The 72,089-nt window shown below is 51.1% G+C and overlaps 2 pseudogenes across 2 annotated transcripts; both read left to right on the forward strand.

Annotated features, from left to right (window-relative positions):
* Positions 1-8,693: 8,693 nt before the first annotated feature.
* Positions 8,694-18,013, forward strand: LOC103647518 (sodium/hydrogen exchanger superfamily pseudogene; annotated as a pseudogene). The gene is made up of 5 exons (NR_160857.1): positions 8,694-8,783; positions 17,071-17,137; positions 17,235-17,536; positions 17,619-17,757; positions 17,843-18,013. The product of NR_160857.1 is annotated as a sodium/hydrogen exchanger superfamily pseudogene (transcript).
* Positions 18,014-18,578: 565 nt separating this feature from the next.
* LOC103647519 (metallo-dependent hydrolases superfamily protein pseudogene) lies at positions 18,579-19,573 on the forward strand (annotated as a pseudogene). The gene is made up of 3 exons (NR_160858.1): positions 18,579-18,788; positions 19,214-19,297; positions 19,465-19,573. The product of NR_160858.1 is annotated as a metallo-dependent hydrolases superfamily protein pseudogene (transcript).
* The last annotated feature ends 52,516 nt before the right edge of the window (positions 19,574-72,089 follow it).

Here is a 72,089-nt window from a genome sequence, read left to right on the forward strand (position 1 = left end):
ACGAACTCTGCTTCGCCCGACCCTAGGGCTCGGACTCCGCCCCGGCCTCTGCCGAACGACCTCTGCCTCGCCCGACCCAAGGGCTTGGAGTCGGCCTCGGCCACGGAAGACAGACTCGACCTCGGCTTCGGAGGAGCCTCCACGTCGCCCAACCTAGGGAGCAGGCCAGCCACGTCAACAGGAAGCGCCATCATCACCCTACCCCGAGCCGACTCGGGCCGCAGAGAACAAGACCGGTGTCCCATCTGGCTAGCTCCGCCAGATAGGCAATGATGGCGCCCCGCAAGCTCTGTGACGACGGCGGCTCTCAGCTCTCTTACGGAAGCAGGAGGACGTCAGCAAGGACTCAACCGCTCCGACAGCTGTCCCTCCGCCAGGCTCCGTTGCTCCTCCGACGGCCACGACATCACACCAGCTGGGTGCCAAGATCTCTCCGGCTGCCACATCGGCATGTACTTAGGGCACTAGCTCTCCCCCGCTAGACACGTAGCACTCTGCTACACCCCTGTTGTACACCTGGATCCATTCCTTACGACTATAAAAGGAAGGACCAGGGCCCTCTTAGAGAGGGTTGGCCGCGCGGGGACGAGGACGGGACAGGCGCTCTCTTGGGGCCGCTCGCTTCCCTCACCCGCGTGGACGCTTGTAACCCCCTACTGCAAGCGCACCCGACCTGGGCACGGGACGAACACGAAGGCCGCGGGATTTCCACCTCTCTCACGCCCATCTCCGGCCACCTCGCTTCCCCCCTTCGCGCTCGCCCACGCGCTCGACCCATCTGGGCTGGGGCACGCAGCGACATTCACTCGTCGGCTTAGGGACCCCCCGGTCTTGAAACGCCGACACTACTGGTAGACACCCCTCAATCAAGGATGGGCTTGGTTTCAAAAGGGAAGCCAAGAACTTAACAAGCCAAAGGACTCCCACTTTCACAAAGGATAAAGGGAAGGCCCCTATGGCTAATAGTGCTCAAAAGAATCATGCATTTATTTATGATAGGAAATTTTCTAGAAATGTTCATCATGATAGGAGTTGTAATGCTTATGATTCAAATGCCATGTTTGCTTCAAGTTCTTCCTATGTGCATGGTAGAGATATGCCTAGGAAAAATGTCATTCATCATATGCCTAGGAGAAATGTTACTCATGTTCCTAGGAAAATAATTAATGAACCTTCTACAATTTATCATGCTTGCAATGCTTCCTTTGCAATTTGTAGAAAGGATAAGAAGGTGATTGCTAGGAAATTAGGGGCAAAATGCAAGGGAGATAAAACTTGCATTTGGGTCCCTAAGGCTATTGTCACTAACCTTGCAGGACCCAACAAGAGTTGGGTACCTAAGACCCAAGCCTAAATTGCCTTGCAGGTTTATGCATCCGGGGGCTCAAGCTGGATTATCGACAGCGGATGCACAAACCACATGACGGGGGAAAGAAGATGTTCACCTCCTACGTCAAGAACAAAGATTCCCAAGATTCAATCATATTCGGTGATGGGAACCAAGGCAAGGTTAAGGGACTAGGAAAGATTGCTATTTCATCCGAGCACTCCATTTCTAATGTGTTTTTAGTTGAGTCGCTCGGGTATAACTTGTTGTCCGTTAGTCAACTTTGTAATATGGGTTATAATTGCTTATTCACAAATGTAGATGTGTCTGTCTTTAGAAGAAGTGATGATTCATTAGCTTTTAAGGGTGTACTAGACGACAAACTTTATTTAGTTGATTTTGCAAAAGAGGAGGCCGGTCTAGATGCACGCTTAATTGCTAAGACTAGCATGGGCTGGCTGTGACATCGCTGTTTAGCACATGTGGGGATGAAGAACCTTCACAAACTTCTAAAGGGAGAACATGTGTTAGGTCTAACAAATGTGACTTTCGAAAAAGATAGACCTTGTGTAGCTTGTCAAGCAGGTAAACAAGTGGGAAATGCTCATCACAGCAAGAATGTAATGACCACGTCAAGACCTCTGGAGTTACTTCATATGGACCTCTTCGGACCCGTCACCTACATAAGCTTAGAAGGAAGTAAGTATGGTCTTGTTATAGTTGATGATGTTTCCCGCTTCACTTGGGTATTCTTTTTGCAGGATAAAACATAAACCCAAGGGACCCTCAAGCGCTTCCTAAGGAGAGCTCAAAATGAGTTTGAGCTCAAGGTGAAGAAGATAAGGAGCGACAACGGGTCCGAATTCAAGAACCTTCAAGTGGAGGAGTACCTTGAGGAGGAAGGAATCAAGCACGAGTTCTCCGCTCCCTACACACCACAACAAAACGGTGTGGTAGAGAGGAAGAATAGGACGCTCATCGACATGGCGAGGACGATGCTTGGAGAGTTCAAGACGCCCGAGCGGTTTTGGTCGGAAGCCGTGAACACGGCTTGCCACACCATAAACCGGGTCTACCTTCATCGCCTCCTCAAAAAGACTTCGTATGAGCTTCTAACCGGTAACAAACCCAACGTTTCATACTTTCGTGTATTTGGGAGTAAATGCTACATTCTAGTGAAGAAAGGTAGGAATTCTAAATTTGCTCCCAAAGTTGTAGAAGGGTTTTTGTTAGGTTATGACTCAAATACAAAGGCGTATAGGGTCTTCAACAAATCATCGGGTTTGGTTGAAGTCTCTAGCGATGTTGTATTTGATGAGACTAATGGCTCTCCAAGAGAGCAAGTTGTTGATCTTGATGATGTAGATGAAGAAGACGTTCCAACGACCGCAATACACACCATGACAATTGGAGATGTGCGGCCACAGGAACAAAAGGAGCAAGATCAACCTTCTTCCTCAACAATGGTGCAACCCCCAACTCAAGACGATGAACAAGTTCATCAAGAAGAGGCGTGTGATCAAGGGGGAGCACAAGATGATCATGTTATGGAGGAAGAATCACAACATGCCCCTCCAACTCAAGTTCGAGCGACGATTCAAAGGAATCATCCTGTCGACCAGATATTGGGTGATATTAGCAAGGGAGTAACTACTCACTCTAGATTAGTTAATTTTTGTGAGCATTACTCTTTTGTCTCTTCTATTGAACCTTTCAGGGTAGAAGAGACATTGCTAGATCCGGACTGGGTGTTGGCCATGAAGGAGGAGCTCAACAATTTCAAGAGAAATGAAATTTGGACACTGGTGCCACGTCCTAAGCAAAACGTTGTGGGCACCAAGTGGGTGTTCCGCAACAAACAGGACGAGCACGGGGTGGTGACAAGGAACAAGGCACGACTTGTGGCAAAAGGTTATGCCCAAGTCGCAGGTTTGGACTTTGAGGAGACTTTTGCTCCTGTGGCTAGGCTAGAGTCAATTCGCATATTGTTAGCCTATGCCGCTCACCATTCTTTCAGGTTGTTCCAAATGGATGTGAAGAGCCCTTTCCTCAACGGGCCAATCAAGGAGGAGGTGTACGTAGAGCAACCCCCTGGCTTTGAGGATGAATGGTTCCCCGACCACGTGTGTAAGCTCTCTAAGGCGCTCTATGGACTTAAGCAAGCCCCAAGAGCATGGTATGAATGCCTTAGAGACTTTTTAATTTCTAATGCTTTCAAGTTTGGGAAAGCCGATCCAACTTTATTCACTAAGACTTGTGATGGTGACTTATTTGTGTGTCAAATTTATGTCGATGACATAATATTTGGTTCTACTAACCAAAAGTCTTGTGAAGAGTTTAGCAGGGTGATGACTCAAAAGTTTGAAATGTCGATGATGGGCGAGTTGAACTACTTCCTTGGGTTCCAAGTGAAGCAACTCAAGGACGGTACTTTCATCTCCCAAACGAAGTACACACAAGATTTGATAAAGCGGTTTGGGATGAAGGACACCAAGCCCGCAAAGACTCCAATGGGAACTGACGGACACGTCGACCTCAACAAAGGAGGTAAGTCCGTTGATCAAAAAGCATATCGGTCTATGATAGGTTCCTTGCTTTACTTATGTGCTAGTAGACCGGATATTATGCTTAGTGTATGCATATGTGCTAGATTTCAATCCGATCCAAGGGAGTGTCACTTAGTGGCCGTGAAGCGAATTCTTAGATATTTAGTCGCTACGCCTTGCTTCGGGATCTGGTATCCAAAAGGGTCTACCTTTGACTTAATTGGATATTCAGACTCCGATTATGCTGGATGTAAGGTTGATTGGAAGAGTACATCAGGGACATGCCAATTCTTAGGAAGGTCCCTGGTGTCTTGGAGTTCTAAGAAACAAACTTCCGTTGCCCTATCCACTGTTGAGGCCGAGTATGTTGCCGCAGGACATTGTTGCGCGCAACTACTTTGGATGAGGCAAACCCTCAGGGACTTTGGCTACAATCTGAGCAAAGTCCCACTCCTATGTGATAATGAGAGTGCTATCCGCATGGCGGATAATCCTGTTGAACACAGCCGCACAAAGCACATAGACATCCGACATCACTTTTTGAGAGACCACCAGCAAAAGGGAGATATCGAAGTGTTTTATGTTAGCACCGAGAACCAGCTAGCCGATATCTTTACCAAGCCTCTAGATGAGCAAACCTTTTGCAGGCTGCGTAGTGAGCTAAATGTCTTAGATTCACGAAACTTGGATTGATTTATAGCATACATGTGTTTTATGCCTTTGATCATGTTCTTTTATGCATATTGTTGTTTATTTATGGTGCTCAAGTTGTACAAGCACTCCCCGGACCTCACTAGTCCATTTGCAAGTGATGCACATATTTAGGGGGAGATGTGCTACAACTTGACCCTTTGAGACTAACTGTGTGCTTGAGTTTACTTGATTTAGTCTCAAAGGTGGATTGAAAGGGAAAGGTGGACTTGGACCACGAAAGACTTCCACTGCACTCCGATGAGAGGGTAACTTACTCCAAGTTCATCTCCATGTCTCTTATTGCCTTTTGCTCTTAATTGACAATTTTGGTGAGGCAATGAGGTTAAAAGGGCCAAGATTGATCCCGTTTTGGTGCTTGATGCCAAAGGGGGAGAAAATAAGGCCAAAGCAAGATATGGATCAGCTACCACTTGAGAATTTTGAAAATAGTAGAGTTAGAGTTTTTGTTTTGTCAAAATCCTCTTAATGTCTCTTCTTGTCAAAAGTTGGTCTCTTGTGTGAAGAATGTTTGATTATGGGAAAAAGGGGGAGTTTTTGAATCCTTTATCAATTTCTCTTGGAATACCTTTCTCTAAGCCTCAACAAGTGAATTTGACTTAGAGATAGGAAATTGAGTTTGATTTGCAAAAACAAACCAAGTGGTGGCAAAGAATGATCCAAATATGCCAAATTTGAATAAAAAAAATTCTTGTTCTAATTTGCATTGATGTTGCACTTCTATATGTTGCTTTTTGTTGTGTTGGCATAAATCACCAAAAAGGGGGAGATTGAAAGGGAAATGTGCCCTTGGGCCATTTCTAAGTATTTTGGTGATTAAAGTGCCAACACAAATGGTTGTGTTAAACTATGCCAAATGGTGGACAAAGTGCAAATCAATACAAAGGTATGATTCTAGACTTAGTACATTGGTTTTTGTGTACTAACATATTTGTCTAAGTGCTAGACTCAGAGAAAAGACAAATGGAAAAGACTTGGCTCGAGCAGCCAAGACTCTGTTCAGTCTGGGTGCACCGGACTGTCCGGTGGTGCACCGGACAGTGTCCGGTGCGCCAGGCTGGCGTCTGGTGAACTGCCTGCTCTCGGGTCTCGACGGCGGCGTATGGATATAAATCACTGGACTGTCCGGTGAGTCGGTTGCGGCGAAGACGCTGCTCTCGGGAATCAAGTCAACAGTGTACGGCTAAAAATCACCGGACTGTCCGGTGAGCCAACGGTCGGCCGCGCAATCCACGCGTGACGCGTGGCCGGGCCAACGGTCTGAAGGGGGCACCGGACTGTCCGGTGCGCCATCGGCTCCAAATCGCCAACGGTCGGCTGCGCCAGAACAGGAAAGAAATCTGCACCGGACAGTGTCCAGTGGTGCACCGGACTGTTCGGTGCACCAGTCGACAGAAGGCAAGATTTGCCTTCCTGGATTGCTCTCAACGGCTCCTAGCTGCCTTGGGGCTATAAAAGGGACCCCTAGGCGCATGAAGGAGAACACCAAGCATTCTTTGAGCATCCCTAAGCACCAAGACTCCATTTCCGCGCTTTTGATTCTTTGTGATAGCAACTAGAGCTCCATTTGAGTAGAGAACTCTTCGAGTTGTGTTGCGAGCTCAAGTTGTGACTTGTGTGCGTGTTTGTGCTCTGATTTTGTGTCTTGTGTGTGTTGCTCATCCCATCCTTATTTCTGTGCTTGTTTGTGATTACCAAATTGTAAGGGCGACAGACTCCAAGTTGTGGAGATTCCTCGCAAACGGGATATAGTGAAAGGAAGAGAAACACTGTGGTATTCAAGTGGGTCTTTGGACCACTTGAAAGGGGTTGAGTGCAACCCTCGTCCGTTGGGACGCCACAACGTGGAGTAGGCAAGTGTTAGACTTGGGCGAACCACATGATAAACCACTGTGCCTCTCTGTGTTGATCTTTTTGTGGTTATTGTGTTTCGCAAGAACTCCTCTCTGGCCACTTGGCTTTATTGCTCTAACACCTAATCAAGTTTGTGGATTTAAGTTTCAAGTTTTTACAAGATCACCTATTCACCCCCCTCTAGGTGCTCTCACTCAAAAGATCTCAAATATGTCTAAAAGATTGCTTAGCATGGTTTAGTTCATCATTAGGGTCATTATGCATGCTTTTGATTGGGGCACAAAACTGTTTAGTAATGGGACAGGACCTCATACAATGAGTGACAGAGGAAGTATTTATGCATAAAATTGCTATGCCTCTGTTTCTCGTTTCTGAATGGAATTGTTTCATGGTTTGCAGACCCTCATAATATATTTATTTATGATTTATGAAATGAGGTCTATCTTTTACTATTTGTAAATTCATATGCAATTAGTTACTATCCTAATACACTAAAAGTATTCTGTTCTAATTCTAATGGTTGTAGCAGAGTTGGTGGATTTTAATCATTATATATCTTGTCGGATCCCTTAGTTTCTATTTGGCATTCACTAAAAGCTTTACGAGTTGTCTTTTTTTGTTCAACATCCTTCTTCAAAACAGTTTAATGGCTTCATTGATGGAGCTTCTTTTTTTTATCCTCTCACAAAGGAAGATGAGAGAGGTGAAGTTGAAAAATGTAGCTTTGTACAACTCTCACATATTCCCCTCTGTCATGTATGAAGCTATCGGTAAAGTTGTTTTGTCAAAAAAAAATCCAAAACTGATAAGCTTCACTAAGAAAGCTGCTCATGACGAAGCTTAACTGTGTCAAATGAGGCTTTATTTGCCCAGTATCTTAGCTACTGTTTGGTAATTTAGATCATATGACATGATTGGTGGAAATATGTACGTGAAATCTAGATGCAGGTTTTTCTAGGGCAACCCACTGACCCAGCCCCCAATTTGGAAAAACTAGCCCTAAATGGAAGATACTTCTACCTTCTTCATTTCTCTCAAGCTGTCAAGCAAACAACAGTTGCCCCTTTTGTTTTATAATTTTATAGCCATTTTTTATTTTATAGTTTCATGTTTGTGTCAATAGCACAGTGCTCTATATTTGGACATGTCATTTACATTTCCAGGTGGTTTATACAATTAGATAGTTTCATTTTTGTGTAAAGATGATCTCGTGGATTTTAGGTATGTTGTTTCTGAATACCCATTGTTTCCATTCTGTTCATCCTCTGGTTCGGTAAAATTTCAACCATAAAGCAGGTTTAGTTCAATTATTATGATACACTGATAGTGTGACATATACCTCCATTAAATGGAATCTTAGTATGGTCTTGCTCTTGATGTTGATTGGCAATTAAAAATGAGTATATGAAAGAACAAATTGCTACATGGCTGTAGGTATTCACATTTTTATGCACATCTATTTTCTTTGCAGTGTCTTGGTGTGCGCTCATGAACTCATTCAGTCATATGAAAGAACAAATATAAATCTGCAATTATTCCACTAAGTCTTTGGCGTTAGGAGTGTAGCTGATATGTTGTCATGTATGATTATGCTGAATATCTGGCACTAAGAACCTTTGTGTATAACCCACTCACAGTTCTTTTTTTCTTCCCCAATAAGCCAGGTTCCAAGTGAAGAAGAAACAATTCTTTCGAAACTTCATTACTATTACACTGTTTGGTGCAGTTGGCACCTTGATCTCTTTTACTCTAATATCCCTTGGTAGGTTCGGTCCTAAATTTCACTTTTAACATGATTATATGCTTCTGGATTTCTGCCTGCCTAACTCACATTTGATCTCAATAGGCGCTCTAGGACTAATATCAAGGCTTAATATCGGCGCACTTGAACTGGAAGACTATCTTGGTAAGTTCATCACCCAAAGCATAAACACTTATGTTGCCCATATACAGTTCTTTCTTTCTGACTCTTGTACATCTTAAATTTCAGCACTTGGGGCAATATTCTCGGCCACAGACTCGGTTTGCACCTTGCAGGTGTTAAGCCAATATGAGACACCATTCTTGTACAACCTCGTGTTTGGTGAAGGTGTTGTCAATGACGCAACTTTGTTGTGTTGTTCAATGCAATCTAGAACTTTGATCCTGGAAATATCAGCGGTGCCAAATTACTGAACTTCATTGGCAGTTTCCTTTATCTGTTCAGCTCCAGCACCATTCTTGGAGTAGCTATAAGTTATATGCTCTTCCACTTCTAGCTTTGCTAAAGTTTACTGACATGTGTTTTTTTTTCTGCAGTCTGGACTTCTTAGTGCTTATACCATTAAGAAGTTGTACTTTGGCAGGTTTTTACTTGTAAAGCCCTAAAATTGGTATAATAAAAAAAATAAAATAAATGCATAAATTGATATAAAAGTGTTTTGGAATCTATGGAACCCTTGGAGTTTTATTGATTTTTTTCTTTCCTTATGCATATTCGAATAATGAAATTAAGGTAGACAAATATCAAATAAATAAATACAAAAATATGCATTACATGCTGAAATTATTATTGTTGCACTTTGTATTCCCATTTGTGAGACAAGCTTATGTTAGGGAACTAGAAATTAAAAATAGAAATAGAAAATAAAAGAGAAAAAGCATATGTACTATAATAATAATAATGATATATAAATAAATATATCCTATTATGCTGGTATTTTAATTGTGCACTTGACCCATGTGTAAGACTCACTAACAAATTCAAATTCAAATGGTAATTTTGAAATGTAGGAAGAAATGCAAATCATAAAAGAAAAAGGATAACAAAAAAAAGAAAACAACTTCCTGGGCTGAATTACTAGTTCTCGGCCCACTAAAACCCTGACTTCTTCTCTATGCGGCCCATCTTCCCCATCCACGCGCGGTCTGGCTGGTGGCTCTTCGCACTGACATGTGGGGCCCAATGGCCAGCCACTGCCCGCTCTCATGGCCGTCATCCCGGTGGCTCTGGCGTGTGGGACCGCTTGTACGGTCGCGCTCGGACCCTCTGGTTTTCCTCTCTGGTTGGTGGACCCGTGCTGCCAGGATTGTCTTCCCCATGGGCTGCACGTGAAACAGGAACCCGAAGTCACCGTAGGCTATTACCATCGGAACCCGCGAACTCCGCCGTTGATCTCGCTGCTGCTCCGCTCGGACTCGCCCTGCCCCTATAAAACCCGACCGCTCTAACTCCCTTAACCATCTCGACGAACACCCAGTCACCAAGTGAACCGTAGGCGGAAGGGAGAGAGAAGAAGATTGCCGCCGCTTTGTGCATCGGTCGGGGCTGCGTCTCTTGTCGTGGAAAGAAGACCTGGAGCATCGCCGTGATGCGGGGATGATGTGTGTGCCCCCACCTGGCGGAATCAGCGGCTATGGCGTGCGAATTTCCTCGCCGACGTTGATACTCCGCCATGGATGGCACTTCACCGTGGTCAGGTGCTCCCCACGTCGCTACAACCAGTAAGACTTCCTTCTTTATGCTCGCAAACATCAAAGCTTCGTGTAGCTCCATTCGATTTGGGGTTTGGGGCTCTGGCTCGTTTGGGGGGGGAACCACAATCATGGCGCCGTCGTGCCCGTGAGCGCGCCGTCGCTCCTCGGCCGTGGGTGGAAGATAGGCTCCCTGTCGTTCGATCGTGAACGGACGGTGGAGATTAGTCATGGGAATACCTATTGGGGGGGGATAAACCAGAGCTGTAGATCTAGATCCAACGGCTGTGGACCTATATCGGTTCCAAGCCGTCCCGATGTGATCTGGGCCCTCCATCTCTAATCGGGCGGTCCAGATCGCGTACCCCTTCGTCGTCTAATCTGGTCCCTGGATCCAGGATCGAACGGCTCAGGTTTGATCATACCCCTTCGCCTTGACATTTATTCTAAAGACCCCCTTAGCTTTTCTCAAATCAACCCGCCACCCGAGTCAGTGTTAAGATCATTACAGAGAAGACCTCGGATTTACAAAATGAACCCCGAACTCCTGTTAAATTGTGCCTGCAGTACACTTATTCGCTGGAATTAATAAAATAGACCTAGAAAATGATTTCTTGTGTAAAGGAAATACTAAATGCTTACAAAATTCATAACTTCTACGTTTTAACTCCGATTTGACCCGTTCAAGTTGCGTTAAATAATTAATTTGTTTACCATATGCCCATTGGATTAACTTACTTAATTAAAAAATTAAAGTAGTATTTTCACTTCCTAGTTGTAATTTGACTAAAATACGTTCTCTAATCAAGTTATAACTTGGATTAAAATTAAATTAATGATAATTAACCTAGAACCTAGTTTTCCTATTTAATCACATCAACCTTTGGAAAATCGTAACTCGAAACCGTAACTCCGAATTTAATGATTCTCATTCCTACGATCTCGTAGCAGCGCATAGATTATTATTACGCAGTTTATTCTTATGTTTGGTGTGATGTTAATTTTGCCTATACATGTATGTCTGTATTGCTACGTTTAGCGGTGAGAACACGTGTCATCTGAAGAGCAAGTTGGTACCTGGAATCTCAAGTCCCAGGCAAGTTGTGCCCTTGATCACTTCTTTTTACCCAGCCATGTTCTAATTAATCATAATGATCTGCATAGGTTAATTTTGATGGGACCCAATAGGTTACCCTAGTTTGATTATCTTTATACCTTGTTTACCACTGAACTTTTTGGGTAGTACTTGCTAGTGCTTTATGTGGTTTTGGGTATGAAGATACATTATTCATGATTATACTTTTGTTATCCGTTGTTATTTATTGTTCATGATAAGATCATTATGTTAATTGGAACATGGAGCGACCACCCAGAAAAACAGTGCTACCACAAGGGTTTATGGACGCCCTTGGCTGATTAATTAGGAAAGCTAGTGGAGGACTACCTTACCCGAAAGGGGCAAGGGCAGTAGGGGAGTGGTCAGTGTAGGGAGGTCCTTGGTTGATTTTTGCTGCGATGGCGGTCAGGCAAGAACCCTGCATTGGAGCTTCCTACAAACTGTAGCGGGTTTTCTGAAGCTAGTGGAACTTTGTAAAGGCCTCGTAATGTTACCCTGCCTCGCCTCCTCGGTAGAGGTGTATGGGAAGTCGCGATCCCTTGGCAGATGGGTAACATGACTTGTGGGTAAAGATGCGCAACCTCTGTAGAGTGTAAAACTGGTATACTAGCTGTGCTCACGGTCATGAGCAGCTCGGACCCTCACATGATTAATTTATGGAACCTAAATTCAATTTGTCATATGCATTGCATCGCAAGTGATGTTGTTACTTTTGTTCTACTACTTAATTGGGTTGGTATTTACTTATACTTAGTAACTGCTAATAAAATTTTGACCAACTTTAAAAGCAATGCTCAACTCTAACCATCCTCTTTGGTAAGCCTTGCACTTCACGTGAGCTCCCACCTTTGGCGAGCTCATGCACATTATTCCCCACAACTTGTTGAGCAATGAACGTATGTGAGCTCACTCTTGCTGTCTCACACCCCCACAGGTCAAGAACAGGTACTACAGGATGAGGCGCATGGAGGATGCTCTGGCGAGTTCGTGAGAGGTCTAGGTCGTCGTCTCCCAGTCAACTTTGGGTTGCTGGACCGTTGTCTCCTTATAATGTAATTATTTATTTATTTTGTATAGAACTCTTGTTCTTTAGTAAAGATGTGACATTCGATCATGTGCCATGATTCATCATATGTGTGAGACTTGGTCCCAGCACACCTGGTGATTGTTCGCGCCCGGGTCTTGGTGCCCCGAAATCCAGGTGTGACAGAAGTGGTATCAGAGGAATGTTGACTGTAGGACGAAACCTAGATAGAACTGGACAACCATTGTCTACTTACCTTTGCTACTCTGATCTTTTCTAAACTTTCCTTAATCTTTCTCATCTATTTCCGCTTTACTCTGATTATTCTTACCTTTTCATTCTAAAGACAAATGTGGATTTCACACTTTGAAGTCCTGTATCTAAAGTAACTTTTAGGAGTAGGAGACCTATTCTTAGGAACAAAAAAATAAAACTATTTTTGTAGATATCTATGAACTTGAATGTTTGTTCTTATGATACTTGTCTGATTTGGATCTTTGATTGAGTGTGATGAGTTGTGGAGTAATGTCCACAATTACATCTGCATATACATATAGAAAAAAATATTTATAAAATAACTAGATAAACTACCTCATTAAAGTATCTAGCCTAACAATATCTATCTCATCTTGAAAGATTCTATCATACACTCATAGATCCATCTTATCTTAAAAAGATACTCATCTTATCTTGAAAAGATATTATGTCACCCTAGTAGATCTAACTGACCTCAAAAGATTTTATCTTTATGGATCCATCATATCCTAATAAGCATACTTATCCACCCTAGTTTAACAACCATGATCTAATGCAAATTAATTAGATCATATCTAGTCAAACTAGTCATACCAATCTAATCTAGATCCCATCTAATCTATTATGATCTAATCTAGAGTAAGTTACTTAATGCTGGTACAAAAGATAAGACCATACTCCTAATTCACTTAGGCCTAAATTGGGGACTCAGATTAACTCGGCTATACCTAACAACTTGACCTGCATAATAGGGTACATAACTTATCCAACCAGTCTGGGGCAAACAACCCAGCCAATAGAGTCTTGATGGATTGCATAATCTATCTATCCCCACCTGATATAAAACAAGATTTTGGCCTACATCATGTAGTCTATTCCACCCATACCTATCTTAACCATATTCCTCCACCCCGATGATATACACTCACCTCGAATCAATGAGACCAAGACCGGAGAAGAAAAGATCAACATCGATAAGGAAGGATATAACAGTCAAAGCGAATCTCGAGATAAATCAAAACTTAAACATTTCGAACGAAGTCTTTTTCTTGCCATAATCTATTCTTGCCCTAACCTATTCATCTCTTATCCCACATAATAAGTAGCTGGACACCTATGCTCTCCTAATCACTCACTAGTAATTATAAAAAATGAGACTCTAGAATTTTGAACCAATTATGAACTAAAAGTCGAATTACAAACCAATCCCTTTGTATCTCTTTTCTTACAAATCTCGAGGACGAGATTTCTGTTAAGGGGGGTAGGATTTGTAAAGCCCTAAAATTGGTATAATAAAAAAAATAAAATAAATGCATAAATTGATATAAAAGTGTTTTGGAATCTATGGAACCCTTGGAGATTTATTGATTTTTTTTCTTTCCTTATGCATATTCGAATAATGAAATTAAGGTAGACAAATATCAAATAAATAAATACAAAAATATGTATTACATGCTGAAATTATTATTGTTGCACTTTGTATTCCCATTTGTGATACAAGCTTAAGTTAGGGAACTAGAAATTAAAAATAGAAATAGAAAAGAAAAGAGAAAAAGCATATGTACTATAATAATAATAATGATATATAAATAAATATATCCTATTATGCTGGTATTTTAATTGTGCACTTGACCCATGTGTAAGACTCACTAACAAATTCAAATTCAAATGGTAATTTTGAAATGTAGGAAGAAATGCAAATCATAAAAGAAAAAGGATAACAAAAAAAAGAAAACAACTTCCTGGGCTGAATTACTAGTTCTCGGCCCACTAAAACCCTGACTTCTTCTCTATGCGGCCCATCTTCCCCATCCACGCGCGGTCTGGCTAGTGGCTCTTCGCGCTGACATGTAGGGCCCAATGGCCAGCCACTGCCCGCTCTCATGGCCGTCATCCCGGTGGCTCTGGCGTGTGGGACCGCTTGTACGGTCGCGCTCGAACCCTCTGGTTTTCCTCTCTGGTTGGTGGACCCATGCTGCCAGGATTGTCTTCCCCGTGGGCCGTGCGTGAAACAGGAACCCGAAGTCACCATAGGCTATTACCACCGGAACCCGCGAACTCCGCCATTGATCTCGCTGCTGCTCCGCTCGGACTCGCCCTGCCCCTATAAAACCCGGCCGCTCTAGCTCCCTTAACCATCTCGACGAACACCCAGTCACCAAGTGAACCGTAGGCGGAAGGGAGAGAGAAGAAGATTGCCGCCGCTTTGTGCATCGGTCGGGGCTGCGTCTCTGGCCGTGGAAAGAAGACATGGAGCATCGCCGTGACGCGGGGATGATGTGTGTGCCCCCACCTGGCGGAATCAGCAGGCTATGGCGTGCGAATTTCCTCGCCGACGTTGATACTCCGCCATGGATGGCACTTCACCGTGGCCAGGTGCTCCCCACGCCGCTACAACCAGTAAGACTTCCTTCTTTATGCTCGCAAACATCAAAGCTTCGTGTAGCTCCATTCGATTTGGGGTTTGGGGCTCTGGCTCGTTTGGGGGGGGAACCACAATCATGGCGCCGCCGTGCCCGTGAGCGCGCCGCCGCTCCTCGGCCGTGGGTGGAAGATAGGCTCCCTGTCGTTCGATCGTGAACGGACGGTGGAGATTAGTCATGGGAATACCTATTGGGGGGGATAAACCAGAGCCGTAGATCTAGATCCAACGGCTGTGGGCCTATATCGGTTCCAAGCCATCCCGATGTGATCTGGGCCCTCCATCTCTAATCGGGCGGTCCAGATCGCGTACCCCTTCGTCGTCTAATCTGGTCCCTGGATCCAGGATCGGACGGCTCAGGTTTGATCATACCCCTTCGCCTTGACATTTATTCTAAAGACCCCCTTGGCTTTTCTCAAATCAACCCGCCACCCGAGTCAGTGTTAAGATCATTACAGAGAAGACCTCGGATTTACAAAATGAACCCCGAACTCCTGTTAAATTGTGCCTGCAGTACACTTATTCGCTGGAATTAATAAAATAGACCTAGAAAATGATTTCTTGTGTAAAGGAAATACTAAATGCTTACAAAATTCATAACTTCTACGTTTTAACTCCGATTTGACCCGTTCAAGTTGCGTTAAATAATTAATTTGTTTACCATATGCCCATTGGATTAACTTACTTAATTTAAAAATTAAAGTAGTATTTTCACTTCCTAGTTGTAATTTGACTAAAATACGTTCTCTAATCAAGTTATAACTTGGATTAAAATTAAATTAATGATAATTAACCTAGAACCTAGTTTTCCTATTTAATCACATCAACCTTTGGAAAATCGTAACTCTAAACCGTAACTCCGAATTTAATGATTCTCATTCCTACGATCTCGTAGCAGCGTATAGATTATTATTACGCAGTTTATTCTTATGTTTGGTGTGATGTTAATTTTGCCTATACATGTATGTCTGTATTGCTACGTTTAGCGGTGAGAACACGTGTCATCTGAAGAGCAAGTTGGTACCTGGAATCTCAAGTCCCAGGCAAGTTGTGCCCTTGATCACTTCTTTTTACCCAGCCATGTTCTAATTAATCATAATGATCTGCATAGGTTAATTTTGATGGGACCCAATAGGTTACCCTAGTTTGATTATCTTTATACCTTGTTTACCACTGAACTTTTTGGGTAGTACTTGCTAGTGCTTTATGTGGTTTTGGGTATGAAGATACATTATTCATGATTATACTTTTGTTATCCGTTGTTATTTACTGTTCATGATAAGATCATTATGTTAATTGGAACATGGAGCGACCACCCGGGAAAACAGTGCTACCACAAGGGTTTATAGATGCCCTTGGCTGATTAATTAGGAAAGCTAGTGGAGGACTACCTTACCCGAAAGGGGCAAGGGCAGTAGGGGAGTGGTCAGTGTAGGGAGGTCCTTGGTTGATTTTGCTGTGATGGCGGTCAGGCAAGAACCCTGCATTGGAGCTTCCTATAAACTGTAGCGGGTTTTCTGAAGCTAGTGGAACTTTGTAAAGGCCTCGTAGTGTTACCCTGCCTCGCCTCCTCGGTAGAGGTGTATGGGAAGTCACGATCCCTTGGCAGATGGGTAACATGACTTATGGGTAAAGATGCGCAACCTCTGCAGAGTGTAAAACTGGTATACTAGCCGTGTTCACGGTCATGAGCAGCTCGGACCCTCACATGATTAATTTATGGAACCTAAATTCAATTTGTCATATGCATTGCATCGCAGGTGATATTGTTACTTTTGTTCTACTACTTAATTGGGTTGGTATTTACTTATACTTAGTAACTGCTAATAAAATTTTGACCAACTTTAAAAGCAATGCTCAGCTCTAACCATCCTCTTTGGTAAGCCTTACACTTCACGTGAGCTCCCACCTTTGGCGAGCTCATGCACATTATTCCCCACAACTTGTTGAGCGATGAACGTATGTGAGCTCACTCTTGCTGTCTCACACCCCCCCCCACAGGTCAAGAACATGTACTACAGGATGAGGCGCATGGAGGATGCTCTAGCGAGTTCGTGAGAGGTCTAGGTCGTCGTCTCCCAGTCAACTTTGGGTTGCTGGACCGTTGTGTCCTTATAATGTAATTATTTATGTATTTTGTATAGAACTCTTGTTATTTAGTAAAGATGTGACATTCGATCCTGTGCCATGATTCATCATATGTGTGAGACTTGGTCCCAGCACACCTGGTGATTGTTCGCGCCCGGGTCTTGGTGCCCCGAAATCCGGGTGTGACAGTACTTGACACAACACAATTTTTTTAATTAAAAAATTGATGGTATTTCCACATCTTACATTCCTCTTATTTGACATGCACCCTAGGCATTCAACCTATCGTGAAGTTTCCATTATGATGCTAATGGCTTATTTATCTTACATGCTAGCTGAAGTGAGCACCCTGTACTTTTAACCTTTGCAGACATTTTGCATTTTTTAAAGCAAACATAGCTGAAAATTGTTATTAACGAGTTGCCTTTTATTGTAAGTTGCTCGATTTGAGTGGCATTCCCACTGTGTTTTTCTGCGGTATCGTAATGTCACACTATACTTGGCATAATGTAACAGAAAGTTCGAGGGTCACAACCAAGTAAGTAGCTTCATACCTTCTGTATGGACATTTGCTTTTGATCATGCATTCTTTGGTAATGCTTATGCTAATGTACTATTGGATGGATCACATGCATGCCTTTGCAACATTGTCGTTTATCTCCAAGACTTTTCTGTTTCTTTATGTTGGTATGGATGCATTGGATATAGAGAAGTGGAAGATTGTCGGTCAAACTTATAGGCATACTCTCTCCCTCTTTTTCTCTCTTCATTGCTCAACTAGAAGATCTTTCTTCTGAATCTGTATTTTCTATCATGTGCAGCCCGGTAAAGTCTATCGCTTTGAGCAGCACCATTTTAGCCTTGGTGCTGGTTTCAAGAGCTACTTTTGTTTCCCCACTATCCTTTCTATCAAATTTGACAAAAAAAACTCCAAATGGAAATATATCTTTTAGGCAGCAGGTAAGTCTTTAACTTAGCAACATATTAACTTCTTATGTTCTCTTGAAACAGTTGTTATGTTCCTTACATGATATTGGTCATTCAGGTTATTGTTTGGTGGGCGGGTCTCATGAGAGGTGTTGTGTCTATTGCGTTGGCTTACAATAAGGTAAATCTTGTGATTGGTCTATCTGGTTTGAGCTTTGGTCTGGAATTGTGTTACTGCTTTTGTTTCATCTATCCATTCCAAAACATAGGACATTTTTTGTTGTCGTAAGTCAAAATTCTCTAACTTTGACAAATTTTATAGAAAATATACCAACATCAACAACCTTCATTTCTTAATCTTATATAGATGTTGCAGTGTTTTCATTCTCAACTAAATGTCACGATTAGCCATGTAGTCTCTTTAATTGTTTTTAAAATTGAAACTGCAAAATTCAACCTTGCAAGTCTTCTTAATGTTATAACCATAGATTTAAAACCTAATCAGTGAGTTAACTTGTCTTCAAACAGGTGATTCAAAGAAACAATGTTGAAGATCGGGATAGGCTACTTTCTTTTGAGAAGATGTTTATCGGTAAAATCTCTTTACCTAGCAATAAAAATCTGGATCTCTTGCAACATGATAAACATTAGAGTAAAGATAGTCAATTGACCACCCTTTAGGTAGTTGTAACAAGCTATTCCGAATTCTGTTGTAATTCCTCTTTGTGATTCAGTTCTGTGTTGAACATTTCCATTTGGATATTGATAACTGAAACAACTGTAAAATTTGATACTCTGTTATTCTTTATCTCCCAGTCGGGTCAGATGATTGTGCATCGTGGTTGCAGGTGTAATGGTTGCTCTCTGAAAACTAACGAAAATCTTGAGGTTCTACGAGGCATTCCTGTCGAGAGGTTGATGATAGAAACAGATTCTCCATATTGTGACATAATAAATGCTCATGCTGGAAGCCAGTATGTAAAATCTGTCTGGCCATCCAAGAAAAAAGAAAAGTATGAGCCAGATTCAACAGTAAAAGGTCGCAATGAGCCTTGTTTAGTCAGGTACGTTGCAACAGTTTGCCATCAATTCTTGGGTTTTCTTGCTCGGATAGATTGGTTGCTAAGTTTTTAAATATGACAACTGTTTTCGAGTGTAGAAAATATTTGCTTCTCATTTAAGTACTCCATTCTTTTACATGCTTTCTCTGTAGAAGCATCCAAGCAATCCAACCTTAACTCATGCCCTTCTCTGTAGAGAGACTAAACAAGAAACTTGTCTTTTACATGGAAATTTGTATTTCTACCCTGATCAATGTTGTTGAGCATTGATCATTGACTTTTGTGCTTCATTAGCCTTATTCCCTAAGTCAAGATTGTTCCATTGTTATTACTAGGACCTGAACTCGTCAGCCTTACCTGTTACTCAAATTTTTATTCTCACATGAATGTTGCCCCTAGAAAATTTGACTCGGAGCTATCAGTTTCAGGCAAGTTCTTGAGGTAGTGGCTGGAAGCAAAGGAATTTCTGACATAGAAGGCCTGAGTAGAACTCTGTACCACAACACATGCAGGTAAGATAACTTCGTACCAACCTTAGAATTTTCCACTGGTTATCAGTAACTAGAAACAACCCATGTCATAATCATGTTGCTTATTTGTAGCTCCAGCTCTGTGGTGTTCGATAAGTCATCTTTTAATCGATGTGAATACGTGATTAATGGATCTACCAATCTTGTAGGCTCTTCTTTCCTCAGGATCTTGACGCGTCTGCTAATGCGCAGCTTGAGAGTGGTACTACCGTCCAGGATTGCTGATGTCAGAGTGATTTTTTTTAAAAAATGTTTCCTTTTGGTTGGCGTTTGGTTCCGTAGAACTTCCAATATGCCTATGAAATGTTTTTGGTCTTATAATTTTCCCTCGCTGCCAATTTTGCCATGTTTCATGAGTTTGATGACATGTCAGGCAAGTTCTGACTATGTACAAGTACCCTACTGAGACTATATCGTAAAATCATTTAGGGCTGAGCATGTACAAGTACAGTTTGATGGCTACGTTGTTCACTATAATCAAACATCAACTAAGCTCTATATATATATATATATTTTATACTAATTTTTAAATCCCGTGGCAACGCACGGGCATGTGCCTAGTGACAACTAGAAGCTTAAAGCCACGATTTCAGCCATACGCTGCTCAAGTGCAATGAGCATAAATCTTGAAACAGTGATGTGTGTGAAAGTGTAAACCCATCTTGGTCTTTTTATCTCACAAACTTGGATTCATTTTTTAGCACATGTTTATTAGAGTTTATCCAGGGAAGTGAGTGACTCGGTAAAAGAGACATAGAAACCTAGAACATACATCATAACGCAAAGGATATCCACATATTTTACACATGTTATCTGCTAATATGAGCAGTGAACAAGATTTCAAAATTTCAAAAAATATTAATCATGTTCATATTTATAGAAAACAAGCTTAGGTCATAAAAAATTTGTCAAATGAGCAAAGTGATCCTCGCTCGCTAAGAGTATCCTCAACAGTTTATCCATCATTATTCTCGTATTTAAACTTTACTTTGTAAACGATGCAGTCTATAATACAAAACAGTATATTGCACGAGCACATGGGCTATTGGAGGTGATCTAAACATGGATCGCCGCTCATGAACGCTTGCTATATCTACAGGCATGGCACATGCGGAGCCATGAAGGCGTGATCTTCACTTTGAAAATGTAGGAAGAGGAACACGGGTCGGATCAGAGCAGTGTTGATATATTCTTTATTAGATAATATATAAAAGATGTTCCTCCTACCAGGCCACCATAAAGTGAGGAGGTAGATGAAGCGTCTCGACTTTATTCGATCATTGGGGAAGGTTTTGCCTATTTACCCTTAGCCATGCATGACGACTTGTGAGAGTTGAGGACGACACATGCAACCTTGCTTAGCAGACGTCCAACTCATAAAATTAGTTGATTTGGAGCTGTATCCGTATTTGTATGAATCACTTTGCTTATGCCAGTTATAAATAATAAAACCATTTTAGGTTTGTTCGGTTTTGAGTGAATTAAGAAGAATTAAAGACAATAAATCTTCTCACATTTAAATTTATATAGTATGAGATTTAATCTCATTCAATCTTTCTCAATTCACTCCTAACCGAACAAGCTTAGTTCACAATCTGCATATCGAAGCTAGCTAGAGAGTTGTAACTTGTAACGCTAAACACAAGGGAATGAAACATGTGTAGGTTAGCTAGGATTGACTCGACTGTATAGAGAAAGCAACAATCCAATAAACAAGATAGAGGTCACGATGGCACGCTGGGATTATCTATTTTAGATTACCATATTTAGTAATTTAGAAACTAAAATAGAATAAAATAGGGGACTAAAATTTAGTCACTATAAACAAACAGCCTCTTAGATTGGACAATTTTTCATCGTATAGATGAATAGATTATAGATCCACTGCCACCAAGGCCTGGAACAAAAATGACTGCAAGGGAAAGAAAACTTTAGGTCGCTTCTTTAATGGGCCAGCCTGCTACATTTTGCAGCCCATATATACACTTCGAATCACCGGATGTCAAAGTTCGCTTTCACCTTATATTTCGAACATTTCTTATCACAATCAGGTGCTTCTCTCTCCATACTTTTTTTGACAGAATGCTAGTAGATCATAGAACTGCACGTACATGATCAGTAAGAACTATAGGTCCACAACAAACTTGATGAAGTAACTCGGTTTTATTCCAGCACTGGGATATATATGTTGCTCATTCGGTCAAGAGAGCGAGACGTGCATTTAGAGAAGAGTACAAGGCAACAAACCAGTAATTTACATCACCACTATATATGCTTGCTAAGCTACCAGAGTCTCTTTTTTAGACTTTAATCCTACTTACATGACATTTTTTCTTATGTGAACGAGAGAGACATAAAAAAATGGATGGAGTGAGCTCTGATGCAAGAGTCAGCTCCTATGTGGGCTAAGACAAAAGCATGAAATAGAAGAGAGATAAGAGAATAATGTAAGAGTCAACACTATAACTAGGGGCTATTATGTTATTGTCCTCACTTTGATTTTTAATTGTGATTTTGTCCCCACTTTTCTGAAGTGAAGTTAAAAAGTTACCCCTACTTTGTGATTTTATCCCCGCTTTTGTAGCATAGTAGGGGTAACTTTCAGGTTCGTCCGAGAAAAGTGTGAGCAAAATCACAAAGTTTATAAAGTAGAGGCAAAATCACAATTAGATATTAAAGTGGGAGCAAGAATACAATATCCCCTTATAAAATAACCTTGTTGTATAAATGTTTTTTTGTTAGCACCAAATAACATGGTAAGTATTTATTATAGACTATTATTAAACTCGCTCTTAGACGAACTTTCATCGCATACTGCTAGCCACAAAGGCCGAGGGAAAGGCCTTGATCTGATGGGCCGGCCTGCTACACTTTGCAGCTCATCTACTTCACAAACCCCGGATCTTAAAATTCACTCTTTTTTATATACTGAGCATTTCTAGCACCTCGAGTCGCCTTTCTCCCCATACTTGTCCAGGAAGCCAGTTGATCATAGAACTGCATGCACATGAATACAATGATCTGCATGAATTAGCGATTGGCAAAAAAAATATTGAAGCACAAGTGTTAAAACTTGTTAGTAGGACAGCAGTTAAATGCTCACGGTAGCTGCTTGTGTGAGTATCAGAGTAGTGTGTCCACGAAGAAAAACCGACGCTACTCATCATCATCATCCCCGAGAAGGCGAGAACCAATGAACTCTTCGTCAAAGGAACTGAAGCTGAAAGACCGGCCCTGTTCTTGCTCCCGATGCTCCTCTTCGGCAGAGGAAGCGCCGCCATCGCCCAAGCCGCAAGACGCCTCGGCGCGGTCGACCTCGATGCAGTCCTTGTTCGCGTTCGCGCACGCAGCCTTGGTTCTCACGCGCTCTACCAGGCGGCACGGAAGGGGCAAGGAGCTGATCTGTGGTCGCGCAGAGGAAGCAAGCCATGCACGCGTCGGGGAGGAGGAACACGACGGCCGCGGGGGAGAGGAGGAGGAGGAACACGCGTAGTTCAGTGCGTGCAAGACCAAAGCAAACGACGACGACTTGGAAAAGGTGGTGCAGCTGGTGATGCCGATCGTTGCGGTGAAAGTGAAAGCGCCCTCCGTTAGAAGAGAAGGCATGGTTGCTCGTATTTATAATCGATTTTTAACATGGCTGCTCGTATTTTCTAGATTTATTGTAGAATTTAACGGCACTATTCTTTTAGTTGTAGATAAATTCGCACGTCGCCTGTCCAACTCGGTTCTTCAGAGCCAGAGGTGGTTCTATAGATAGGATGTGCGAGTGCGTGTGTGCATTTATAATGATGAGTATATGCACTTCTGGATCGTATGCGTCTGTACTGTACCAGCCTACCACGTCTAAAAAGCTATAATTTAATTTTTAATATCTAATTTTATCTTCGTGGCAACATTTATTCACGCAAAAAGACAGGTCTCCAAAAACAGTCGATGCACGCGCTATCCAAAATAATGCCGGTATACATCCCTTAGACCGTTAGTGTTTCAAAATAGCTCTGACAAGTAAATTTGTATGGACGTTCTAGTTTCTGGACGGTATGTGCGATGGGTACAATATTTATACCGGTTCAGACGAAACCTCCCTACATTTAATCTTCGGTAACTCACGCTACTGGTACCTTTACCGGTCAATGTTCATAGTACAGATTACAGACAACCAAGAGAGAGGGGAAAAGCTCCCAAGTCACCTGTACGGAGGAGATGGACCTAAAGGCTATAGAGCTGGAGGCCTAATTGAGCCTTTCCTTGGTGGCGGGGCTCCAGGTCTTCGCTCCTTGTCCTCGTCGATGCGTCCCTCTTTTCCCCCTTCTTTCGTGACCGACCTCCTTCTTTTATAGTCCAAGAAGAGGGTCGATCATTTGTGGCTTTCTCGAGGAGTCACTGGGCGATAGTAAAACCGAGTGTTTTACTCGGTAAAGTCGTGTTCGTCCGTGAGCGTCTCAGTCACTTGGTCGTCTCATATTCTTTATAGCGGACGACACAGACAGCGTGGGCCCCGTGTGACATTATTTTTGCCTCGGACCATTGCCGACCCTTGGCCTTCATAGCCTGGGTCTCGGCGTGACTTGTCTCTTTGTGCCCTGCAGGTACTCGACGCACTCAGACCTAGCCCTGATATGTTGTTAGTGCGCCATATGTTGGGGGCGTGCAGGCCATAAATGTGCACCAGTTCGAGGGGTTCGTAGGTCGTGAGTGTGGTGCAGCCCGAGGGGCTTGTAGATCATGAGTCGGAGGTAGACGGGCTCCTCTATTGCGGCTCGACACCAAACATAGTTAGTATGGTCTATCATTTACGACGAGTCAGTCTCGGGCGAGGCTATGGATCAACAAGACATATTTCCCTTCGCTTTCTAGCTCTGCCACACTTGACCCGTGGCTCGGTGCCTCAGGTTCGTCTGGGGCGGGTGTTTCTAGCGCATAGGGGTGAAAACGAGCGGATACAGACGCATAGTAGCTCATCCTATATCCTACCCTAATGTATTTAAAAAGGATTCGAGATCGGATACGGATAGTTAGAAACGGTACAGATACGGATACAGAGACCAGATATTTATCCGGGCGGATAAGTGACGGATACGGATATTATTTGATCGGATATCGGATACTTGTCGGATAATGCATTAATTAGTTATCATAAAATATTTTTGTTCGACCACGAAATTGCAAGTAAATTAATACTAATAAACATTTAATAGAAGATAATCTAAAGTTCCCACATAAAAAATGGTAATGTGAAGTATTGATTATGTTGAAACTTGGATACTTAGAGTGATTTCACGTGTAATTTACGCAATAAGTGCAAATAAAATAGAAGAAACGTTGACCTCCTGTAGATTTTATGGTCCCATTATTTTTTTATGACTATATGTGCCCATATGTTGTACCTTCGTATAATTTCATAGATTTCTGAGCCTATTTGTACATTATTAATTTCTTTCTACATAAAATCATCAAAATATAATTAAAATTCATAAATACACTAGTTTTGACCCAAAATTGTAAAAAGCTTACCAAAACAAATAAACGTTCTATTCAAATAAAACCTCAAGTCGTCACATGAAAATGATAAGTGAAATATTAATTATGTTGAAATTGCGATACATAAAATGATTTCACGTGTAACTCACGCAATAAGTGGGAGTGGAATGGAAGAGACACCAACATCTTGTGGATTTTATAGTCCAAATGTTTTTGAGAACTATATGTGGATATATGTTGTGTCCCCGTAAAAATTCATGAATTTTTAGGCTATTTGGTGTATTATTAATTTCTTGTTGTAGAAAATCATCAAAATACAATTAAATTCATAAAAATATTGTAGCGTCGACCAGAAATTGCAAATAAGTTACGAATATTAATAAATAGTTTATAAACAGATAATCCTAAGTTCCCACATGGAGATAATCTTAAGTCCCCACATAAAAATGATAAAGTCTATTATTTTTATATAAATTTAGACATTATTTCAATGATTTTGGCCTAAAGATATGTTTAAACAAAAATGTGTTGTACTATAAAGTTATAGATCTCTTCGAGCTCTACAATTTTCATATAAACTTTTTCTTCATCCGATTTCATATGTAAAAGTTATGATTTTGTAACTATATTACTATGCAGAAAAAGAAAAAACGGGTACACGAATTCCGGGTACCCGTATCCGACCCGAATATCTGGGTATTTACCGGGTAGTACTCGTTCCGTATCCGACCCAAATCCGAAGATGTACTATCCGGGGTATTACCCGTATCTGTCCCGAATATAAAAATACTCGTACCCGTATCCGAAAAATGGTCCCGAATCATTACCCGTATCCGGTAACCGTTTCGGGTACCCTACCCGTTTTCACCCCTACTAGCGCATCCATTTCCTTCCTCCTGGTACTGATCGATGAGCCCTAATTGCCATAGGCCTCTTCCCCAGCGTCATTGATGACCGATGGGCCCTAAGGACCGAGGATCTTATCCCCGACAACCGTGCCCGGTAGTTTATCTAAAATATTTTTTTTGCTATTCAGCATTGTAGACTACACTGTTTGCAGAGTGGAATTTGAATATAGTTATGGAGATGTGTAAGCTGGTGGATATAGTCTTAGATTATCTCCGACAGACTTTATATTCCACGCCTATCTCACCTCATATTTTAAACTTCACTTTATAAACAGTAGAGTTTATGACGCAAAAACACCATGTCTTATACACATATGCTGAGCACGGTCTTAGTTGTCTCCTCTACCACACAGGTCGGACGGATCCTTGGCCAATGATTATTCACCGCCTAAAACCTTGTTCGGTTACGGCTAGATCGAAAAGAATCGAGGGTGACTAAATTTCCTTCTATTTAATTTTGGCTAAGAAGGATTTAATTCACTCGATCCACACACAACCGAACAAGCCATATTATCTAATTGGACGTGAGAAATTTAGATTTTGGAGACTACAATGTTCTTCGCACTTTTGCCTCCCTAATATCCGATTCCGTCAACGGGTAGCCAGACGGCGTCGCGCGCGCTCGTCGTCGACGGGGCCTACCGCGCCACGGGCACATGTGCCGCGCCGCGCGGGGAGGCCCCACACATGCGCGAGGGGTGCGGGCCCGGGTTGGTGGGTGCGCGCACGCGGGGCGGAGCCGCTCGCGTGCCCTGCCCAGCACGACAGCGACGTCGCGGCGCCCAGCCGTGTCCACGGCGCCCGCGGTTACGCGGCGGCCCACCACGCCATGTAGATTTCGTGGCGAGGATGGGAGAGCGCGTGCCCTCTCAGGTCTCACCGTCTCAGCCTTATTTCTGCGCGGAGCTCTGGCAAGTCGCAACTCTCTCCCCTCATGCAGCTAAAGGCGATGGCCGGCGTGGTCACGGTGAGCCGCCGCGCGCGACGTTGGGAGGCAGCCAGCACAGCACAGCACAGCACGCGTACGTGCACCGCCATAGGAATCCGGTGCGCCTTATCATTCCAAAAAAGAATTAGGAAAAAAAACATTTGCCGGCTAAATACCAGCGGGACACCTGAACGTCCGCAGTGCTGCAAAAGCGAAAAGCGGAAGCCGCCACAAGAAGCTCGCTCCCGTGGGACCATGGGTCCGCTGGGCCGGCCACCGGCAGTAAGTTGGCCACATGGCCCGGCGCGCGTGCCGCGTGATAGCGGCCTGCCTAGGAAGTAGAACCAAATTGGTGGTGGGTGCGCTCGATCTGATCTCGCTCAGCAGCTAGCTCCCACGTGCTTACTACGGGAGTGGTGATTCAATAGCCTAGATTTATTTACTGGTTCCATGCTATTCTGAACAAAAAAGAAGAGATATATGACCGCCCCTGGCCGGCCCCTGCGCAGAGGGAATGTCCGTGCGGCGGTTCTACCGCACGCAATAAACAAACAAGGATCTGTTGTTGTGTGCTCGATCTGTAAAACTCATTAATTTAGAATCTCCAGAGGCTTAGGTGGCCAGAGTTTGCGCTTTTTAATCATCCCTGGAATCTTCCTCTCTGGCAGGCACACGATGTCGGGGGCATAATTATATCACTTTATTTGTGTCTAATACGTGTACTACCTCATGTGATTGCTTTATTTATCTCTACATGCACCGCTCGAGTTAACTAATCCCTAGAGCTTGATGGATCCACGGAGTACTTTGTTGAGGGCCGGGGGCTAGGGGTGGCACACCAATAAATAGTATATCGATCCAGCAGCACGACAGATGGGTTCGTGTGTACTGTGCTCCTCTTGCTAATTTATGCTGGGGCTGGCTGTCTACGGTCTACCTGCCCACGGCGCCGTACTCATTTTGATTTGTTTTTTTAGAGACGACGTAGACGCTAGACACAGCAATGTAATCGTCATGCATGCATGTGATGTGACAATAATTCAGTTCAGCGTCATCAGCGCTAGCTGCTAGCTACAGGTCCATCGGTCATTCCTCTCTCCCTCTCTCTCATTCCATTTTCTTCGTCGTATATATCGCTGACTTTTTTCTTCATTATTTTACATCCACTAAATATTAGTGCCAAGGTTAATCACGTGTTATGTGTCCTGCACCCAAATTAACTATCCAAGGCGGAAGCTTGTCTACGACAGTGCGTGGCGGCGATGAATGCGACATATACTGCAGCAAGGTGTCCCGTTCTGCTACAAGAAATGAAACGAAAAAAAGAAAGAAAAAAGAACACGACAAGACCTAGACACGGACATGGGTACTGCCGCGATGATGCTTTGCTGCGTGCGCGCACGACGGTGTGTGCTCTGCTGCCATGCATGGAGCCAACGCATGCATGGATCGAAATTCTAACGATTCGTGCCGAAGATGGATATTGTATTATACAAGCCCGACATGACAACTCATGTAAAAGCTGACACCACGCTACTGGCTAGATATCGTTCGATCGATATTGCATGCATGGCCGGGCCGGGCGGGGCGTACGGGGCTGTGGCTTGGCTTAACGCGGAAATGATTAGCGCACATGCCTTCGATCCTGCATGCATGCAAATGATATAGCTTGGAAAGGGTCTTCCTGCGCAGCTGGATCAATGTAACATGAACTCTCCACTGTACTCTGCATGTGATGCAAATGATATATATGTGAGCCTTTATTTGTAGTAGTATAGTATGAGCTAGGATTGCAGTCTGATCGACTGAGCCTCTGTACTAGTGTCGCGCACGAGCTCACTGAGAAGAAGTCACTGTAAGACTGCGGGCCCCGAGCGCAGTAGTGGCTCCTGGCTTTTTACTGCCTGGATCAAGCCCGGCTTTATCCGCAGCACGCACGGCAGTCGGCCGGCTCCACCTCCACCTCCTGGCGCCCCTGCACAGGCTGCACTGCACTGCATGCAGAGACGGACGCCGGGCAGCCATGCATGCATGCGGCATGCCCTACCCTACCGCTACCGGGCCGGTGCGTGTAGGTGTTGTTGATCCGTCGTCGGCCCGGCCGCCTTGCCCCTTGCGCGTGGCACCTTTTCAGAACTCGCAGCAGTACGTGCCGGCCGCCACTGTTGGCACGTGCGCGCGTGTCAGGAGGGCACACGTGAGCGGCGCCCGGCCCCCTTGCTCCCGCCGCAGCGATTCCAGGTCCAGCCAGCGATGGTCCCCCGCGCGGAGAGCCGGAGGCGACGGGGGAAGTCGTGCTCGTGCGGCCGGCGCCCAGGCCCCGCCGCGTCGAAGCGGAACGCGGACGAGAGCGAGAGCGCGCGCGCTGCTTGATCCGCTCACCCACCCGACCGGCGCAGCGAGCCCGCGTGGCCGGGTGTTGTTTGCGCCTGGTCGCATGGACCACGGACGTGACGGGTGCGGGCGGCGGGGTCGTAGTGGCCGGCCGGGCCACCCCGCGCGTTGCGCGTTCTGCACACGCGCACGGGCCCTTGTCTCCCTCACTCTGGCTTGGCCTTGCCTACGCTAGGGCTCGCTCGCTAGCTAAGCACTAAGCTGACCAGACGCTGCGCGCTGACTGGTCTCGATCCCCCCCCTCTCTCTCTCTCTCTCTCTCTCTCTCTCTCTCTCACACACGCACACACGCAGCGCACCCAAATCATGAATCACACACACACGTTACACGTATGTCCAAAACGTTAGGAGGCGTACGTAGCAGGGTAGTTGCACCGGCTCGTGACAGAATTGAAATGGAAGCAAGCATGCGTTTCATTTCCACCGATGCGCGCCATTTCTCAGCTTTTTCCTCGCGAGTTAGGCAGGCACCCACTAGGAAGCAGCCAGCAGATCGTCGCACGTGTTTTCCTTATTATACATGAGGCATGCTCTCATATGCAAGCGGATGGATGCCCGGTCATCGTCACTCGGATCGCGACGGATGTCAAACGGACATGCGCGTGCCACTCTAATGCACTTTAACTGACAGCAACTACGCTAGAATATATAGTTTGATAGATAGATGACGGAGAGAGAAGGAATCTCTTACTTGATGATCGGTACATGTTTATACATGATGAAGGCATGGCAACACATCCTTTTTTCGGGAGAGAGGGGAGAGATGAAAGGGCGGTGTCCAGTATGAATTAGAAAAATTAGTGTAGCCATTGATGGTCTCTCTAAAGCTATTAAAAATAACTTGAGAGGCGAAAATATATAGAATCTCTATAGTTTGTACCTAGGCCGGTGCCGGCTATAGCGCAGGCGAGACCACGAGAGGGGGTTGAGAAAGGGGCGGGACCGCGGGAGTGCAGCTCTAGCCGATGTCAGTGTGTCTCGATGAGAGCTCGCTTATCGCCTCGCTCTAGCTCGCACTGGAGAGCGGGTTGAGGCGATAGAGGGGCGACGTGGGGGCGACACATTGGAGTGGTTGCAGAGAGGGGTGGAACGATGGTGATTTGGCGGTCTCTGATTGGTCTATGTCAGCGTCACGTGTGTTACCCGTTGCAACTAATCGTTTTTAACTGTTTTGAGCAAAAAAAATTCGAAATTATTGTAAAAAACACACAATTTGCATCCCCAATTACCATGTACTTTAATTTAATTATTATGCACTTTGTAATTTTTAATTCAATTTAGGTTTAAAAAATATTTAAATTCAATTAAAAAATATTATGTTGTTTGATTTCCATGTATGCATGAATTATTTAATTGAAAAGTTGGTGTGACTGTGTGCTGAGACTATAGTGAATTGTAGACTGTACACTACCGGAGCAGTAGAACATGGCATCCACAAACTGTTAAGCGAATAATTTGCACGAAGACATTCAGACGACTAGCTAGGGAGAAACACGGTCGCAGCGTTTATTGGAGTCAGAGGCGCTGGAGCGGCGCATGTCCATGCCCGTCCAGACCGCGCCCGACGGGCGACTGGGGCGAGAGACACGACGCCTGCTGCGGTGCTGCCTGCCTGCTGATCCCCGGAAACTACAGTCAGAGATCCGCTTTTTTTTTTTCGCACAGAATCAGTCACGCGGCGGCTTTTGCGTGCGGCCGGGGCTCGCTGTCACGGGCCTCCGCACGGCACCGGACGGCCGCGCGCGACGCGACATGGCCACATCTGCATCTGCTCCACCGCTCGATCCGACGCCGACGGGGACATACGTGGACGTGGTTCTTGCGAGGCTACCTAGCGTCCGCGGGCAGCATCGCGTCCCCTGTGCGTACAGCGTACGTGGGTCGTGGCGTGGTTGTTGGACGTGGTCGTGCTTACGGCCTTACGCTTACGGAGGCGTGCTTCTTCTCCCCCATCGAATACCACAAAGATACGAGGCGTGGAGTTTGCGTGCCGCCGTGCGTGCGCACTGCGCACCCGGGGCCGATCGGGGCGGCGGGCCACGTGCGGTGAATTCGCCGGGAAGCGAGCGATCGATCGGTCGGAGGGGATGGGTGGATGTGGATCCACCGATACCCATACCCATCCATCATTTCCTGCCGCTGGTCTTGTTTTTGCGCGTACTATACGTGAAGTGGTCTGCGATCGTTGGGGGTCGGACCTTTTTTTTTCACCGACGCTTTGCTTCCGGTGGTCGGTTTCACCGATCCGTTTTACCACCACCGCGGGTCGACAGGATAGAAAGTGAAAGGAAAGCCACAAGCAAGGCACGAGGGGCTGCCGTGGACGTGTCTCCTCGACCGTATTTTTTTTTTGTATTTTAGCCCTTTATTAGGTTTAAAATCACGTTTAGACCTAAAAAAATTTTAAACTCAATTTTGGACCCTTAGCTCGGCGCCATAGCCTGTGGCGCCGAGGTAACTCAGCTCGGCGCCATAGGCTATGGCGCCGAGTGCTGACGTGTCCATGGCGGACAGACGTGACGTATTTGTACGCGTGGCACCTAGCTCGGCGCCACAGATCTTGGCGCCGAGCTAAGAGTTAACCGTTACGCCGCGTTTCTTCTTTCTCCTTCTTCCCATTCCCGTGTATCTTCTTTCTCCTCCCGACGCCGCCGCCGCCCTGCCCAACCCGCCGCCACCAGTGCCGCCCGCCGCCGTGCACTGCTCGCCGAAGCCGCCGCCGCCGTGCACAGCTCGCCGAAGCCGCCGCCGCCTCCATTTTCTTCGACGCCGAAGCCGTCGCCTCGACCTTCGTCCACGCCGTGCCCTCCACGCTCTGCACCTGCTGCCCGCTGCCCTCTTCACCGCCATCTCCCCACGGTGATGATTCAAATTAGTTTGTATTAATTAGTTAGGTAGATGTTAATATATCATTGCTTGGTATTAATTTGAGCTAAATAGATTATTCTAACTGAAAAATAAATTTATAGCACAAGATTACTTGGTTTAATACATAGTCTGGTAGCTATTCATTTCTTATTATAAATAGTTAGCTAGGTATTTATTTGTTTGTATATATAGTTAGTAAGTCGGTAGCATATTGTATTTATTGGTAGTTTTCTGTGTTGGCAACCATCGTGTTGTTATTTCTTTGCAGGTTTTAGAAACATCACTTTATAGGGGAGGTGCTGCCAAATTTTTTATTGACAATAGTTTTTTTTTACGTAGGTGTTCGTCCGACTTGACCTTCTCCACCGTCCGTTAGCTTGACTCGTACGCGATTTCAGGTATACATTGTTTTCGTATATTATTTATAGATTATGTAATTTCGTTTGATGTGTTCATTTAATATTTACTATATAGTTATTAGTTAGTATATATTTATTACTTAGTAAGTTTGTAGGCTTAAGTATATAGCCATTATTGAGTTAGTAATCCATTTTTGCAATAGATGGACAGCCTAGTAACACTATACCATGGAGGAAGGGTGGAGATTGATGCTTATGGGAGTGTTACTTTTGATGGTATGAGGATCGTGACCATGTTGTTCGATGAAAGACCATCTTTTGATAAGCTTTTGGCTCGAGCTTGTGAGGAGATTAGTTGTGACATAAACGACCCTAGAATATCAATTCAGGGTTTGTTGTCCCATATTACATATGGAACAGTTGTCCGACGGTTGATCTCCATTACCTCAGAAGATGATTGGGTGATATATTTAAGAATTGTGAAGACGATGGTTCCACCATGTTTGGATGTGGTTGTTCAAAAGTTACCTGTTAGTCATTCCGATGGTCCAGTTGGGTTGTCTCCACAAATGACAAATGCGTCTTTGAAGCTCCTTTGGTAGAGCTTCATGAAGAAGTGGTTGTTGTGCCCGATGCTCAATCGGGTCCGCACGAGTATGGGATTTCTCGTCCTCTTCCGGGCGTTTGTGGGGCTTCTAATCCGGTGGTACCCCCAAGAGATCCCATTGACCCAGAATCCAGTTCACGATCATCCTAGTAAGTGTCTTCGACACGTTGTTCGTATCCATCGTTATTTCGTTTGATTAGACTTTTTAATGTGGTTTTTCTTGCTCCGACCCGTTGCAGAATCTCCACATATCGATAATGCTGCTTATCTTGATGTGCCTGTGTCATATAATATGGACAACATATGCAGGGCATCCAATAGTGTCGACGATTCTTCCGACTCCATCCAGATAATGTACATTATCGGCTTACCTCAAACGTTGTACATCCAGTAACGAACTTCCGGGGTGTTTGATTTCTATGCACTACTTTTTAATCCCTTATTTTTTATTTTAGTTTCTAAATTATTAAAATACGGAAACTAAAACTCTGGACTAAAATGAGACAAAGTGAATAGATTAAAAATTAGTTTCTATAAATCAAATACCCACTTCATTGTTGAAGCATTCATTGTTAAAGTATATAAACTTTTTAGCCATCGAAAAAACATGCCGCTAAAAACAATATAAGGTCTGTTTGATTGTCTGTCTAGCTCTGGTCTAGCTGTATTTTTAAACAATACGCAGTGCAGACTCTGAGAGTGAGTCTGTTTGGTTTTAATGTTTGGGTTTGAGCTTTTTTTTTGTTTCTCTGTTTTTGGTCTACTCTTGTCGGGGACCATAATTAGGGGTACCCTCAAGACGCCTAATTCTCAGCTGGTAACCCCCATCAGCATAAAGCTGCAAAGGCCTGATGGGTACGATTAAGTCAGGGATCAGTCCACACGAGTGACTCGATCACGCTTCACCCGAGCCTAGCCTCGGCCAAGGGCAGCCGACCTCGAGAGACTTCCGTCTCGCCCGAGGCCCCCCTTTTTACGGCGGACACATCACCGGCTCGCCCGAGGCCTTGGCTTCGCTCAGAAGCAACCCTGACTAAATCGCCACACCGACTGACCAAGTTGCAGGAGCATTTAACGCAAAGGTGGCCTGACACCTTTATCCTGACACGCGCCCCCCCCGGCAGAGCCGAAGTGACCGCCGTCACTCCACCGCTCCACTGACCAGTCTGACAGAAGGACAGCGCCGCCTGCGCCACTCCGACTGCGGTGCCACTAGACAGAGTGAGTCTGACAGACAGTCAGGCCTTGCCAAAGGTGCCACGGCGAACTCCGCTCCGCCCGACCCCAGGGCTCGGACTCGGGCTAAGACCCGGAAGACGGCGAACTCCGCTCCGCCCGACCCCAGGGCTCGGACTCGGGCTAAGACCCGGAAGACGGCGAACTCCACTCCGCCCGACCCCAGGGCTCGGACTCGGGCTAAGACCCGGAAGACGGCGAACTCCGCTCCGCCCGACCCCAGGGCTCGGACTCGGGCTAAGACCCGGAAGACGACGAAACTCCGCCTCGCCCGACCCCAGGGCTCGGACTCTGCCCTGGCCTCGGTCGAACGACCTCCGCCTCGCCCAACCCCAGGGCTCGGACTCGGGCTAAGACCCGGAAGACGGCGAACTCCGCTCCGCCCGACCCTAGGGCTCGGACTCCGCCCTGGCCTCGGCCGAACGACCTCCGCCTCGCCCGACCCCATGGCTCGGACTCGGCCTCGGCAACAGAAGACAGACTCAACCTCGGCTTCGGAGGAGCCCCCACGTCACCCTGCCTAGGGCACAGACCCGCCACGTCAACAGGAAGCGCCATCATCGTCCTACCCCGAATCGACTCGGGTCACGGAGAACAAGACCGGCGTCCCATCCGGCCAGCTCCGCCGGATGGGCAATGATGGCGCTCCACAAGCCCTGTGACGACGGCGGCCCCCAGCTCTCTTACGGAAGCAGGGCGACGTCAGCAAGGACTCGACCGCTCCAACAGCTGTCCCTCCGCCAGGCTCCGTCGCACCTCCGACAGCCACGACATCACGCCAGCAAGGTGCCAAGACCTCTCCGGCTGCCACATTGGCATGTACCTAGGGCGCTAGCTCTCTCTCCGCTAGACACGTAGCACTCTGCTACACCCCCCATTGTACACCTGGATCCTCTCCTTACGACTATAAAAGGGAGGACCAGGGCCTTCTTAGAGAAGGTTGGCCGCGCGGGACCGAGGACGGGACAGGCGCTCTCTTGGGGCCGCTCGCTTCCCTCACCCGCGTGGACGCTTGTAACCCCCCTACTGCAAGCGCACCCGACCTGGGCGCGGGACGAACACGAAGGCCGCGGGACTTCCACCTCTCTCACGCTCGGCTCCGGCCACCTCGCCTCTCCCCCCTTCGCGCTCGCCCACGCGCTCGACCCATCTGGGCTGGGGCACGCAACACACTCACTCGTCGGCTTAGGGACCCCCCTGTCTCGAAACGCCGACAGTTGGCGCGCCAGGTAGGGGCCTGCTGCGTGCTGACGAACAGCTCCCCGTCAAGCTCCAGATGGGCAGTCTCCAGCAACCTCTCCGGCCCGGGACGGTGCTTCGTTTCGGGACTCTTGAGTTCATGTCCTTCGACGGCAGCTACGACATGATACTTCTTCCACCGCCGCGCGACAACGACAATGGCGGCCGACAACCCGCCCGCCGGCGGCGGAATCGACGACATCTTCCCCGCGTGGTGGAAGAGCAACATTCGAGCTCGCTCCGTTCTCTCCTCCGCCAACGGAGGAGGAGGCGGGGCCATCAAGGCCAAGCGGGAGGCCGCGCTTCGTTGGTCGTCGAGCGAATCGACGCCCCCGACGCCCCGACGGAAGGCACGCCGGACGTCGACCTCGCGTTCAAGACGAAGGCAAGCGCCGTCCCCCCGCGACACGCTGACCCCGAGCAAGAAGACGACGCCGGCGCGCTCGCGGAAAGCCTGCAGGACGTCGCCCTCGTACCTGAGATGACGGTGCAACCAGTCCCCGATGTGACTACATCGCTCCTCGTCGACCAAAAGGTACCGACTAACTCCCATCTTACGTCATTTCGACTCGGCCTCAACCCACCAAACGACCTCGCTTTGGCGGGCACTCTCATTGAGGCAAGTGCAACCCCACTGGGGTTTCGTATGCGGTCGCCTTGGGACCGGCTGACGGACGTCTCGACCTACGGGCCCTCTGGGTCCGAGGAAGATGACGATCCCAGCGTCTGTTGGGATTTCTCCGGACTTGGCAACCCCAGTGCCATGCGGGACTTCATGACCGCATGTGACTACTGCCTATCCGACTGTTCCGACGGAAGCCGCAGCCTTGGCAACGAGAGCTGCGGCCCAAGCCGCGAATGTTTCCACATCGAGCTAGGGGATCCCTCCGAAGGCAACCATCTCGGCATGCCGGAGGACGGTGATCTTCCTAGGCCGGGGCCTCGCGCCGACATCCCACGGGAGCTAGCTGTGGTCCCCGCTCCGGCGGGGGGTTACGACCCACAACTCGAGCAAGTCCGCGAGGCGCAGGCCAGGCTCAACGAGGGAACAGGAGCGCTTGAGCCGATCCGTCGGGACGTCGGGCAGGTATGGGCGGGCCAACCCTTGGCCGGAGAAATACGTCACCTGCCCCAAGGTCTCCAGCACCGCGTCGCCAACGATGCCAGGGTCAGGCCGCCGCCCGCATCCAGCGGGGTTGGTCAGAACCTGGCAGCCGCAGCGATGCTCCTCCGCGCGATGCCGGAGCCATCAACCACCGAGGGTCGGCGAATCCAGGGAGAGCTCAAGAATCTCCTGGAAGGCGCTGCGGCCCGACGGGCCGAGAGCACCGCCTCCCGAAGGCAGGGATATCCCTCGGAACCTCATGCCGCGACTTCCCGATTCATGCGGGAAGCCTCGGTCTACACCGGGCGCACGCGCAACACCGCGCCTGCGGCCCCGGGCCACCTCGGCAACGAGCACCATCGACGCGACCGTCGGGCCCACCTCGACGAAAGGGTGCGCCGAGGCTACCACCCCAGGCGTGGGGGGCGCTACGACAGCGGGGAGGATCGGAGTCCCTCGCCCGAACCACCCGGTCCGCAGGCCTTCAGTCGGGCCATCCGACGGGCGCCATTCCCGACCCGGTTCCGACCCCCGACTACTATCACGAAGTACTCGGGGGAAACAAGACCGGAACTGTGGCTCGCGGACTACCGCCTTGCCTGCCAACTGGGTGGGACGGACGACGACAACCTCATCATCCGTAACCTCCCCCTGTTCCTCTCCGACACTGCTCGTGCCTGGTTGGAGCACCTGCCTCCGGGGCAGATCTCCAACTGGGACGACTTGGTCCAAGCCTTCGCTGGCAATTTCCAGGGCACATACGTGTGCCCCGGGAATTCCTGGGACCTTCGAAGCTGCTGGCAACAGCCGGGGGAGTCGCTCCGGGACTACATCCGGCGATTCTCGAAGCAGCGCACCGAGCTGCCCAACATCACCGACTCGGATGTCATCGGCGCATTCCTCGCCGGCACCACTTGCTGCGACCTGGTGAGCAAGCTGGGTCGCAAGACCCCCACCAGGGCGAGCGAGCTGATGGACATCGCCACCAAGTTCACCTCTGGCCAGGAGGCGGTCGAGGCTATCTTCCGAAAGGACAAGCAGCCCCAGGGCCGCCCATCGGAAGAGGCTCCCGAGGCGTCTGCTCCGCGCGGCGCCAAGAAGAAAGGCAAGAAGAAGTCGCAACCGAAACGCGACGCCGCTGACGCGGACCTTGTCGCCGCCGCCGAGTACAAGAACCCTCGGAAGCCCCCCGGAGGTGCAAACCTCTTCGACAAGATGCTCAAGGAGCCGTGCCCCTACCATCAGGGGCCCATCAAGCACACCCTCGAGGAGTGCGTTATGCTTCGGCGTCACTTCCACAGGGCCGGGCCACCCGCCAAGGGTGGCAGGGCCCGCGACGACGATAAGAACGAAGATCACCAAGCAGGAGAGTTCCCCGAGGTCCGCGACTGCTTCATGATCTATGGAGGGCATGCGGCGAACGCCTCGGCTCGGCATCGCAAGCAAGAGCGCCGGGAGGTCTGCTCGGTGAAGGTGGCGGCGCCAGTCTACCTAGACTGGTCCGACAAGCCCATCACCTTCGACCAGGCCGACCACCCCGACCATGTGCCGAGCCCGGGGAAATACCCGCTCGTCGTCGACCCCGTTGTCGGCAATGTCAGGCTCACCAAGGTCCTGATGGATGGGGGCAGCTGCCTCAACATCATCTACGCCGAGACCCTCAAGCTCCTGCGCGTCGATCTGTCCTCCGTCCGAGCAGGCGCTGCGCCCTTCCACGGGATCATCCCTGGGAAGCGCGTCCAGCCCCTCGGGCGACTCGACCTCCCCGTCTGCTTTGGGACGCCCTCCAACTTCCGAAGGGAGACCCTGACGTTCGAGGTGGTCGGGTTCCGAGGAACCTACCACGCCGTACTAGGGAGGCCATGCTACGCGAAGTTCATGGCCGTCCCCAACTACACCTACCTGAAGCTCAAGATGCCGGGCCCCAACGGGGTCATCACCGTCGGCCCCACGTACAAACACGCGTTCGAATGCGACGTGGAGTGCGTGGAGTACGCCGAGGCCCTCGCCGAGTCCGAGGCCCTCATCGCCGACCTGGAGAACCTCTCCAAGGAGGTGCCAGACGTGAAGCGCCATGCCGGCAACTTCGGGCCAGCGGAGACGGTTAAGGCCGTCCCTCTTGACCCCAGTGGTGACACCACCAAGCAGATCCGGATCGGTTCCGGGCTCGACCCCAAATAGGAAGCAGTGCTCGTCGACTTTCTCCGCGCAAACGCCGACGTCTTTGCGTGGAGTCCCTCGGACATGCCCGGCATACCGAGGGATGTCGCCGAGCACTCGCTGGATATTCGGGCCGGAGCCCGACCCATCAGGCAGCCTCTGCGCCGATTCGACGAGGAGAAGCGCAGAGTGATTGGCGAAGAGATCCACAAGCTAATGGCAGCAGGGTTCATCAAAGAGGTATTCCATCCCGAATGGCTTGCCAACCCTGTGCTTGTGAGGAAGAAAGGGGGGTAATGGCGGATGTGTGTAGACTACACTGGTCTCAACAAAGCATGTCCGAAGGTTCCCTACCCTCTGCCTCGCATCGATCAAATCGTGGATTCCACCGCTGGGTGCGAAACCCTGTCCTTCCTCGATGCCTACTCAGGGTATCACCAGATCCGGATGAAAGAGTCCGACCAGCTCGCGACTTCTTTCATCACGCCGTTCGGCATGTACTGCTATGTCACCATGCCGTTCGGTTTGAGGAACGCGGGCGCGACATACCAGCGGTGCATGAACCATGTGTTCGGCGAACACATCGGTCGCACAGTCGAGGCCTACGTCGATGACATCGTAGTCAAGACAAGGAAGGTGTCGGGGACCATAATTAGGGGTACCCTCAAGACGCCTAATTCTCAGCTGGTAACCCCCATCAGCATAAAGCTGCAAAGGCCTGATGGGCACGATTAAGTCAGGGATCAGTCCACACGAGTGACTCGATCGCGCTTCACCCGAGCCTAGCCTCGGCCGAAGGCAGCCGACCTCGAGAGACTTCCGTCTCGCCCGAGGCCCCCCTTTTTATGGCGGACACATCACCGGCTTGCCCAAGGCCTTGGCTTCGCTCAGAAGCAACCTTGACTAAATCACCACACCGACTGACCAAATTGCAGGGGCATTTAACGCAAAGGTGGCCTGACACCTCTATCCTGACACGCGCCCCCGGCAGAACCGAGGTGACCGCCGTCACTCCACCGCTCCACTGGCCAGTCTGACAGAAGGACAGCGCCGCCTGCGCCACTCCGACTGCAGTGCCACTCGACAGAGTGAGTCTGACAGGCAATTAGGCCTTGCCAAAGGCGCCACGGCGAACTCCGCTCCGCCCGACCCCAGGGCTCGGACTCGGGCTAGGACCCGGAAGACGGCGAACTCCGCTCCGCCCGACCCCAGGGCTCGGACTCGGGCTAGGACCCGGAAGACGGCGAACTCCGCTCCGCCCGACCCCAGGGCTCGGACTCGGGCTAAGACCCGGAAGACGGCGAACTCCGCTCCGCCCGACCCCAGGGGAAGAGATTGGTATGGATTTCATTACTGGATTGCCTCGCACCCAGAAAGGATATGATGCTATATGGGTGATTGTGGATAGATTGACTAAAGTGGCTCACTTTATTCCTGTCAAGACTACTTATAAAGATTCTCAGCTAGCAGAGTTATATATGGCTCGGATTGTGTGTTTGCATGGGGTACCAAAGAAGATCGTGTCTGATCGAGGTTCGCAGTTTACCTCAAGATTTTGGAGAAGCTTTCATGAGAACATGAGTACAAAGTTGAATTTTAGTACAGCTTATCACCCTCAGACTGATGGACAGACTGAAAGGACTAATCAAGTATTGGAGGATATGTTGAGAGCATGTGCCCTTCAGCATGGAGGAAGTTGGGATAAGAGTCTGCCTTATGCTGAGTTCTCATATAATAATAGCTATCAGGCCAGTCTGAAGATGTCACCTTTTGAAGCTTTATATGGGAGGAAGTGCAGGACTCCTCTATATTGGGATCAGACTAGAGGAAGACAGTTCTTTGGACCTGAACTTATTCAAGAGGCAGAAGAACAAGTTCGTATAATTCGAGAGAATTTGAGGGTAGCTCAGACCAGGCAAAAGAGCTACGCTGATAACAGAAGAAGACCACTGGAATTTGAGGAAGGAGATTATGTGTACCTCAAGGTTTTACCACTTCGTGGAATGAGGAGATTCAAAGTTAAGGGCAAAATTGTCACCTCGCTTTATTGGACCCTTTTGAGTTTTTAGGCAAGTTGGAGAGATGGCCTATCAACTCGAGCTACCTAATAATTTATCTGATGTACATAACGTATTCCATGTGTCTCAACTTAAGAAGTGTCTTCGTATCCCTGAGGAACAGTTACCAATGGAAGAGCTCAGTGTTCAGGGTGATTTTATTTACACGGAGTATCCTATCAAGATTCTTGACAAAGATTCTTGACACCTTGACTCGACTTAAAAGAAATAAGGTTATAAAGATGTGAAAAGTACAATGGAGCCATCATGGCGAAGATGGAGCAACATGAGAAAGAGAAGAAGAGCTTCGCATAAATTTTCCCCATCTTTTCCCTAGTCCTTCCTAAATCTCGAGGACGAGATTATTTTTAAGGGGGGTAGGATTTGTAATACTCAAAATTGTATAAAAGGATTATATAGTGAATTCCTTATCTTATGTGCCATATTTGCATCATAAAAAGAGCATACATAAAATTTAGAGATGAATTAAAACAAATGATAAAAAAATAACAATATGCATCATGTTGGAGTTATATGTTTGTGCATTAAATAAAATAATAAGGATAATGATAATAAAATAATAATTCTAAAGGTTGGAATAAATCCTAAATCAAAATTAGGGTTTTAAAATAAGAAGAGAAATGATATAAAAATACAAATACTATATTTCCAAAATTGGTATTTTTAATTTCACAATATGATTTATGAATAAATTTGGAACAAGTTTGAATTCAAATTCGAAATTGAATTGAAGTTGGTAAATGAGAAAAGAAAAAAAGGAAAACAGCCGAGTTGGGCCAAAACCGCGTGATTCGGCCCATCTGCCTCCCTCGCGCGCGCCTGTTTTCCTTCCTGCTCCACCGTTTCACTTACATGTGGGCCCGTTTTGTCAGCTAAATCTTCTCCCCTGAAACTAACTCTGCGCTCGGCGTCTTCTCTCCGCGTCCGTAGGGCGTCCGTTGGCCGGCTCCGAATCCTTAGGCCGCGTGGGCCGCGATATTAGACCTCGCGCTCTCCCCTTGGTACATCCCCTTCCATAGCCGCCGAAGCTATGCGGCCCTCCTCGTGTGGCTCGCCGCGCTGGGCGCCTAGCCTCCTTACTCCAATGCCCGCTGCCATTCCCCCATCACCTGTGTAGTCGCCGGGGCCTAGTTCGGTGTCCTGGGAGAAGTGCCTCCACTCGGTGGTGTCTTTCGAAGGCTCGGGTCGGGCGTGGAAGCTTCGCGCCATGGGAATTTGCTCAATGAAGTCGATGTCTACCATGGAGCCGCCGTATGGAATCACCATGGGTGTTCTCCATTGGGGATTGGTGCACGGTCAGGAGGCTCCTGTCATTCATCCGGATCGCGTCGGGGCGGTGGCAAGGTGGAAGGGAGATCCTGCTGACCGCTATTCTTCGCCGTCACCATGGCTACACCGTGCGCCGGGGGCAGGGCGGCACACCACTGGAATACTGGTATGAGCCTCGCCTAAGCATTCGCAGTTGCGTCCTAGTCGTGTAGACCTTGCCCGATCGAAGTTTGGGCGCGTAGGGGTGAGATTTGGTTGGCACCGACGATGGCGCCGCCGCGTGCTTGGTGCGCCGGCAGTCGGAATCAGGGGGAAAGAAGACAACCGGAAGACCGTTGTGCGGGTGATGAACGGTGGAGATTGAAGAGCGTCGTAGCCATCGGATCTATATCGAGCGGTTCTGATTAGATCGGGAAATACCCCTTCGGCTAATGTTACCAGGACCGTTGGATTCACCTTGGGCGGTCACGATTAGATCATTGTTATGCTGTTCGGTTATATTGGATCTGGGCCATCGGATCTCGATCTCGCGGTGGGCGCTGCGTACCGGTTCGCCTGGTGTACCCATTTAATCTGAGTCGCACCTTTTTGATCCATCGGCCTAGATTTGAGAATATCCCTTGGCCGTGCGCAATTTATTAAAGAGCCCCTCACCTTTTAGCAAATCAACCCGCCATCCTCTGGCACTATGCGCTGTGTCTCTGGATACTTACCCCGAGCCCCCTGCGTTTCACATTAATTGAGGCCTAGTCCAGTGGCAGGATAAAGTGTATAAATGAATTAGAAATTGAATATTTAATATGAAAATAATTACTAGAACTTTGTAAATTCATAGAAAATTCATACTAACTCCAAATTAGTCCATTCCAGTTCCTAAAATTTTGTAATTTAATTCTCTATCACCTAGAGCCTCTGTTATGTCATGAAAATAGTAAGGAATTTATTTATCACTTAATCCTGTTTAAAGCACATTAAACCTTTAAAAATGCATAACTTAAATTCTATAACTCCAAAAATTATGATTCCTGTTCCTAGGATTCTATTTTAATATGTAGATTATTACTGTGCATTTTATTTATATGTTTGGTGTAATGTTAATTTCTCTATATGCACTGTGCTTGTTTGTATTGTGACGAGCAGAAGAGCCCGTGACTGAGGATCCTGGTGAGCAGCAGGTTGAAGTAGCTGAGCAGGAGCTCATTGAAGGCAAGTTGTGCCCTTGACCACATTTTACCCAATAATGTTCTTTAATATCATTTATCCATGCATAGGTTAATTTTGATGGGACCCAATAGGTCACCCTAGATTTGTTTATCTCATTACCTTGTTTACCCCTGAATCACTGGGTAGTTTGCTATTGCTTTACATGGTTTTGGGATAATCATTTATTATATCTATGTTCCAATTATTCCTGTTATTCTGTTTATGTTCATGTCAAGTTCATTAATGTTAATTGGAACATAGAGCTTAACTTGAGAACCACGTGCCACCACAAGGGTTTAATGGGACGCCCTTGGCTGACTAATTAGGAAAGCTAGTGGAAGACTACCTTACCCGAAAGGGGCAAGGGCAGTAGGGGAGTGGTCAGTGTAGGGAGGTCCCTGGTTGATTTTGCTGCGATGGCGGTCAGCCAGGAACCCTGCATTGGAACTTCCTATAAACTGTAGCGGGTTTTCGGAAGCTAGTGGAACTTTGTAAAGGCCTCGTAGTGTTGCCCTGCCGCGCTTCCTAGGTAGAGGTGTATGGGATTCGCGACCCCTTGGCAGATGGGTAACATGACTTGTGGGTAAAGGGTACAACCTCTGCAGAGTGTAAAACTGGTATACTAGCCGAGCTCACGGTCATGAGCAGCTCAGGACTCTCTGATGTTTAAATTATGGAACTTAAATTCAATTTGGTCATTTGCATTGCATGGGATTATTATTAATTTTGTTCTATTACTTTATTTAAGGTTTGGTATTTACTTACACTTAGTAACTGCTAATAAAAGTTTGACCAACATTAAAAGCAATGCTCAGCTTTAACCATTCTCTTTGATAAGCCTTACACTCCATGAGCTCCCACCTTTGGTGAGTTCATGTCACATTATTCCCCACAACTTGTTGAGCGATGATCATGTGTGAGCTCACTCTTGCTGTCTCACACCCCCCCACAGGAGAAGAACAGGTGGTTCAGGAGGAGCCACAAGGCGAGGAGTTTGATCTGATCTAGGTGGCGTTTCTCAGTTGACATTGGCGCCAACGATCCTTAGTTCGTTTTATGTTTATTCTTTTATTTTGTAATAAGTCTTCCGCTATGTAATAAATACTCTGATGTTTTTATGACATTTATCTCTATACACTCTGTTATTATATATGTTGTCTTCTTGGCGCATGTATGAGATACACCTGGCTTTGTTCTTTAAAGCCGGGTGTGACAGAAGTGGTATCAGAGGAAATGTTGACTGTAGGACGAAACCTAGATAGAAATGGACAAACCCTTACCTACTTATCTTACTCTGATTCTTTCTATACTTATCTTATCTTGATCCTGTCTCACCTTTTGCTGTCATACTCTGATTACTCTTATCTCTTCTACTCTTAGACAAGATGGATTTCACACCTTGGAATCCCTACCCCTATGACATTTTAAGAGATAGGAGGCCTAAGACCAAATCAAAACTATTTTCTATATTTAAGAATGTTGGTTGATTGTTCTGATGATCAATGCCTGATTTGCTTCTTTGATTGATTGAAACATTATAGTTGGGCATCTTAGCATGTACCACCATAAGGTAATGTATTAGTTTTAGTGGATAATACACTAATCTACTTAGCTAATAAATCCCCCACGGTAACAATCATCGTAATTACTCGCCTTGTCTACAATTCTTCCTTTCTTACCCTGTATTTCTACCCCAGATGGGCTACCCCTATAGTGTTAGAAGAGAGCACTATAGACGTGATTCTTGGTATGTCATGGTTAAGAAAGGCAAAGGCAGTTTATACACTATGCTAAGGGAACCTTAGAACTCACCAGTTTCAAAGGAGAAAGATTTGAAGTTGAAATTGCAGTAACTACCACCACCAGATTAGCGGCATTCTTAGAAGATGAGAAGTTTGTGGGTGACAACATCCGTGCAGTTAGGGATTTTCCGGATGTCTTTCCAGAGGAGTTATTAGGGATGCCACCAGAAATGGAAGTAGAGTTGGTCATTGATCTCTTACCTAGGACTGCCCCTATTTTTAAAGGGCCATACAGGATGTCTGTGGAAGAATTAAAAGAACTTAAGAAGCAGTTAACGGAGTTACAAGAGGCAGAGTACATTCGTCTGAGTTCCTCACCTTAGGGAGCGCCAGTTCTATTTGTACAGAAGAAATAAGGATCGCAAGGGATGTGCGTGGATTATAGGTCCCTTAACGTTGTCACAATGAAGGACTAGTGACCATTACCCCGCATTGAGGATTTATTCAGATGAGAGATGCAAGGGTATTCTTGAAGATTGAACTCTGACCGGGTTATCACCAAATGAAGATTTGGCCATCGGATATTTCCAAGACGATTTTATCGACCCGATATGGTTTATATGAGTTCAATGTTATGTCATTTGGATTGACTAATGCACCATCTTACTTCATGAATTTGATGAATAAGGTGTTTATGGAGTATTTGGACAGATTCGTCGTGGTGTTCATCGACAATATTCTTATCTATTCTAAGGATGAAAGTGAACATGATGAACATCTGAGATTGGTGCTACAGAAGTTACGAGATAATCAACTCTACGCTAAGTTCAGCAAGTGCGAGTTTTGGATTGACAAGGTGCCATTCCTTGGACATATCATTTCTAATGGAGGAATTTCAATGGATTCTGCTAAAGTCAAGGATATAGTGGCGTGGAGAGTACCCACTACAGTTACTGAGATTCGGAGTTTCTTGGGATTAGCAGGATATTATCGGAGATTTATTGAAGGATTTTCTAAGATTGCTAAGCCTATGACTTCGCTTTTGGAGAAAGGAAAAGAATTTAAGTGGGACGAGAAGTGCCAAGACAGCTTTGATCAATTGAAGAAAAGATTGATGTCGCCTCCAGTATTGGTTATGCCAGACCTACAGAAAGGATTTGATGTCTATTGCGATGCATGTGGCCAAGGCTTAGGATGTGTGCTCATGCAAGAAGGACATGTGATTGCTTATGCTTCTCGTCAGTTGCAGAAACATGAATTGAACTACCCCACTCACGACTTGGAACTAGCAGCAGTTGTGCATGCTCTTAAGATTTGGAGACATTATATCATGGGGACCAAGTGCCAAGTATATACGGATCATAAGAGTTTGAAGTATATATTCACTCAGAAGGATCTCAACCTTAGGCAACGCCGTTGGTTGGAGCTTATTAAGGATTATGATTTGGAGATTCACTATCACCTGGGCAAGGCAAATTTGGTTGCAGATGCCTTGAGTCGCAAGGAGCATGTTCATTCAGCTATTGTTGCCCAGCTACCTGATGAGATTGTTGAGGATTTTAGGAGACTTAACCTGGGGATAGTTGCTCACACTGAAGGAGTTACTATTGATGTGGAACCTACTTTGGAGCAAGAAATCCGCAAAGGTCAAATGGGTGATGCTAAAATAAAAGAGATCAAGGATCTAATTACTGAAGGTCGAGTTCCGGAATTTACGGAAGATGAGCAAGGCACTGTATGGTTCAAGGACAGAATGTGTGTTCCTGATATTGAAAGCCTTCGAGAGACTATTTTAAAGGAGGCCCATGATTCGGATTATTCTATTCATCCTGGTAGTACTAAGATGTATCAGGATTTGAAGCGGAAATATTGGTGGTATGGATTGAAAGGAGATGTGGCTGCACATGTGGCTATGTGCGATGTATGTCAAAGAGTTAAGGCTGAACACCAGAGGCCAGCTGGATTGTTACATCCACTGAAGATACCCGAGTGGAAGTGGGAAGAGATTGGTATGGATTTCATTACTGGATTGCCTCGCACCCAGAAAGGATATGATGCTATATGGGTGATTGTGGATAGATTGACTAAAGTGGCTCACTTTATTCCTGTCAAGACTACTTATAAAGATTCTCAGCTAGCAGAGTTATATATGGCTCGGATTGTGTGTTTGCATGGGGTACCAAAGAAGATCGTGTCTGATCGAGGTTCGCAGTTTACCTCAAGATTTTGGAGAAGCTTTCATGAGAACATGAGTACAAAGTTGAATTTTAGTACAGCTTATCACCCTCAGACTGATGGACAGACTGAAAGGACTAATCAAGTATTGGAGGATATGTTGAGAGCATGTGCCCTTCAGCATGGAGGAAGTTGGGATAAGAGTCTGCCTTATGCTGAGTTCTCATATAATAATAGCTATCAGGCCAGTCTGAAGATGTCACCTTTTGAAGCTTTATATGGGAGGAAGTGCAGGACTCCTCTATATTGGGATCAGACTAGAGGAAGACAGTTCTTTGGACCTGAACTTATTCAAGAGGCAGAAGAACAAGTTCGTATAATTCGAGAGAATTTGAGGGTAGCTCAGACCAGGCAAAAGAGCTACGCTGATAACAGAAGAAGACCACTGGAATTTGAGGAAGGAGATTATGTGTACCTCAAGGTTTTACCACTTCGTGGAATGAGGAGATTCAAAGTTAAGGGCAAAATTGTCACCTCGCTTTATTGGACCCTTTTGAGTTTTTAGGCAAGTTGGAGAGATGGCCTATCAACTCGAGCTACCTAATAATTTATCTGATGTACATAACGTATTCCATGTGTCTCAACTTAAGAAGTGTCTTCGTATCCCTGAGGAACAGTTACCAATGGAAGAGCTTAGTGTTCAGGGTGATTTTATTTACACGGAGTATCCTATCAAGATTCTTGACAAAGATTCTTGACACCTTGACTCGACTTAAAAGAAATAAGGTTATAAAGATGTGAAAAGTACAATGGAGCCATCATGGCGAAGATGGAGCAACATGAGAAAGAGAAGAAGAGCTTCGCATAAATTTTCCCCATCTTTTCCCTAGTCCTTCCTAAATCTCGAGGACGAGATTATTTTTAAGGGGGGTAGGATTTGTAATACTCAAAATTGTATAAAAGGATTATATAGTGAATTCCTTATCTTATGTGCCATATTTGCATCATAAAAAGAGCATACATAAAATTTAGAGATGAATTAAAACAAATGATAAAAAAATAACAATATGCATCATGTTGGAGTTATATGTTTGTGCATTAAATAAAATAATAAGGATAATGATAATAAAATAATAATTCTAAAGGTTGGAATAAATCCTAAATCAAAATTAGGGTTTTAAAATAAGAAGAGAAATGATATAAAAATACAAATACTATATTTCCAAAATTGGTATTTTTAATTTCACAATATGATTTATGAATAAATTTGGAACAAGTTTGAATTCAAATTCGAAATTGAATTGAAGTTGGTAAATGAGAAAAGAAAAAAAGGAAAACAGCCGAGTTGGGCCAAAACCGCGTGATTCGGCCCATCTGCCTCCCTCGCGCGCGCCTGTTTTCCTTCCTGCTCCACCGTTTCACTTACATGTGGGCCCGTTTTGTCAGCTAAATCTTCTCCCCTGAAACTAACTCTGCGCTCGGCGTCTTCTCTCCGCGTCCGTAGGGCGTCCGTTGGCCGGCTCCGAATCCTTAGGCCGCGTGGGCCGCGATATTAGACCTCGCGCTCTCCCCTTGGTACATCCCCTTCCATAGCCGCCGAAGCTATGCGGCCCTCCTCGTGCGGCTCGCCGCGCTGGGCGCCTAGCCTCCTTACTCCAATGCCCGCTGCCATTCCCCCATCACCTGTGTAGTCGCCGGGGCCTAGTTCGGTGTCCTGGGAGAAGTGCCTCCACTCGGTGGTGTCTTTCGAAGGCTCGGGTCGGGCGTGGAAGCTTCGCGCCATGGGAATTTGCTCAATGAAGTCGATGTCTACCATGGAGCCGCCGTATGGAATCACCATGGGTGTTCTCCATTGGGGATTGGTGCACGGTCAGGAGGCTCCTGTCATTCATCCGGATCGCGTCGGGGCGGTGGCAAGGTGGAAGGGAGATCCTGCTGACTGCTATTCTTCGCCGTCACCATGGCTACACCGTGCGCCGGGGGCAGGGCGGCACACCACTGGAATACTGGTATGAGCCTCGCCTAAGCATTCGCAGTTGCGTCCTAGTCGTGTAGACCTTGCCCGATCGAAGTTTGGGCGCGTAGGGGTGAGATTTGGTTGGCACCGACGATGGCGCCGCCGCGTGCTTGGTGCGCCGGCAGTCGGAATCAGGGGGAAAGAAGACAACCGGAAGACCGTTGTGCGGGTGATGAACGGTGGAGATTGAAGAGCGTCGTAGCCATCGGATCTATATCGAGCGGTTCTGATTAGATCGGGAAATACCCCTTCGGCTAATGTTACCAGGACCGTTGGATTCACCTTGGGCGGTCACGATTAGATCATTGTTATGCTGTTCGGTTATATTGGATCTGGGCCATCGGATCTCGATCTCGCGGTGGGCGCTGCGTACCGGTTCGCCTGGTGTACCCATTTAATCTGAGTCGCACCTTTTTGATCCATCGGCCTAGATTTGAGAATATCCCTTGGCCGTGCGCAATTTATTAAAGAGCCCCTCACCTTTTAGCAAATCAACCCGCCATCCTCTGGCACTATGCGCTGTGTCTCTGGATACTTACCCCGAGCCCCCTGCGTTTCACATTAATTGAGGCCTAGTCCAGTGGCAGGATAAAGTGTATAAATGAATTAGAAATTGAATATTTAATATGAAAATAATTACTAGAACTTTGTAAATTCATAGAAAATTCATACTAACTCCAAATTAGTCCATTCCAGTTCCTAAAATTTTGTAATTTAATTCTCTATCACCTAGAGCCTCTGTTATGTCATGAAAACAGTAAGGAATTTATTTATCACTTAATCCTGTTTAAAGCACATTAAACCTTTAAAAATGCATAACTTAAATTCTATAACTCCAAAAATTATGATTCCTGTTCCTAGGATTCTATTTTAATATGTAGATTATTACTGTGCATTTTATTTATATGTTTGGTGTAATGTTAATTTCTCTATATGCACTGTGCTTGTTTGTATTGTGACGAGCAGAAGAGCCCGTGACTGAGGATCCTGGTGAGCAGCAGGTTGAAGTAGCTGAGCAGGAGCTCATTGAAGGCAAGTTGTGCCCTTGACCACATTTTACCCAATAATGTTCTTTAATATCATTTATCCATGCATAGGTTAATTTTGATGGGACCCAATAGGTCACCCTAGATTTGTTTATCTCATTACCTTGTTTACCCCTGAATCACTGGGTAGTTTGCTATTGCTTTACATGGTTTTGGGATAATCATTTATTATATCTATGTTCCAATTATTCCTGTTATTCTGTTTATGTTCATGTCAAGTTCATTAATGTTAATTGGAACATAGAGCTTAACTTGAGAACCACGTGCCACCACAAGGGTTTAATGGGACGCCCTTGGCTGACTAATTAGGAAAGCTAGTGGAAGACTACCTTACCCGAAAGGGGCAAGGGCAGTAGGGGAGTGGTCAGTGTAGGGAGGTCCCTGGTTGATTTTGCTGCGATGGCGGTCAGCCAGGAACCCTGCATTGGAACTTCCTATAAACTGTAGCGGGTTTTCGGAAGCTAGTGGAACTTTGTAAAGGCCTCGTAGTGTTGCCCTGCCGCGCTTCCTAGGTAGAGGTGTATGGGATTCGCGACCCCTTGGCAGATGGGTAACATGACTTGTGGGTAAAGGGTACAACCTCTGCAGAGTGTAAAACTGGTATACTAGTCGAGCTCACGGTCATGAGCAGCTCAGGACTCTCTGATGTTTAAATTATGGAACTTAAATTCAATTTGGTCATTTGCATTGCATGGGATTATTATTAATTTTGTTCTATTACTTTATTTAAGGTTTGGTATTTACTTACACTTAGTAACTGCTAATAAAAGTTTGACCAACATTAAAAGCAATGCTCAGCTTTAACCATTCTCTTTGATAAGCCTTACACTCCATGAGCTCCCACCTTTGGTGAGTTCATGTCACATTATTCCCCACAACTTGTTGAGCGATGATCATGTGTGAGCTCACTCTTGCTGTCTCACACCCCCCCACAGGAGAAGAACAGGTGGTTCAGGAGGAGCCACAAGGCGAGGAGTTTGATCTGATCTAGGTGGCGTTTCTCAGTTGACATTGGCGCCAACGATCCTTAGTTCGTTTTATGTTTATTCTTTTATTTTGTAATAAGTCTTCCGCTATGTAATAAATACTCTGATGTTTTTATGACATTTATCTCTATACACTCTGTTATTATATATGTTGTCTTCTTGGCGCATGTATGAGATACACCTGGCTTTGTTCTTTAAAGCCGGGTGTGACACACAGACCGCCACGTCAACAGGAAACGTCATCATCGCCCTACCCCGAATCGACTCGGGTCACGGAGAACAAGACCGGCGTCTCGTCCGGCCAGCTCCGCCAGAGGGGCAATGATGGTGCTCCACGAGCTCTATGACGACGGCGGCCCCCAGCTCTCTTACGGCAGCAGGACAACGTCAGCAGGGACTCGACCGCTCCAACAGCTGTCCCTCCATCAGGCTCCGCCGCACCACCGATAGCCACGACATCACGCCAGCAGGATGCCCAGATCTCTCCGGCTGCCACATCGGCATGTACCTAGGGCACTAGCTCTCCCTCCGCTAGACACGTAGCACTCTGCTACATCCCCATTGTACACCTGGGTCCTCTCCTTACGACTATAAAAGGAAGGACCAGGGCCTTCTCAGAGAAGGTTGGCCGCGCGGGACCGAGGACGGGACAGGCGCTCTCTTGGGGCCGCTCGCTTCCCTCACCCGCGTGGACGCTTGTAACCCCCCTACTGCAAGCGCACCTGACCTGGGCGCGGGACGAACACGAAGGCCGCGGGACTTCCACCTCTCTCACGCTCGGCTCCGGCCGCCTCGCCTCTCCCCCCTCCGCGCTCGCCCACGCGCTCGACCCATCTGGGCTGGGGCACGCAACACACTCACTCGTCGGCTTAGGGACCCCCCTGTCTCGAAACGCCGACAGTTGGCGCGCCAGGTAGGGGCCTGCTGCGTGCTGACGAATAGCTCCCCGTCAAGCTCCAGATGGGCAGTCTCCAGCAACCTCTCCGGCCCGGGACGGTGCTTCGTTTCGGGGCTCTCGAGTTCATGTCCTTCGACGGCAGCTACGACATGATACTTCTTCCACCGCCGTGCGACCACGACAATGGCGGCCGACAACCCGCCCGCCGGCGGCGGAATCGACGACGTCTACCCCGCGTGGTGGAAAAGCAACATTCGGGCTCGCTCCGTTCTCTCCCCCGCCAACGGAGGAGGAGGCGGGGCCGTCAAGGCCAGACGGGAGGCCGCACTTCGCCGGCCGTCGAGCGAATCGACGCCCCCGACGCCCCGACGGAAGGCACGCCGGACATCGACCTCGCGTTCAAGACGGAGGCAAGCGCCGTCCCCCCGCGGCACGACGACCCCGAGCAAGAAGACGACGCCGGCGCGCTCGCGGAAAGCCTGCAGGACGTCGCCCTCGAACCAGAGATGACGGCGCAACCAGTCCCCGATGTGATTACGTCGCTCCTCGTCGACCAAAAGGTAACGACTAACTCCCATCTTGCGTCATTTCGACTCGGCCTCCACCCGCCAAACGACCTCGATTTGGCGGGCGCTCTCATTTGAGGCGAGTGCAACCCCACTGAGGTTCTGTATGCGATCGCCTTGGGACCGACTGACGGACGTCTCGACCTACGGGCCCTCTGGGTCCGAGGAAGATGACGACCCCAGCATCGGTTGGGATTTCTCCGGACTTGGTAACCCCAGTGCCGTGCGGGACTTCATGGCCGCATGTGACTACTGTCTGTCCGACTGTTCCGATGCAAGCCGCAGCCTTGGCGACGAGAGCTGCGGCCCAAGCCGCGAATGTTTCCACATCGAGCTAGGGAATCCCACCGAAGGCAACCATCTTGGCATGCCGGAGGATGGTGATCTCCCTAGGCCGGTGCCTCGCGCCGACATCCCACGGGAGCTAGCTGTGGTCCCCGCTCCGGCGGGGGGTTACGACCCACAACTCGAGCAAGTCCGCGAGGCGCAGGCCAGGCTCAACGAGGGAACGGGAGCGCTTGAGCCGATCCGTCGGGACGTCGGACAGGCATGGGTGGGCCAACCCCTGGCCGGAGAAATACGTCATCTGCCCCAAGGTCTCCAGCACCGCGTCGCCAACGACGTCAGGATCAGGCCGCCGCCCGCATCCAGCGGGGTCGGTCAGAACCTGGCAACCGCAGCAATGCTCATCCGCGCGATGCCGGAGCCGTCAACCACCGAGGGTCGGCGGATCCAGGGAGAACTCAAGAATCTCCTGGAAGGCGCCGCGGCCCGGCGGGCCGAGAGCACTGCATCCCGAAGGCAAGGATATCCCTCGGAACCTCATGCCGCGACTTCCCGATTCATGCGGGAAGCCTCGGTCTACACCGGGCGCACGCGCAACACCGCGCCTGCGGCCCCGGGCCACCTCGGCAACGAGCACCATCGACGCGACCGTCGGGCTCACCTCGACGAAAGGGTGCGCCGAGGCTATCACCCCAGGCGTGGGGGACGTTACGACAGCAGGGAGGATCGGAGTCCTTCGCCCGAACCACCCGGTCCGCAGGCTTTCAGTCGGGCCATCCGACGGGCGCCATTCCCGACCCGGTTCCGACCCCCGACTACTATCGTAAAGTACTCGGGGGAAACGAGACCGGAGCTGTGGCTCACGGACTACCGCCTTGCCTGCCAACTGGGTGGAACGGACGACGACAACCTCATCATCCGCAACCTCCCCCTGTTCCTCTCCGACACTGCTCGTGCCTGGTTGGAGCACCTGCCTCCGGGGCAGATTTCCAACTGGGACGACTTGGTCCAAGCCTTCGCTGGCAATTTCCAGGGCACATATGTGCGCTCCGGGAATTCCTGGGACCTTCGAAGCTGCCGGCAACAGCCGGGGGAGTCGCTCCGGGACTACATCCGGCGATTCTCGAAGCAGCGCACCGAGCTGCCCAACATCACCGACTCGGATGTCATCGGCGCGTTCCTCGCCGGCACCACTTGCCGCGACCTGGTGAGCAAGCTGGGTCGCAAAACCCCCACCAGGGCGAGCGAGCTGATGGACATCGCCACCAAGTTCGCCTCCGGCCAGGAGGCGGTCGAGGCTATCTTCCGAAAGGACAAGCAGCCCCAGGGCCACCCGTCGGAAGAAGCTCCCGAGACGTCTGCTCCGCGCGGCGCCAAGAAGAAAGGCAAGAAGAAGTCGCAATCGAAACGCGACGCCGCAGACGCGGACCTTGTCGCCGCCGCCGAGTATAAGAACCCTCGGAAGCCCCCCGGAGGTGCAAACCTCTTCGACAAGATGCTCAAGGAGCCGTGCCCCTACCATCAGGGGCCCGTCAAGCACACCCTCGAGGAGTGCGTTATGCTTCGGCGTCATTTCCACAGGGCCGGGCCACCCGCCGAGGGTGGCAGGGCCCACGACGACAACAAGAACGAAGAACACCCAGCAGGGGGGTTCCCCGAGGTCCGCGACTGCTTCATGATCTACGGAGGGCATGCGGCGAATGCCTCGGCTCGGCACCGCAAGCAAGAGCGCCGGGAGGTCTGCTCGGTGAAGGTGGCGGCGCCAGTCTACCTAGACTGGTCCGACAAGCCCATCACTTTCGACCGAGCCGACCACCCCGACCATGTGCCGAGCCTGGGGAAATACCCGCTCGTCGTCGACCCCGTTGTCGGCGATGTCAGGCTCACCAAGGTCCTGATGGACGGGGGCAGCTGCCTCAACATCATCTACGCCGAGACCCTCAAGCTCCTGCGCGTCGATCCGTCCACCGTCCGAGCAGGCGCTGCGCCCTTCCACGGGATCATCCCTGGGAAGCGCGTCCAGCCCCTCGGGCGACTCGACCTCCCAGTCTGCTTCGGGACACCCTCCAACTTCCGAAGGGAGACCCTGACGTTCGAAGTGGTCGGGTTCCGAGGAACCTACCACGCCGTGTTAGGGAGGCCATGCTACGCGAAGTTCATGGCCGTCCCCAACTACACCTACCTGAAGCTCAAGATGCCGGGCCCCAACGGGGTCATCACCGTCGGCCCCACGTACAAACATGCGTTCGAATGCGACGTGGAGTGCGTGGAGTACGCCGAGGCCCTCGCCGAGTCCGAGGCCCTCATCGCCGACCCGGAGAACCTCTCCAAGGAGGTCCCAGACGTGAAGCGCCATGCCGGCAGCTTCGAGCCAGCGGAGACGGTCAAGGCCGTCCCCCTCGGCCCCAGTGGCGACACCACCGAGCAGATCCGGATCGGTCCCGGGCTCGACCCCAAATAGGAAGCAGTGCTCGTCGACTTCCTCCGCGCAAAACGCCGACGTCTTTGCGTGGAGTCCCTCGGACACGCCCGGCATACCGAGGGATGCCGTCGAACACTCGCTGGATATTTGGGCCGGGGCCCGACTCGTCAGGCAGCCTCTGCGCCTTGATCATCAAGGAAGGGTCGGCCTCGCCATAGCGGGGCCCGACCCTCCCTCGGGGGCTAAAAAGGGGGAACCCCTTTGCGTCGAGATCGAACCCCTCGGCGTCGAGATCTTTTTAATCAAAAAAAAAGAGGGGGAGCCTCTTGCGTCCTCCCAGCTACGTTCTCCTGGCTATGTTAGAAGCCGGGTCTCGAGGAGCGAACGCGGGTTCATGAAAATGGCAAGGCCGATTGAGCCGAGGAACTCCCGTACCTCCGGGTTAGGGATACCTCACTCATCACCTGCCGCGGAGAATGGCCCAACTCGAGAAGCCACTCTATTATCGACGAGCTAGGACGAACACGCAGACGGAAAGAGAGGAGAGTACGACTCCATGCAAGAAAGACAAAAGTGTTCAGGCCTCAGCGGCCGTGGTAAGACACACGTTCAACAAGAAACTGTTCAAACGAGAATCAGGTGCCGCCTTGGGAAGGAGCCGCGCCTTCAACTACACCCCCGCCATCGGTGAGATCCATCTCGGCCTCCGGTGACGTCGCAGGAGGAAGGACCTCCGCCTCAAAGGTGGTCGCCAGCACCGCGCTTGGGCCAGCGGCAACCGCGTCAAGCCGCTGCACCTCCGCCAAAGCAGCATCGTCTTCGTCAGGAAGGCAGTACCCCTCACTAACCCGCTCCAGATCCACAACGTAGTGAGAGGCGAGCACGGCGAAGGCCCGCCTGACGCCGTGGTGTAGCGCTTCGCGGACTCTGCCGCGGGCGTGACCACTCAAGGCCCGAAGGCGACTCTGAGGGGAGCTTCCTGAAGGGACGTCATCAGAGCCGAGGGCACGGTAAAAGTCCGAGACGGCCTCGGACATGACCGCGAGGTCCGCCTCCCTCTGCTCAGCGGCTCCGGCAAGCGCCTCAGCAAGCGCCTTGGCGGACTCATCAAGGGCGGACTCAAGCTCTGCAAATAGCCAGGAGAGATACCTCAAGTACAAGCAAGGGAAACGGACAAGAAAAAGAACTAGGGAGGACCGAGACGTACTCCCGGCTCGGGCACGATGCTCCGAGGCCGCGACTTGGGTTGCAGCTAAGTCGGCCGCAAGGGTCTCGGCTCGGCTTTCGGCCTCGGCAGCCCGGTCTTGAAGCCGGTTCCATTCCTCGACGACCCGGACGAGCTCCGATCGCTGCTGTTGCGCCTCCGCACGCGCCGCTGCCGCCTCGGCTCTCAGGTCGGCGCATAACAGCTGGAGATCCGCCACCTTGGCATCTTGCTGAGAAAGGCGCGTGGTAGCCCCGGCAAGCGAAGACCTCAGGGATCGCAGTGAGCCCCAGACATCAACCTCACGGCGGATGAATGACGACTTAGCGGCGCTCCGGTCCGTCAGATCCTGGGAAAAGGAAACAGGGTGTCACAGCGAGTATCATACAGAAGGAAGAAAGGGATGCCCGAAACCGCTACCTGGAGGATTTTGGGGACGTCTCTGCAGAAGACCTCCAGCGACGCCCGGAGCGACCCCATCGTCGTCTCTGCGCACTCGCGGAGCTCACCCCAGGACTGGTCCTCCTGCTCATCATCAAGAACGAAGACGGGGTCCGAGGCCTCGCGGGTCCGGAATCGGAGCAACGGGCGCCGGGCCTCGGGGCTCCGCCGCACGGCGATGAGGCTGTCGCCCGGCGGGACAGGTTGCGCGACCGCGCCCACCTCTTCTGAGGTCTTGGGCACCGACGCATCAGTCATCCCGGCACTGGCGGCGGCTGGGCACCCTTCGACAAGGACGGCGGCAGCCTCGACGGTGGCGGGCGCCGGCATGACCGGCCCGACAGGCGAGCTCAGAGCCGTGTGGGCGTCAGCCGCCTCCTCAACCACGATCGCCGCTCCGGCTGAAGAGCCGGCCTCGGGAGCCCGCTCCTCCGAGATTAGCGACGCCCGAACCCCCGATGTCGGGGTGCCCCGTGAGAGGGTCGGCTGAGTGGCGCTGGCCGCACAGCTCGGCGCCGTCTTGAGGGCCTTCCGGGGTGCCAGGTCGGTCTGGCCGTGACTTCGCTTGCTGGATAGAAAAGGAAGGGGATCACAACCAAAACATACGAATGGGAGGCCAAGACGAAGACATTCCGAGGTACTCACCCACTCCGGGCCATGATCCACCGCGCCTGGGGAGAGCCTTCTTGGATCCCAGCTCTCGAAACGACCACCGAGGTCCGCTTCGCCGGCGCTTGGGGCGCCTGGGAAACAGGTTCCTCGGGCACGGCAGCGACGACCTGAGGGTCACTCCCGGCCACCCCCAGCACAAGCGGCGGCCTCTGGGGAACAGACGCCTTGGTCTGGACCCCCGGAACTACTTCAGCTCCTCCGACGGAGGGGTCAGGTGGCCTCTCGGTTCGCCCCCGCGCCTCGGGTCGGGAGCCCGACGCCCCGACTTCGGGGGCTGACGGAGTCGGTTCGCTCGGGGGCTGGACCGACGGCTCTGGGCCACACCCCAGGCCGAGGCTGAGGCCAAGACGGGCGGCCACAACATCATCATCATCATCATCATCGTCGTCGTCATCGTCGTCGGGCGTCTCCGGCGACGGCTCCCTCGGGAGTCCGTCCCTCTCCTGCTGGCGGCGGCGCTTCTCTAAGGCGTCCCGAGCCCGCCTCCGCTCGCGGGCCCGGGCCTTCTCCGCGTCCTTCTTTTTCTTCTTCTCCTTCGCGGCAACCCGCCGCGCTGCACGGTCCACCGCGTCCTCCGGAACCCGTGGCAGGGAGGGTTTGTGACACCCCACATCCTAAAAGGAGGGGAGAAAGGAACCCGATCATAAGGACCTGGAGCAACCAGACATACGAAGAAAGGAGGAGCGGACGCTCACCAAAGTCACGCACCCCTGATCGGGGCGCATCCGAAGCTGGGAGTATGCGTGGGGGTCCGGCTTCCCCATCGCGGCCGACACCCGCCATTGGAGGGCGTCGGAAGAAAGAGGATCCGGGGACATCCGTGAGCCCTCCCAGTCGGCTCCCGGGGTCATCTCCCAGAGCGACAGCCGCCGCTCCGCCAATGGGAGCACCCTCCGACGGTGAATGGCGGCGATCACTCCCGCAGCAGTAAGTCCCCCCTCCCGCAACTCCTTCAGGGCCTGGAGAAGGGGCTCGAGATTTTTTTGCCTCTCGTGCGGGGTCCCGTGGCGCCAGGCGTCGGTGGCAGCTGTAACTACTCGCTGGGAAAACGGTGGGAGCAACTCACCGTTGTTCCGGAGGTAGAACCACCGGCGCTGCCACCCCTTGTTCGAAGACGCGAGGATGGCAGGAATGTACTGCAACGCCCGCGACTGCCTCAACAAGAGAATGCAGCCGCCGGCCCGCACCGCTGCGCGGATCCTCCTCTCCCCCGTCGACAAGGCGAAAGGCTCGACGAAGAAGAAGTAAGTCCACAAATCCCAATGGGGAGCAATCCCCAAGTACCCTTCGCATAGCGCTACGAAAATAGCGGCCTGCGAGATGGAGTTGGGGGAGAGGTTGTGCAACTCCACCCCGTAGTGGAACAAGATGGCCCGCATAAAGTGGCCCGCCGGCGCACCAAATCCCCGCTCATGGAAGGAGACGAAGCTCACAACATACCCCGGCGGTGGGGACGGAGCGGCTCCGCCCACGGGAGGAATCCACTCTGGCCGCTGCTTGTCGGTGAGGGGGTGGAGCAGACCTTCGCCGACCAGCTCCTCCAGATCGCTCGCCGTCACCGTGGAGAAGGGCCACGGATCGCGCGGGGGGATTATGGTCACTCGGTCCGCCATCACCAAAGATGGAGAAGACGGCGGCGCGGGGGGCAGGGAAGGCGGTTTCCCTCTCCTCCGGCTAAAGTTTCCCGGGTGGCGAAAACCTGAAGGGAAAAGAAGGGAGCAGAGTGAAGAACCGTCACCGGGCCCCCTCTCGAGTATATGAAGGCCAGGGCGAAACCGTTTCCAGCACGCCGCCTGGGCCGGATACAGGATTCGAAAAACGCGAAGCGGCACAGCCGTTCCTCGAAACGGCTCGCACACGCGTAGCGGCCGCCCCGCCAACCACTCGCCCCGTCGCATTAACTCCGCGGCGGGACACGCGGCGCTTCTGGCAGAAGGAGCGCGCGACGCTTCACCTTCGCCTTAATAACCGCGTCAGAAAAGGTACGCCACGTCGTCTGATTTCGTATCCTTTTCCGTTTTCCTCTTTCTCTATCTCTTGCAACAGGGACCGGGGAAGGGGGATACCCCGAGAGGGATCCTTCTCCGCGAAGGAACCGGGCTCCGCGCCCCCCATTACTGATCAGGGGTTCGAAGGCTGGCCCCCCGAGGGTTCAACAACCGCCTCAGATCGCGTGGGCCCGACACCCACTACTGGTCAGGGGTTCGAAGGCCGGCCCTCCGAAGGGCTCCACGGCCGCCTCAGGCTACTCGGGCTCCGCGCCCATTACTGATCAGGGGTTCGAAGGCTGGCCCCCGAAGGGTTCACAGTCGCCTCAGACACCGAGCGAGGGATGACCAGGGGTACGTTCGATACATAACCGAGGCTCGGGCTGCGCTCCCGAGGTACCCTAGGACATATCCGAGACCAGCGGGAACGATCTTGTAACGGAATCCCATCGGAGGGAGGCATCGAGCCCTCGGACCCCGTCGCCAGGGGACCGGGTCCGGCAAGCCACCCGCAGGTACTTTTGGGCGTGCCTCTGGGCCCCTAGCCGACCCCCAACGAACGGGGCACGGACGTCCACTCGGATTACCCGCTTGCAGCTCACCGGAGACACCATGTTCGGTGCCCATCGAGGGTAACATGGCGCACTCCCCCCCTCCTCCTTGCGGAAAGGCGACGTAGGGGCGTATGTAAAAAGCCGAGTCTGTCCCTGATCGTCCTCTCGCCCTGTGCAGAGGCTCGGGGGCTGCTCTCGCAAAAACCGGCTCCGGCCAAATCGTTGACAGCGTCAACATACCAGCCCGAGAGCTTGGGCCCCGACCGTGCACCCGGGCTACGGCCAGTTCGCATGAGGGAACGACCAGACCAGCCGAAGCGTTAAGCGAAGTATTAAGACCTCGAAGGAGTGTAACCACTCCTCCGAGGCCTCGGGGGCTACACCCGGCGGGTGCGCTCGCGCGCACCCACCGGAACGAAATGCAACCGAGAAAGGCTGGTCCCCTTGCAAAAAAGTGCGACAAAAGCCTCCAAGCGAGTGCTAACACTCCCTTCGAGGCTCGGGGGCTACTGTCGGGGACCATAATTAGGGGTACCCTCAAGACGCCTAATTCTCAGCTGGTAACCCCCATCAGCATAAAGCTGCAAAGGCCTGATGGGCACGATTAAGTCAGGGATCAGTCCACACGAGTGACTCGATCGCGCTTCACCCGAGCCTAGCCTCGGCCGAAGGCAGCCGACCTCGAGAGACTTCCGTCTCGCCCGAGGCCCCCCTTTTTATGGCGGACACATCACCGGCTTGCCCAAGGCCTTGGCTTCGCTCAGAAGCAACCTTGACTAAATCACCACACCGACTGACCAAATTGCAGGGGCATTTAACGCAAAGGTGGCCTGACACCTCTATCCTGACACGCGCCCCCGGCAGAACCGAGGTGACCGCCGTCACTCCACCGCTCCACTGGCCAGTCTGACAGAAGGACAGCGCCGCCTGCGCCACTCCGACTGCAGTGCCACTCGACAGAGTGAGTCTGACAGGCAATTAGGCCTTGCCAAAGGCGCCACGGCGAACTCCGCTCCGCCCGACCCCAGGGCTCGGACTCGGGCTAGGACCCGGAAGACGGCGAACTCCGCTCCGCCCGACCCCAGGGCTCGGACTCGGGCTAGGACCCGGAAGACGGCGAACTCCGCTCCGCCCGACCCCAGGGCTCGGACTCGGGCTAAGACCCGGAAGACGGCGAACTCCGCTCCGCCCGACCCCAGGGCTCGGACTCGGGCTAAGACCCGGAAGACGGCGAACTCCGCTCCGCCCGACCCCAGGGCTCGGACTCGGGCTAAGACCCGGAAGACGGCGAACTCCACTCCGCCCGACCCCAGGGCTCGGACTCGGGCTAAGACCCGGAAGACGGCGAACTCCGCTCCGCCCGACCCCAGGGCTCGGACTCGGGCTAAGACCCGGAAGACGGCGAACTCCGCTCCGCCCGACCCCAGGGCTCGGACTCAGGCTAAGACCCGGAAGACGGCGAACTCCGCTCCGCCCGACCCCAGGGCTCGGACTCGGGCTAAGACCCGGAAGACGGCGAACTCCGCTCCGCCCGACCCCAGGGCTCGGACTCGGGCTAAGACCCGGAAGACGGCGAACTCCGCTCCGCCCGACCCCAGGGCTCGGACTCAGGCTAAGACCCGGAAGACGACGAAACTCCGCCTCGCCCGACCCCAGGGCTCGGACTCCGCCCTGGCCTCGGCCGGACGACTTCCGCCTCGCCCGACCCCCTGGCTCGGGCTCGGCCACGGCAACTGAAGGCAAGACTCAACCTCGGCTTCGGAGGAAACCCCACGTCGCCCTGCCTAGAGCACAGACCGCCACGTCAACAGGAAACGTCATCATCGCCCTACCCCGAATCGACTCGGGTCACGGAGAACAAGACCGGCGTCTCGTCCGGCCAGCTCCGCCAGAGGGGCAATGATGGCGCTCCACGAGCTCTATGACGACGGCGGCCCCCAGCTCTCTTACGGCAGCAGGACAACGTCAGCAGGGACTCGACCGCTCCAACAGCTGTCCCTCCATCAGGCTCCGCCGCACCACCGATAGCCACGACATCACGCCAGCAGGATGCCCAGATCTCTCCGGCTGCCACATCGGCATGTACCTAGGGCACTAGCTCTCCCTCCGCTAGACACGTAGCACTCTGCTACATCCCCATTGTACACCTGGGTCCTCTCCTTACGACTATAAAAGGAAGGACCAGGGCCTTCTCAGAGAAGGTTGGCCGCGCGGGACCGAGGACGGGACAGGCGCTCTCTTGGGGCCGCTCGCTTCCCTCACCCGCGTGGACGCTTGTAACCCCCTACTGCAAGCGCACCTGACCTGGGCGCGGGACGAACACGAAGGCCGCGGGACTTCCACCTCTCTCACGCTCGGCTCCGGCCGCCTCGCCTCTCCCCCTCCGCGCTCGCCCACGCGCTCGACCCATCTGGGCTGGGGCACGCAGCACACTCACTCGTCGGCTTAGGGACCCCCCTGTCTCGAAACGCCGATAGAAGGCTTCCGACCTCCTCTCCGACCTTGAAGTGACATTCCGATGTCTCAAGGCGAAAGGAGTCAGGCTCAATCCTGAGAAGTGTGTCTTCGGGGTGCCCCGAGGCATGCTCCTAGGGTTCATCGTCTCCGAGCGAGGCATTGAAGCCAACCCAGAGAAGATCGCGGCCATCACCGGCATGGGACCCATCAAGGACTTAAAAGGTGTACAGAGGGTCATGGGATGCCTCGCGGCCCTGAGCCGCTTCATCTCACGCCTCGACGAAAGAGGTCTGCCTCTGTACCGCCTCTTAAGGAAGGCCGAGTGTTTCGCTTGGACCCCTGAGGCCGAGGAAGCCCTCGGCAACCTGAAGGCGCTCCTTACGAAGGCGCCTGTCTTGGTGCCCCCGGCGGATGGAGAAGCCCTCTTGGTCTACGTCGCCGCGACCACTCAGGTGGTTAGCGCCGCGATTGTGGTCGAGAGGCAAGAGGAAGGGCATGCATTGCCCGTTCAGAGGCCGGTCTACTTCGTCAGCGAAGTGCTGTCCGAGACCAAGATCCGCTACCCACAAGTTCAAAAGATGCTGTATGCTGTGATCCTGACAAGGCGGAAGCTGCGACACTACTTCGAGTCTCATCCGGTAACTGTGGTGTCATCCTTCCCCCTGGGGGAGATCATCCAGTGCCGAGAGGCCTCGGGCAGGATCGCAAAGTGGGCGGTGGAAATCATGGGCGAAACGATCTCGTTCGCCCCTCGGAAGGCCATCAAGTCCCAGGTGTTGGCGGACTTCGTGGCCGAATGAGTTGACACCCAGTTGCCGACGGCTCCGATCCAACCGGAGCTCTGGACCATGTTTTTCGACGGGTCGCTGATGAAGACAGGAGCCGGCGCGGGCCTGCTCTTCATCTCGCCCCTCGGAAAGCACTTGCGCTACGTGCTGCGCCTCCATTTCCCGGCGTCCAACAATGTGGCCGAGTACGAAGCTCTGGTCAACGGGTTGTGGATCGCCATCGAGCTAGGGGTCAGACGCCTCGACGCCCGCGGTGATTCGCAGCTCGTCATCGACCAAGTCATGAAGAACTCCCACTGCCGCGACCCGAAGATGGAGGCCTACCGCGACGAGGTTTGGCGCCTGGAAGACAAGTTCTTCGGGCTCGAGCTCAACCACATCGCTCGGCGCTACAACGAAACCGCAGACGAGCTGGCTAAAATAGCCTCGGGGCGAACGACGGTCCCCCCGGACGTCTTCTCCCGTGATCTGCATCAACCCTCTGTCAAGATCGACGACGCGCCCGAGCCCGAGGTACCCTCGGCACAGCCCGAGGTACCCTCAGCCCCCGAGGGCGAGGCACTGGACGTCGAGGAAGAGCAGAGCGGGGCCACGCCAGATCGAGATTGGCAGGCCCCGTACCTGCAATATCTCCGTCGAGGAGAGCTACCCCCCGACCAAGTCGAGGCTCGGCGGGTAGCGCGACGCGCCAAGTCGTTCGTCCTGCTGGGCGATGAAGAGGAGCTCTACCATCGCAGCCCCTCGGGCATCCTCCAGCGATGCATCTCCATCGCCGAAGGTCGGGAACTGCTGCAAGAAATACACTCGGGGGCTTGCGGCCATCACGCAGCGCCCCGAGCCCTTGTCGGGAATGCTTTCCGACAAGGTTTCTACTGGCCAACGGCGGTGGCTGACGCCACTAGAATTGTCCGCACCTGCGAAGGGTGCCAATTCTATGCGAAGCAGACCCACCTGCCCGCTCAGGCTTTGCAGACAATACCCATCACCTGGCCCTTCGCTGTATGGGGTCTGGACCTCGTCGGTCCCTTGCAGAAGGCGCCCGGGGGCTACACGCACCTGCTGGTCGTCATCGACAAATTCTCCAAGTGGATCGAGGTCCGACCTCTGAACAGCATCAGGTCCGAGCAGGCGGTGGCGTTCTTCACCAACATCATCCATCGCTTCGGAGTCCCGAACTCCATCATCACCGACAACGGCACCCAGTTCACCGGCAAAAAATTCTTGGATTTTTGCGAGGATCACCATATCCGAGTGGACTGGGCCGCCGTGGCTCATCCCATGTCGAATGGGCAAGTAGAGCGTGCCAACGGCATGATTCTACAAGGGCTCAAGCCTCGAATCTACAACGACCTCAACAAGTTCGGCAAGCGGTGGATGAAGGAACTCCATGCCGCGACTCGAGGCGACCCAGCAGCACCAACCTGGCGCGTTGGTCAAAGCGACCGAAAGTGGGCCGACAGTAATGGCAGTGGCAGGCGGGCGGGCGCAGCAGTCACGTCATCAGCCAGGCTCACGTCTCCTCCTGGGACAGCAAGAGAGCCTCCTCCCACGGCGTGAAGACGGTGCACCCGTGACCCGTTCCTCGAACGGATCGCGCACGCGCGACGGCCGCCCCGCCAACCACTCGCCCCGTCGCATTAACTCCGCGGCGGGACAGGCGGCGCCTCTGACGGGAGGAGCGCGCGACGCTTCACCTTCGCCGTAATAACCGCGTCAGAAAAGGTACGCCACGTCGTTCGATTTCGTATCCTTTTCCTTTTTCCTCTTTCTATATCTCTTGCAACAGGGACCGGGAAAGGGGAATACCCCGAAAAGGATCCTTCTCCGCGAAGGAACCGGGCTCCGAGCCCCCCTACTGATCAGGGGTTCGAAGACTGGCCCTCCGAAGGGTTCAACAGTCGCCTCAGATCGCGTGGGCCCGACACCCGCTACTGGTCAGGGGTTCGAAGGCCAGCCCCCCGAAGGGTTCCATGGCCGCCTCAGGCTACTCGGGCTCCGCGCCCATTACTGATCAGGGGTTCGAAGGCTGGCCCCCGAAGGGTTCACAGTCGCCTCAGACACCGAGCGAGGGATGACCAGGGGTACGTTCGATACATAACCGAGGCTCGGGCTGCGCTCCCGAGGTACCCTAGGACATTTCCGAGACCAGCGGGAACGATCTTGTAACAGAATCCCATCGAAGGGAGGCATCGAGCCCTCGGACCCCGTCGCCAGGGGACCGGGTCCGGCAAATCACCCGCAGGTACTTTTGGGCGTGCCTCTGGGCCCCTAGCCGACCCCCAACGAATGGGGCACGGACGTCCACTCGGATTACCCGCTTGCAGCTCACCGGAGACACCATGTTCGGTGCCCATCGAGGGTAACATGGCGCACTCCCCCCCTCCTCCTTGCGGAAAGGCGACATAGGGGCATATGTAAAAAGTCGAGTCTGTCCCTGATCGTCCTCTCGCCCTGTGCAGAGGCTCGGGGGCTGCTCTCGCAAAAACCGGCTCCGGCCAAACCGTTGACAGCGTCAACATACCAGCCCGAGAGCTTGGGCCCCGACCGTGCACCCGGGCTACGGCCAGTTCGCATGAGGGAACGACCAGACCAGCCGAAGCATTACGCGAGGTATTAAGACCTCGAAGGAGTGTAACCACTCCTCCGAGGCCTCGGGGGCTACACCCGGCGGGTGCGCTCGCGTGCACCCACCGGAACAAAATGCAACCGAGAAAGGCTGGTCCCCTTGCAAAAAAGTGCGACGAAAGCCTCCAAGCGAGTGCTATCACTCCCTTCGAGGCTCGGGGGCTACTGTCGGGGACCATAATTAGGGGTACCCTCAAGACGCCTAATTCTCAGCTGGTAACCCCCATCAGCATAAAGCTGCAAAGGCCTGATGGGTACGATTAAGTCAGGGATCAGTCCACACGAGTGACTCGATCACGCTTCACCCGAGCCTAGCCTCGGCCAAGGGCAGCCGACCTCGAGAGACTTCCGTCTCGCCCGAGGCCCCCCTTTTTACGGCGGACACATCACCGGCTCGCCCGAGGCCTTGGCTTCGCTCAGAAGCAACCCTGACTAAATCGCCACACCGACTGACCAAGTTGCAGGAGCATTTAACGCAAAGGTGGCCTGACACCTTTATCCTGACACGCGCCCCCCCGGCAGAGCCGAAGTGACCGCCGTCACTCCACCGCTCCACTGACCAGTCTGACAGAAGGACAGTGCCGCCTGCGCCACTCCGACTGCGGTGCCACTCGACAGAGTGAGTCTGACAGACAGTCAGGCCTTGCCAAAGGCGCCATGGCGAACTCCGCTCCGCCCGACCCCAGGGCTCGGACTCGGGCTAAGACCCGGAAGACGGCGAACTCCGCTCTGCCCGACCCCAGGGCTCGGACTCGGGCTAAGACCCGGAAGACGGCGAACTCCGCTCCGCCCGACCCCAGGGCTCGGACTCGGGCTAAGACCCGGAAGACGGCGAACTCCGCTCCGCCCGACCCCAGGGCTCGGACTCGGGCTAAGACCCGGAAGACGGCGAACTCCGCTCCGCCCGACCCCAGGGCTCGGACTCGGGCTAAGACCCGGAATACGACGAAACTCCGCCTCGCCCGACCCCAGGGCTCGGACTCCGCCCTGGCCTCGGCCGAACGACCTCCGCCTCGCCCGACCCCAGGGCTCGGACTCGGGCTAAGACCCGGAAGACGGCGAACTCCGCTCCGCCCGACCCCAGGGCTCGGACTCCGCCCTGGCCTCGGCCGAACGACCTCCGCCTCGCCCGACCCCATGGCTCGGACTCGGCCTCGGCAACAGAAGACAGACTCAACCTCGGCTTCGGAGGAGCCCCCACGTCACCCTGCCTAGGGCACAGACCCGCCACGTCAACAGGAAGCGCCATCATCGTCCTACCCCGAATCGACTCGGGTCACGGAGAACAAGACCGGCGTCCCATCCGGCCAGCTCCGCCGGATGGGCAATGATGGCGCTCCACAAGCCCTGTGACGACGGCGGCCCCCAGCTCTCTTACGGAAGCAGGGCGACGTCAGCAAGGACTCGACCGCTCCAACAGCTGTCCCTCCGCCAGGCTCCGTCGCACCTCCGACAGCCACGACATCACGCCAGCAAGGTGCCAAGACCTCTCCGGCTGCCACATTGGCATGTACCTAGGGCGCTAGCTCTCTCTCCGCTAGACACGTAGCACTCTGCTACACCCCCCATTGTACACCTGGATCCTCTCCTTACGACTATAAAAGGGAGGACCAGGGCCTTCTTAGAGAAGGTTGGCCGCGCGGGACCGAGGACGGGACAGGCGCTCTCTTGGGGCCGCTCGCTTCCCTCACCCGCGTGGACGCTTGTAACCCCCCTACTGCAAGCGCACCCGACCTGGGCGCGGGACGAACACGAAGGCCGCGGGACTTCCACCTCTCTCACGCTCGGCTCCGGCCACCTCGCCTCTCCCCCCTTCGCGCTCGCCCACGCGCTCGACCCATCTGGGCTGGGGCACGCAGCACACTCACTCGTCGGCTTAGGGACCCCCCTGTCTCGAAACGCCGACAACTCTGTTATGTATTTCGAAATTTATACGACAGATATTGGTGTAGTTTGGTCTATAAAAATATCGCCAACACAAATATAAAAATGGTTTCACGATAAGATATTTTAATTAAGAGATCTAGCAAAGACCTAGTTAAAAAAGACATTTTAATTCTTGTGCACAAAAGATTCTACACTCGTATAGCCCCGCAACCTAAGGTCATTTTTGGAAGAAACCTCGGTTTTCATAAACCGGTTTCTATCTTCATTTTTAAAACTGGTTTATGAAAAAAAATGGTTAATGATGTTTGGAACAACTTCAGTTTGTATAAACTGTCTTTAGCTAGGGAAGACTAGCTTCTTAGTTTTAAGAAACTGGGAATCTAGTCTATTTAAACTGGAGCATACACTAGTATGTTTGGAACTACCTTGTTTTTTTTATAAACTAGTTTATTAAAATCTAGATGTTTTCAAATAGGTCCTCAAAAGCTCAATTCTATCGTAATAAGGGCCTGTTTGGATCCTTGTGAGTCGTGGCAAACAATTTAGCGGCTAATTTTAGCACCTTAACCGGCTAACAAATTGGCTAATTGTTAGTGTCGGTGTTTCGAAACCCGGGGGGTCCCTGGACCGACGAGTAAATCGTCGCCGCGTGCCCCAGCCCAGATGGGTCGGCGCGAGGCGGAACGCGAAGGGGGGAGAAGAGCAGCCGGAGGGAGACAGGCGTGGGAGGTGGAACCCGCGGCCTCCGTGTTAGCCCCGTGCCCCGGTCGGGTGCGCTTGCAGTAGGGGGTTACAAGCGTCCACGCGGGAGGGAGCGAGCGGCCTTGCGCGAGCGCCGTCCCGTCCTTCCCCGCGCGGCCAACCTCCTGTAAGAGGGCCCTGGACCTCCCTTTTATAGGCGTAAGGAGAGGATCCAGGTGTACAATGGGGGTGTAGCAGTGTGCTAGCGTGTCTAGCGGAGGAGAGCTAGCGCCCTAAGTACATGCCATCGTGGCAGCCGGAGAGGTTTTGGCACCCAGTTCGCGTGATGTCGTGGCCGTCGGAGGAGCGCTGGAGCCTGGCGGAAGGACAGCTGTCGGGGCTGTCGAGTCCTTGCTGACGTCCTCTTGCTTCCGTAAGGGGGCTGAGAGCCGCCGTCGTCACAGGGCATGCGGGACACCATCATTACTCGTATGGTGGAGCGAGCCAGATGGGACGCCGGTCTTGTTCCCCGTAGCCTGAGTCAGCTCGGGGTAGGGTAATGATGGCGCCTCCTGTCGATGTGGTCGGTCCGTGCCCTAGGTTGGGCGAGGTGGAGGCTCCTCCGAGGTCGAGGTCGAGTCTGTCTTCCAAGGTCGAGGTCGAGTCCGAGCCCCCGGGTCGGACAAGGCGGAGCCCGTCGGCTGAGGCCAGGGCTGAGTCCGAGCCCTGGGGTCGGGCGAAGCGGAGTTCGTCGTCCTTCAGGGCTGAGCCCGAGTCCGAGCCCTGGGGTCGGGCGAAGCGGAGTTCGTCGTCTTCCGGGGCTGAGCCCGTGTCCGAGCCCTGGGGTCGGGCGAAGCGGGGTTCGCCGTCTTCCGGGGCTGAGCCCGTGTCCGAGCCCTAGGGTCGGGCGAAGCAGAGTTCGTCGTCTTCTGGGGCTGAGCCCATGTCCGAGCCCTGGGGTCAGGCGAAGCGGAGTTTCCTATGACGCCTGAGGCCGGACTTGGCTGCTGTCAGCCTCACTCTGTCGAGTGGCTCAGCAGTCAAAGCGGCGCAGGCGGCGCTGTCCTCTTGTCAGACCGGTCAGTGGAGCGGCGGAGCGACTGCGGTCACTTCGGCTCTATCAACTGGAGGGCGTGCGTCAGGATAAAGGTGTCAGGCCACCTTTGCATTAAATGCCCCTGCGATTTGGTCGGTTGGCGTGGTGATTTGGCCAAGGTTGCTTCTCGGTGAAGACTGGGCCTCGGGCGAGCCAAAGGTGTGTCCGTTGCTGGAGGGGGTCCTTGGGTGAGACGTAGATTCTCCGGGGTCAGCTGGCCTTGCCCGAGGCTGGGCTCGGGCGAGGCGTGATCGCGTCCCTCGAATGGACCGATCCTTGACTTAATCGCACCCATCAGGCCTTTGCGGCTTTGTGCTGATGGGGGTTACCAGCTGAGATTTAGGAGTCTTGAGGGTACCCCTAATTATGGTCCCCGACAGTAGCCCCCGAGCCTCGAAGGGAGTGTTAATACTCGCTTGGAGGCTTTTGCCGCACTTTTTTGCAAGGGGACCAGCCTTTTTTGGTTGCATTTTGTACCGGTGGGTGCGCGCGAGCGCACCCGCCGGGTGTAGCCCCCGAGGCCTCGGAGGAGTAGTTTGACTCCTTCGAGGTCTTAGTGCATTTCGCAACACTTCGGCTGGTCTAGTTGTTCCCTCATGCGAGCTGGCCGTAGCCCGGGTGCACGGTCGGGTCCCAAGTTCTCGGGCTGGTATGTTGACGCTGTCAACGGTTTGGCCGGAGCCGGGTTTGCGAGAGCAGCCCCCGAGCCTCTACACAGGGCGAGAGGATGGTCAAGGACAGACTCGACTTTTTTACATACGCCCCTACGTCGCCTTTCCGCAATGACGAGGGGGGAAAGGGCCATGTTGCCCTCGGAGGGCGCCGAACATGGTGTCTCCGGTGAGCTGCTGGCGGGTAATCCGAGTGGACGCCCGTGCCCCATTTGTTAGGGGTCGGCTAGAGGCCCGGAGGCGCGCTCCAAAAGTACCTGCGGGTGATCTGCCGGACCCGGTCCCCTTTTGACGGGGTCCGAGGGCTCGATGCCTCCCTTTGATGGGATTTCGTTACAAGATCGTTCCCGCTGGTCTCGGAAATGTCCTAGGGTACCTCGGGAGCGTAGCCCGAGCCTTGGTTATGTATCGAACGTACCCAAGGTCATCCCTCGCTCTGTGTCTGAGGCGACTGTGAACCCTTCGAGGGCCAGCCTACGAACCCCTGATCAGTAGTGGGCGCGGAGCCCGAGTGGCCTGAGGCGGCCGTTGAACCCTTCCGAGGGGCCGACCATCGAACCTCTGACCAGTAGTGGGCGCAGAACCCAATCGCTCTGAGGCGGCCGTTGAACCCCTCCGAGGGGCCAGCCTTTGAACCTCTGATCAGTAGGGAGGCTCGGGGCCTGTTTCCTTCACGGAGAAGGATCCTTTTCGGGGTATCCCCCTTTCCCGGTCCCTGTTGTAAGAGAGAGAAAGAGGAAAAGGAAAAGGATACGAAATCGAATGACGTGGCGTACCTTTTTCAACGCGGTCATTATGGCGAAGGCGAAGCGTCGCTTGCTTCTCCTGCCTGAGGCGCCGCCTGTCCCGCCGCGGAGTTAATGCGACGGGGCGAGTGGTTCGCGAGGCGGCCGTTGCGCGTGTGCGAGCCGTTCGAGGAACGGATCACGGGCGCGCCGTCTTCACGCTGTGAGAGAGGGTTCTCCCGCTGCCCCTGGATGGGACGTAAGCTTGGCTGACGACGTGACCGCTGCTCCTGCCCGCCTGCCACCGCCATTACTGCCGGCCCATTTGTGGCCGCATCGACTGTTGCGCCTTCTCCCGCGGCTGACTGGCCCATGACCGATGTGCCTGGCTGGCACTGTTGGGTCACACGCAGGGCTGCCTCGAGTCGCGGCACTGGTTTCGCAGACGAGGAGGCGCGGTAGTGGTGCGAGGGGCGGTGCAGTTGCTTTCACGTAGCAACCGGCACGCCGGTTGCATGACGTGTGGGCCCGGGCCTCCATCCTGGGCGTGTTGGAGTCAGAGGGGCGCGCCCACTTGGCACGGTTGCATGCCGCCTGCATGGCTGTCCGCCCTTTCACCCGCTGGTCTGGGCAAAAGTGGAGGAATGCTTGTAACCGCCGGGCGATTGCATGCACCGCGCGTGGCGGTTTGGCTTCTTCTGCCCTGGACCGGCTTGCATGACGCGTGGGACCCAGCCCCCGCGCCGTAGGGGGAGGACCTTGGAGCGTGTTGGAGAAGACTCAGCCCGCGACGGCTGGGGACGCAAGTAGGGAGAGTCGCCTTTAAAAGGAGGGTGACCCCCTTGAAAGGCGGCCATGTCTTCGCGCTCCCTTATGCACCGTGTCTTTCCACCTTCCGAGCCCCCGGATGGGGAACACCTGCAATCCTTCCACCTTGTCGTCGGAGGGACGCGACTTCGAGGAAGCTGGTACCTTTCAGCCATCGTTCGGCTTCAAGGATTTTCATCAGG

The sequence above is a fragment of the Zea mays genome, chromosome 2 (assembly GCF_902167145.1).
Source record: "Zea mays cultivar B73 chromosome 2, Zm-B73-REFERENCE-NAM-5.0, whole genome shotgun sequence".
NCBI classification, from domain to species: Eukaryota; Viridiplantae; Streptophyta; class Magnoliopsida; order Poales; family Poaceae; genus Zea; species Zea mays.